General features: G+C 42.9%; 1 long non-coding RNA gene across 1 annotated transcript; it reads right to left on the bottom strand.

The window, feature by feature from the left end:
- Positions 1 to 18,298: 18,298 nt before the first annotated feature.
- On the bottom strand, positions 18,299 to 66,270 carry LOC140690719 (uncharacterized). Its single transcript, XR_012065994.1, has 6 exons — positions 66,102 to 66,270; positions 44,780 to 44,965; positions 44,085 to 44,228; positions 42,077 to 42,301; positions 32,175 to 32,245; positions 18,299 to 18,398 (listed from the first exon to the last, which is right to left on the bottom strand). It is a non-coding gene; the product is annotated as an uncharacterized lncRNA (long non-coding RNA).
- Positions 66,271 to 72,089: the final 5,819 nt, after the last annotated feature.

Below are 72,089 nucleotides of genomic sequence, written 5' to 3'. Positions count from 1 at the left end.
CAAAACAGCAGCTAAAGTTTAAGAGCACTCTTGACATACCCACTGTGGTAAACACTGCACATAATTTCTAATTCTCACAATTCTACAAATCAGATACGAATGTCCCCATCTCATAGACGAGGGAAAAACTCAAAACTCAAGGCTCAAGTGGCTCAGTGGCAGCGCGTGCAGGCAAACCATATCAAAAACTACACCCCTTCGTATATGTACCAAATCTCCTACCACCAATTAACACACAGCGGCGGGGTCAAAACTCAGGGAACTCAATACACTTTTCACCTTTAAGGTCGTCCAGATGCCGCTTCTAGCTGTTTTATAAAATCCCGGCTCACTGGTTTCTAACACTAGAAGAAAAGCCCGATTTTCCCATTGCTTGCACAGCAAGTCTGAAATGTTCACAGTGAGATGACAGAATAAATCTAAGATATAAGCAGAATAACTTTTCCAGTTAGACAGACATAATGGACATTGGGCTATTCTGAAGCATTAAGTAAATTAATCAAAATAAAATAACGTCGTTTAAGCCTCCTTTTACAAACAGGAAAGTTAAGACTGTAAGTAGGTGCAACAGTGCCACCTATGCGTAAAATGACCTTCCAGGTTACCAGGAAAGATGCAACACAAAAATTGCCTGTAGGATCAGTAACGAGAATCAGATAAATAAAACTTATATAGCACATGCTGCACTTTGATTCGGGGGAAAGGAGGGATATTCAGTATTTAATCTGATATTGCTAATACTCCTGAATATAAACAGAAGATATAGGCTCATGGAAACTCATCTTAGAAGAGGAAAGAATCCAGTTCAGCCACTTCATTTTACAGGAGGGGAAACTGAGACATGGGATCTGTCCTCCTGGCAATCAGCAGCAAAGTTCTCCTATGCCTCATGTCTTGCACTGTAGCAGAAACCAACAGATCTGTACTAGGCCTATATTCATAAAATTCACGTTTGTATTTTTCCAACAGTAGGTTATCTAAGTATCTTGCAAAATACTAAAAGAGCCAGGATATCATAAAATTGTGTTGCCATACAAAAACATTTATTTACATAATAAAACAGCATGAGCTTTATTATCTCTATTAAAAAAGTGACATGTCAAATCAATATTTTGATATTTTAAACCTGTTAAGAATGTAGAAAAAATCAAAATTTTCTTTAATCACAAAATAGAGGAGCTTATTCCCTGAAAATGATCAATATGGATTTTACTAAACTTAACGGATCTGGTCAGAATCCCACGAATTTAAATGTCTGAGTGGATGGTTACACGGCAACATAAATTCTGATTTGTAACAATACATATTCTGTGTAAATAATCTTCAAGGTCATCTGATTAAGGCAATTTAAATAGTCCCTGTCTCACTAGAATGATACAGATTTCATTAAAACTTCATACTACACCAAAAAAAAAAAATGAATCCTTGTTACTTTAAACCATATTCAAATATATCATACAAATACATATTGAATATGTATCAGAAATAAGCGACACTCTTTAGTATTCAGAGTTGATCCTTCTAAAATATCTGTCATTGTGACAGCACACTTTTATTAAGCACCTCTTGGGTTCTTTGTATACAAGGCATCTACCTCTCACAGTCAGACAAATTAAACGATATTACTCAAATTTCACAAATGAGGCAATGTACTTAAGCCATGAAAATAAAGTACATATTCATCAACAGGAAAGAAAAGAGTAAAGACTTTTCTTACAATATTCACTGACAATCTTTTCTTCCATATTAAAACTACATAAAACCAATTCAGTCTTTGTAAGTATTTCTGTCAAAAAGGGCCACAAGAGAAAAACAAGCAACATCATTAGCAGTGGTTGGACTTTAAGAGCTCACTTCTCTTTTGCACTATAATTATTTTTAATGTTTTTTTTTAGTGCTTACAGAGCACTAAAATAAAAAAAATAACTTTTTATGTAATTACCTGAGAATTAAAAATTTGTGAAAATGAACAATTTTAATTTCTGCCACTCTGTCTCAACTTCTCAATGGTGTCTCTCCTTTCAAGGCCTCATCAGTCTGAGATCACTAAACTCGGCCTTTTATGGAGTCACAGGTGTTCGGGTAACCACTTAACGGGAGGCTGATAAGAGGAGCAATTAAGAATGCATTCTGTGCAGCCTGGGTTCCAGCACCGAGCTAGCCACAGCCTGCTGCGTGTAATTTGGGACAAGCTGCTCCATCTCTCAATCCCTCAGCTGCAAAAAAGGAGACACTGATACCTACAATCAAACACCTGCTATGAATTAAAACATGAGGAAAACATTTTAGCCTTAGGTAGGTGTCCACTCACAGTGAGTTTGGTCATTATGATGATGAGGATGGCTGTTAACAAATTAAGCTAGACCAAACAGGAGAAATCCCCTTAAAGGAGAAACATTTTAAGTCAATGAGCATTTCTTTTTGGATGAATTGTAGAATATTCTAATGATTTTTTAATAAACCAAATTTTGTCCATTAATTATAGATTTACAGGTTCATGGACAAGTCTCCAGAAAAAGAATTAGAGGCCTCTTACCTCTGTAAACTAAGAAAGTAAATTTTAACAAAAATCACGGAGGAGATTATACCTCATTTGGGAGAGTAAGTGCTTAACATGCATGAGGCACTCAGTTCAGCCCCATTAACTCCATTTAAAAACATGGTTTTTTAGGAAATGGAAAATTAAAGCAAAAAGATGGAGGAATACAGAATTTTTTAGAGACTCATCTCAGATTTAAGATGGGGAAGAAACCATCCATTTCTCAGAAGAAATCTTGAGGACTATGTAAACTGGATCTGAGATGTCTAGTCCTTTAACATTATTCAAGAATTCATATTACCAAGTCTTAAAATTACCTGATAACGCACAGTGGTGATACTGATCATAACAGCTTCCATCACGGATCGAGCTCTGCCTAGGACTGCTCTGTTCTGACATCTCTGCCCCTCAGGCCTCACCAGGCTGAGAGCACTAAATTCGGTCATTCAAGAGCATCTTTTGTAAGTCCTCCATTTGTGCTTCTGACTCTCCCCTCACCAGCTCCTCTGAGGGAAGCACTGTTATCATCTTTCCCACTCACAGATAAGGCCACTGAGGCACAGAGACTAAACTCGTTCCAGGTCACATTGGCATTAAAGGAATTCTGTATTTCTGCTGTTTGCTTTTGACAAAGGAATCTGAGATATCAATTCAAGGCAGACTGTTAAATAATCAAGTCTGTCAGGTCTTCACCTCAAAGAGCAGATACTATAAATTCCTGATGTAGGATGAGGCTGCCGCCACAAACTGACTCAGCTTGAAATTAATATCCAAGATGAAGCAGCGGATACACGTAAATATTCACGGTTGTCAACTCTGCTCACGGGTCTGGGCCCTTCACTGCCTGAACGGGGGTGCAATCCCCACCCGTGTCTGGGAGAGAAGCGCAGCTCTTCCCCGGCTCACCCAGGCTTCACGGGGTATTTCCCCCCACAGACTGGCCTCAATGATTAAAAGATCTCAAGATTTTTACACCATGCAAATCTAAAAGACATTTCTGCAGATGGAGCACTTTCTCAGGCTTAAATCTTTTTTGCCTACACTCAGCCAGGGGGAAAAAAGAAACATGACTCTACAAAGTCTCTGACCCGCACCATCACAGGAGTAGAATGGCCAGAGCAGATGATTCTTCACATTGCAGGATGAGAAAAAAATAAAGATGCCCCGACAACAGGCACTCCCAGAGACAGTGCTCAGCAGTCTTCTGCACACTCACGGTTGTGCAGCCCTCATCACCTTCTATTTCCAGAACACTTCATCACCCCAAAAGAATCCCCCTGTCACAAGCAGTCACTCCCTAATCCCCCTCCAACCAGCTCCTTCCAACCATCACCTGCTCTCTGCCTCTGCATGTGCCTATTCTGGGCTTTTCATATCACTGAAATCAACAATATGTGGGCATTTGTGTCTGCTTCCTTTCAATTAACATGCTGTTATCAAGTCTTGTACATTTTGAAGTGGTATCAGCATCTCTTTTTTTTTTTTTTTGAAAACGTTAAACATTATTAGAAGGTGGTAAGTACTATCAAAAAGAGTAGAGTGGAGCATAAGTGATTGGGTTTCAAAGGGAAAAGTGTGGGTTGAACAGTCAAAGTGGACTTCCCAAAACAGGTGGCATTTTTCATTTTCCTCTTCTTTTTTGTCTTTTTTATTCACTCTTACGTGTGAATAATGTTCCACTATATGGAGATACTACATTCTGTTCATCCATTCAGCAGGTATTTATGGACGAGGCCAGAAAAATGAGTGTAAGAGGTGACTAGCATGTATGGCATTGAAGCAAAGGGCAAAATGTGCTTTCAAAAAAATCCAACAAAGAGAGGCACAAGGAAATTCAGTCTGTTTCTGAGCAAAGTGCTTGCTTGCTTCGGCAGGACTACCGTGCAGGGCTGGGGTGGATATTGGCAGGAGTCATGGTGAGGGAGTCAACTAAGACTCCCCACTGCAAGCAGCTCAGCCAATCCTCCTCCCTCATCCTGTATTGTTAGAGAAATGTTTCTAGGTTACTCTTATTTCAAGTAATAGCATTTTAACTGCACATCTGATCATCTCCATCAGACCACATTATCTCCAAGCCACAGAAAATTATTCACTGACCGGAGCAGCTCCAGGACATAAAGGTGAATGATCAGGGAGTCCTGCAGCATTCCAGCCTGCAGGCACAAACCCCACATGTGCCCTGGTGATGTCCAGAAAATAAAATGCATGGAAATTTCTCACTGCTGGCACACGACATCTGCCCTCAAATTGCCCCAAAATCATGCTGGCAAAGCACTACTCAACCCTCTCACTATAAAAAAACCAAAAAGCTAAGAAGGCAAATTTAGGCTCTCCCATTGAAAACCAGCAACCATCACTGCCAGTATCTGAGCAGGAATGCTCCTGACTTCGAAAACCACTGCGCAGATACTTTTCAAACGTGAAACTCATATATGTATTCCAAATAGATGATATTGCAGTAGGATTTTTCTTTTCAAAATTTCCACTTGCAACATTAGCACAAGAAAATTTATGTTTAGGCTTTAAAAAAATCATTTATCCTCCACTTTCTTAGTTTTGAACTTATTATTATTTTATAAATGGAGTTATGCTGTGTATTATAAACCGTTTGATTTCTGAAAACAAGACCTTTATGACCTCACTATTTCAGAGCAAACTTTAACGATTCTTTGAGAGGTGGGACCTGGGGCGCTCACTAACAGCTCTTTAAATACTGACAAGGATGTGCTATTAAGTAATGCAAAGGCTCTAACTTCACATTAGCTCAGAAAGCAAAGAAACCACACCAAAGACTTCCTTAAATATTTTATATATTCGTATTCTTTTGAATATTAAAATTCTTAAAAGAGGATTTTTTGAAAAAGACAACAGCTGTTTTAAATTTCCTCTCACCAAGAAAGCAATCTTTATCAAGAATAAAAACCCCTATGGAAATCGAAATGACAAGACGTTTCTAGCTAAGTGAACATCCAGATCTGAACACAAACCTAAATCCAATCAGATCTCACTCGAACGAGCTCAACAAAGTCCTGGGCAACCCTGGAAATTAGCTCTTTTGTTCCAAATGTTGGCTGAGCTAAGATCATCAAACAAGGAAGGGAAAGAGAGAAGACGAAAGTCCACCTGGCAGCCTCCATCAGTTTTCTTACAGCCACAAGGTGCCTCAAGGGCGGCCCCGCTAACAAGCCCCCCATAAAGAAAGCCGGCATCCACACTGCCCCTGCCGTCCCCAAGTAGCCCCGATGCCCATATTCCAGACTGTGAATGGTATTCTTATGATCCCCCAGTTGGTGGCACCCACCCCCTCATCCCCGCTACACACACAGAGCCACGGCAGCCTTCCCAAATCACAAATTTGATTACATCAACCCCACTTCGAATGCTTCAGAGGCTCCCTGTTAGAGTTCTAGCCCCACCCCAGACCCTGCTTGCCCAGCCTCACCTCAGTACACAGGTTCCCAGTGACCTCAGGGGTCCCCTGACATGCTCGTACCTCTCACTTGCCTCCAGGCTCATTTTGACTGTTTCCCAAGGAAGCCTTCCCTCCCTCCAACCTCCACAATTTGTTCCTCTCTTCCTAGAGCTTTCTAGGCTCAGTCAACTTCTGACAATGCTAAGCTCTCAAGAAGCAAATACATTTTGCTTATTATCGTGGCTACACCCTCTCTCCCCTATACTCACAGAAGTGCACGTGTTATGAATAAATGAATGACAGGTTGGATCTCAAAGGGACAGACATACCTGCTCTCGCCCATCCCGATCCTTCTGTCTGTAGAATATCAGAAGCAAAACCTGAAGTACCTTTCCTGAGGGTCACTTTCTGTTGACACCCTTCACTACCTACTGTGTCAGTTCTAGTAAAACTCAACTTCTTCCAAAGCCCTACACCACGGAATGTCTCCAGTGTCCTCCCGAGCAGGGGCTCCCTCCACCCTGGACTGCACAGGGCACTCTCCCCGGGTCCCCACGCCAAAAGCCTCCAGGCCTCTGCCCAGGCTGCACCTGCGATCTGAGACACATTCTTGACTCCTTCTCCTGGCTGACTCTTACTCTGTCCTCACAACTGAATTTAGAGCCCATTTCTTCCAGGACGTCTTCTCTGATAATGTCCTTAAGTCTTGTCTGGGCTCTATCTATAGCGGCAATATATGGAGACCAACTGGGTGCCTGCTCCTAATAAGACCACGAACCCTTGGGGGCCACGTGGGAAGGAGTGAGAGATTACAAGACGGTTGAGGGAAGCAAAAAGCAGAAATCACAGTCCAAGTCCCAAATTCAAGGATACTTTCTCAGAAAAAAGTATAAACTATTTCACACGGGTCCAATTTGGCTACTATTTTTGTGGCTTGTGGACAGCAAGAACTTGGTGTTCTAGTCCAAAACCTAGGTTACATGCAAAGAAATGTATATATTCATATCCAAAGGAAACAAGAGCTGCTCAACAACAGTTTGCAGTTAGAACTGAAAGGAAATTTGATAAAGGCAATCTCTCTCTCTCTCTTCTTTCTTTTCTGGAATCATATAATTTTAGAAGTATTTGCGTGACTAACAGATGGCTACAGCCCGTGATTTTGCACAGGAGTGTTTGGGGCTTAGGAAGCCCAGATTAGATTCACTCTGTAAATGCAATCACACCAACACACTGATAGGTGCCGTGGTGGTGAAACTGATGTTCCAAAGCAGGCAACCTTATTCTGTAAGAGAACTCTAAATAGAAAGCAAGAAATGCAATGTCCTATACTGAATTTCATTTGCTATATGGGTCATTAATTGATAGTATATCTTGACTAATGAAACCCAAAAATAAATTGTCAACGTCGGTTTTCTTCATCTGACCGTTTGATGCTAACTTTGGATATTAAACACTCACTCCATACGGAAAGCTCAGGTTTACGCTGCAGCACAGTTACATCCCGTGGAAGAAAGCTGACCAAGGGAGAACTGGAGAGTTTCCGTTCAGAAGCTGCAGAGTCTGGTTTTGCACCTGTACATCATTTGCAACCACGTCATCTTCAAAGGAGTTAGACGTTACCTCTGTGGGGCGAAAAGCACTGCGTGCTTCAGAATCATCAAAGAACGCTGAGCTTTGTGAAACAGTCCTGAGGCACTTAAATCATACTTTTTCTGAAAGGCTCCAAACTGACCCACTTCACCATTCCAGGTATAACAGGGAAGTACTGGAAACAGTAGAGAGAACATGACCTTGAAGTCTGACAAGGCCCTGCTTGAATCCTGCTACAGCATTTACTAGCCGCTAAACAGACCAATTCCTTAACCCCTCTGAGAAGGCTTCCCAATCTGCAAAAGGGGGCTGCCACTGCCCACCTGGGAGGCATGGATGTGAATGCAACACGCAAGTAGGGCGGCCGACTGGTACCTGACACGGGGCCTGGCTAGTTTCCCTCCGCTGCCCTTCTGCCCCTTTAAACTTGCACTGTTCCCCCGGTAACGATCAAGCCCCCGGAACAGACTGCCCGTATCTTCTGTGTATCCCTGGATACATGCCTTACCCTTAGGAGGCCAGAAAAACAACTGCCTCCTCCCAAGTCACTAACAATGTTCTTAAGAGTCTGGGTATATTTAACTCTATTTTTCAGGGAGACTACTCCAGAACTTTCCAAGCACCATTCTCCAGGTTGGCTCCCCTCCCTTTGCCCATCCCTTCTCACCTCAGATCCTCTGTCTGACTGCCTTCTGTTCATGGGAAAGAGAGTCCGGTAAGGTGGGGACTCCCTAGGCCTCACTCCCTCCCTCACAGGTGACTGTGACTACATTCTCCCCACTCCCCACTCCAACTTCAGCTTCTGAGGACTCTACCCTCCCAGAACCTGCAGCCTCTGCACCTTCCCAAGACGCACATGTGGCCACGACCCTCCCTGCAGATTTCTTCCTGGTTGGCCCTGCCCACCCCCTGGCCCCTTAAGGATAAATAGCATTGCTCTGAAAATGGCAAATGCAGCTAACTGACACACCAATGCTGCATGGTCTGGGCTTTCCTCCAACCCAGGCACAGCCCTGCCACCCCTCAGCCTCAGTCTGCAGCCCTCGAGAAGATCTAATTCACATGCAAGGCTGTGAACACCAGCTAAGAATGACGACTCCCAACGTGTATCTCTAGTCCGGCTCCTTCACTTGAGCCCCAGGCTCATCGAACCGAGTGCCTCTTTGAAGTCCTAACTTGGATGAAAAATGGCATCTTAAAAATGCCTCATGTCCACCATTTACTCTGGAATTCGATTCCTGGCAGGTATCTCCCAGACTCCCCATTTTAGTAACAGCCCCAGCACCCACCTAGTTGTCTGAGGTCACATTCAATTTCCACTCTTCCCTCCCCCCGGCCCTGCCCTGCAATCAGTCCTGTTATTTATGACAATAGGTCCATCTCAAGTGTGGTTCTGCAGGGACCATGGTCGGAACCCCACAAGCTCACAGCATGGTGCACTGAATAACAGTCCTCCGTAGGGTGCTCCCCGGCGGGGGAGGCATCTCCTGCCACTGGACACCTCAGAAGGCACTGGATTCTCACACAGGAGGCCCAGGAGAAGGGACTCAAGGTTCTCCCGTGGTCTGAGCTTTGAAGGGCCCGAGGTCTGGGGGAGCTCCTAATTAGCAGACACACTTGAAAGTGAGCAGATGAGGATGTGGGAACCCAGGCAAGGCTGTTCTCACTCCAACTCCTGGGCTCATGGGAGCCACGGGAAAGGCCTGTGTCCAGGGTACAGCCCGGCCATCACAGATCCCAGCCTGCAATTGCCAACCCGGACATCCTAGACTCCATCTACTTGCGACACTTACTTCTGTTCTGTTCCCCACCCAGAATGTGATGGACTCATTCAGATATTCTGGCCTGTCTCAAGTGAGACAAATTCAGTGAAAAATGAAGTGTCCACATTTGGACCAGAGCATGAAAGGAGAATCAAGGCCTCATGGTCAGCATGATGGTGGTGGCCACACCCTTCCACCGGGTGAGATGAACCATGGTGAGGGTGAGAATCCAAGGTCCTAGGTCGGCCAAATCATCTTCCTTCATGGTTGTCTGGGGTGTTGGAGACTGACTACCACAAACTAATGACACGGCCGTCAGTGGTGAACGTCAGCTGCAACAGAAACGGATTCAGCTATTTACTACCAACATGGGTTAAAAGTAAATCCCTGGGTAGGAAGGTCTGCACGGCTGCTGAGGCAAACCACAGACCCAGCTCTGAATGCCCACTGGCTGAAGCAGAGAGGAAGCTACGGCCCTTTTAGCTGTCCCTGTGTCCAACAGATCCAGGTGAGCCAGCTACTTAGGAGAAGGCCATGTTGTCCTGATACTCAGAAAAACCACCCTCGTAAAGGGAACAAAATAGTGGCATGGATTTTAGACCCAATTCGGCCCCTTTATGAAGGCAAAGTAAAGTAAATGGCACGGGGAAGTTGAATGCAAAAAAAAAAAAAAATTAAAGAACCAAACGGTGACTGCTTCCTCCAACAGCGTCCCCTGCAGATGCTCATCCCCGAGCCGGCCACTTCCTCACCAGTGACCACCGGCCAGGAAGCGCCGTCACGCACGTCACACAGCGACAGCCAGGAACCTCGTGCCGAGCACGTTTGTATAAAAGCAGGAATCGTGCAAGTTGCCGCAGAATTTGACTTTACAAGTTTAAATACTCCATGAAAAGAATCCCTCAGCAGCCGCCTAAATCAATTCGCATCTCACTTCTTCAAAACAATGAAACAAATTTAATAAGGGCGCATTTGTCACCAAATAAAAAGAGGCCCAAACAGGTTCCTCAAAGCAAGGATTTTAACAGGTATCAAAAACCAGTGGGTAATGTGCAAACAAAGTAAATATTCCAAAAATTAAGAAAATACAAAATGACGAGGATAATACATGGATCAAGACAGCTGTTAAGTTTTTGCTTTTTAAAATGATTGAGACAGCACGGATGGCAATCTGGCTATTTCCAATGCAGGATGTGCACAGCCCACATTTTCAGATGCAACAACATGCTCACTGGGCAGTACAAGTGAAAAAGGAATAAAGAAAAAGGAAAAGATGAAGACGAGAAAATTAGAAACACACAAGAACAAAAATGATTTTGACAGCATGTACAAGAATTTACGTGAGTGTGTGAGGCCAGGGACGTGGGGATGGTGAAACCTACCCTCACCTCTTGCTCCAGGGAAAGCAGGGGCCTGAGGGGAGCGGTGCTGCCGGACGACCCCAACGTGGTCAGCGCCCCTAACCCAAATTCCACCTACAAGCGTCTAGGCAGATTTTGAGCTACAAATTGTGGTCGCATTTCATTCTGGACCGTTTTACTCACTTCCACCAAGAGTAGCAGGAGAGAATTAGGCTCTGCTCCTTCACCAAAGCATTGTTTAAAAAACTAATGACTGTGGAATACTAAAAGCAACAATGTGGTAAAAGTGACTGGAGGAGAATGTGCTTGACCTGAGCTCACTGGCCGCATTATCTCACTGACGTTCAGAAGCTGGCTGAGCTCTTATGGTACCAGGACAGACAGACCCACAAGGAGGGAGATTTAATGCGCTGCTGTATTTTGATGCCGGGAGCCATGCCTGGTACATGAGGTTCTGGGTAATCAATGGTGACAGTGTCAAACACTGTGGGCTAAGTACACATTCGGCTACTCTGCCAAGTCCCAAGGGCAGACTTCAAAAGACAAAAACAAGCTGGCATTCTTTGGTGGCTCTGCAGACTCAGAGACAAGCATTTGTTGAGTAAAAATGTCACCAGTGACTCCTATGACAAAAGAGGAGGCACTGGCGTGGGGGCTGGGGCAGGGCTCAAGGCTTCAACTGCTCACTCACCAGTCTGTCCAGGGGGAGAAGGTGGTCCCTGCTTACGTTGCACCGATGCACCTACCTTGACTAATGCCTGGGGCCTCAGCAGGTGTTGACAGGTGAGGTGAACAGAGCCAGACTTGGTGTAGCACGGTGCTGGGAGCTATGCCCTCAGCAGTGCCCAGGCTCCTAAACATACCAGCACATCCCCAAGAAGCAGAAGGGGAGTGCGGGCATGTAGATCACAGGGCCCTGTGAGGACAAGCACAGATCATGGCCACGACAAGCCTCTCCCCTTCCTTAAGCCATACAGGTATTTCTGGGAGGAACAGAAAATTCATCCAGAGACCGCTAGGTGGGCTCTCGCAGGTGGGACTCGGGTCCACTTCTCTTCTCACTCACAGGGCTGGTCTAGATATTCTTTTTATCAATTCTCTAGCATCTTCTCCTCCAACTTACCAACAACCAGAAAGTAGTAGGATCTGATCTTAGGTAAGTTCAAGAATCACAGAGCACTGCCTTCACGGCGGGCCCAACAGCATGTGCCAGGTTCTCGGACCGTCACCTGTGGGACCACCATGAGCCCTCTCCAGACACAAGGACAGAGGCCATAGGACGGGGGGACACAGCTTCCCTTACTCTCCCCAGCAAAGGGGGACCACTTCTCGGCAAAGACATCTCACCCTCTTCTGCCCGAGGGACAGCACGATAGATACACCGGGAAACAGAGCAGAAGGTGGGGGGTAGGCAGCCCAAAAGAGCTCGTCTGTACTTCCGAGGCAAAGTGGGGACTTTGACTTAATCACAGGGACAAACTGAGAATGAACATTTCCCTGCTCTGTCCCATACACCGTGATACGCCTTTCCCTGCATAAGGAGTTCATTCGGGAGTCCCTGGCGGTGTTTCTGATGTCCTAACTTGGCATGGTGGCTGTCGGGCAAGAAGAGAGGGCCTGAGCCGAACAGGTGCTGGGCCTGAGAGGCAGGAGACACCGGCTCCAGCCCCAGCTCAACCAGTGCCCCGTTCCGCCTCTCGGGGTTAAGTATCTCATCCAAAAGCAAAGGAATGAGACTGTCCCAGGACAGGCTGCCCAACAGAAATGTAATGAGAGCCATGTAAAGAAAGTTTCCCAGTTGCCACGTATAAAATAGTAAACAAAAAAACAAACCAACAAACAAAAAACAAATACTAGAAACTGATTTTAAGAACAGATCTTACTTAATCAACTGTATGTAAAATACTATCATTTTGACATGTAATCAATGTAGGAAGTAAAGAGATAGTTTATATACATTTGCTAGACAAGCCTCAGCGTCTGATGTGCATTTGACCTACAGCATATCTCAGCTCAGTCCAGCCTCCTCCCCAGTGCTCCTAGCATCAGTGGCTTTGGCTAATTTATTGGACAGCAACTCCAGGGTTCCCACCATGGTCCTGGCTGTAAAGCGGGAGTAAGTGTCCACACTAACCCTAAAAGGATCTCTCTGAAACAAAGGCGGATTCACTTTGAAATGTCTGTAAACCAGCGGGCTGCACCTCCCTCCCCCCTTGGCTACAAGACAGACTTCTTCCTTGCTGATCCCTTTCTGGATGTAGGGAAGCAATCCGGCACAAAGCCAGGGTGGGCTGGCCTCCAGGTAAACTTACCTGCTGTCTGTGTCCAGTCCCATGAAGTCCTCCTTCTCAAACAGGATGCAGAGGAGGGGAATCTTGCCCCAAAATTCTTGTGGCCACCATCCAGCCACTTGGACTTGAGCAAGATGAAGAGTGACTCAGTGAAGTCCTCGATCCTCTTCTCCACCACCCTGCAGTCCTTGTAGATTGAAGGACACGTCGGTGAACGGCTGCTCGGCTACCTCCCCATGCAGCACAAAGACAAAGAGCTGAGAGTCATTAAGTGCGGTGCCATACAGCCCCTCTGCACGTGCAGCTTCTCCAAGGCGTTGGCAGAGAGACAGTTGGTAATGGTGACAAGGCCCACGACTTTGCGGTGTGTCTGGAAGACGCTCCACCCATTCTCGGGCACATAGTGGTGCCTGTAGTGGATACAGGATGTCCACTGGGAGCCGCATGGGCTGATATGGCACACCGAGGTGAGTAGCTGATAGATGCAAAAGAAATTCTCCTCTGAGATGATCTCCATTGGTTGGACCACAACGGGACGAGTCTGGTGGTCCTCAGCACACTGCACGTAGTCAGGGATGCTCATGTTGCTGGCCCTGCCGAGAGGGGTGAGGAGATCGAGGTACATACTCTGCTGTGTGCTACGGGCCCATCTGGGTTGCTGTGACCTGGTGTGTACCAGCCAGAAGGCAAGGGAAGCCAAAGCAAATCCGGGGGTACAGTTTGTCCTCAGAGTCTGCACATGGCTAATGTATCTCGGATCATATTACCCAGCTTTTGGTCTAGGCTTCCTGCCTCTGCAGAGAAGGGTCATTTCTTATTTTCTATTTCCAAGCACCTAGCAAGGCCCTGATGCAAAGTCACTGCTCAAAAATGCTGAATAAAAAATGAACAAAGAAAATGCTTTCCCCAAACCCCTTCAGCAGAATATAAAGAAAAGGACCACAGTAGGATTAAAAGATCTGGATTTGTATCCAAATTATTTGATCCCCTAAGCTTCATAATAATGGATAAGAAAACTTGCCTAGGGGAAGAGGATACAGTTCAGTGGTACAGCACATTTTTACCATGTACGAGGTCCTGGGTTCAAAACCCAGTAACTCATTTTAAAAAATGAAACAAATAAATACACGTAATTACCCTCCTGAAAAAGTATTTTTTAATTCAAAAGTCAAAAAACACCTTGCAATTGACACAACATTGTAAACTTGACTATACTTCAATTAAAAAAAAAATCCTTGCCTTACAAGAATATATCTGAATTACGGATGTTTGCAAATGTAAAATGTCTAGGGTACCACCTGCATAAAAAGAGGTGACTGTACAAATGTACTATCCCTCGTTAATGAGCTATACTTCCTTTCGGAGGGTTATAACCTCTCAGAGCTAATTTTCTCAGATTAAAAAATATAAACATTGCCTGATTCTCAGTAGTGATGAATAATCAGATAAGCCAAAGAAAGCATATGACCCACAGAGTTTACTCAATAAATGTTTGTTGAATGAATGAATAAACAAGCAAGTGAATGCTGCTCCCTGCCACAGACCATCATAATGGTACTGCCTGGAAATCCCAAGCCCACGTTCACCCGACTCTGCACTAACAAAGTGGGTGACCTGGGTAGGCCTGTGTGCTTCTCTAAGCCCCAGTTTAATCATGAATAGAAATGAGGGCAATAACACAAACCTCAAATTGTTAGTGAGTCAGTAATGAATTGTACCTCACCATTGCAAGATGGAACCATGAAGGAAAACTGGGCAAAAGGATCCATAAGCCCTCTCCATATAATCTCTTACTACCACATGGGAATCAACATTACATCTCAAAATAAAAAGTCTAATTTTTTAAAGAGGTTATTGAGGTTAGGTGAGCTCACTGTCTCAAATTAGGAACACACAGTACAAATAGGTCAATGCCCAGCCCATGAGATACACTCAGTTATCATTCCCACTGGACCCACTGGTACCTCCAACTTCAGAGCAAGAGAATGGGTCCTCGTGGCAACAGGCCACAGCACCTGAAGCTAACAAAGCTAATGGTGTCCATTTCAAAGAGCCCCTGAAACCACCCTTGTTCTAATTTTCTATTTGTAATTTTTACTTCTTTTCATTAAATAGAAACTCCCAATTCCATAGAATTCTTACCAGATATCATGATGGCAGCCCTTCAAAGCCTGACCAAAGAGATCATGATGGCAGAACTTCTTGGTGAAACAATAAAATGAAAAGCTATTTCCACAAGACCTCTGAGAAAATCTACAAGGGAACTTCATCCTGGACTGAGGAAGAGGACTGGGGAGGAGGGGGTAAACTGGGGCACAGAGAACTATGGCCCACCTGTCCCACAATGGGCTTCAGACTCATCCTCACCCTCCAGGAACTTAAAATACACACAGACAGTCTGCTATGGACAAGATTTTTTTTAAACAAATCCCTGAATCCCTAGCAGGTCTTGTTTCTACAGAGACACAAATGGCTTATGTGTATAATGTTTCACAAAAGCCTTAAAATATTATCACCCCAACTTGACACATCAAGAAACTGAGGTAGAGAAGTTTATCACATTCTACAAGATTAGAGAGAGGCCACGTCAGTCACCATATTTAAATCCAAGCCCCTGCTCCAGTGCTCACACTAGAAAGTGTGACATACTGCCCCTTTCCTGCCCTCTCCCTGCAATCAATCTCTGAAGAGTCTTTTCTGTGTCACCTGGGATCACAATCACATTCATATTCCACAAAGAGCTATGTCACTCCTTGGAGGACTTATCAAAATCTAAAGGGTTGGGCTGAGAGGAGAGATTTGCATTTTCTGTTTCTCAAAGGAAACATGGCTTTAAAAGAAACTGAAAAGTACTTATCAAGTCTAAGCCCTCATTGTGCAGAGAAAGAACCGGAGGCTCAGATGAGTAGAGGAAAGGGCCTTATTAACAAATATTGCCTCAGCGCAGCACCAAGCCAGCCCTGGGCCCTTCTGGGGGAGGATCTGGGAGGCCCAGGAGAATGAGTGTAATAAAACAGAAAGAGAAGAAGCATACAATTCCCTGTCTCTACACCACCATACCATGAATTTCCACCAAATTACCCAGTATGGGTGCAGCCAATATTAAGGTTGTCTAAACAGGTTATAGAACCCTGGAATTCTCAACCATAGTTGAAATTCCAAAATTTACTGTGCCTTTTTCCCAGTTCAAGCATCAATTCAGTGGGCACTCTGTACCAGGGACTACAGAGGCCTGAATTTGTCCCAAATACAGATCTCTATTACCACGTGTGCAAACCACATAAAGGCCACCAGAATAAAAGCACCCACAGATAAGATGAAATTACTGAAACTGAAAGCAGCCAAAGAGCATATATTACTAGGAAAAACGGTGCTCCTATAAATGGACTCATGAACATAGAAAGTAAACTGTGTTTAGCAGGCAGGGAAGGGGGGATTAACAGATACAAATTAGTAAATATAAAATAAATGACAAGGACCTGCTGTATAACACAGGGAACTATATTCAATTTCTTGTAATGAGTTATACTAAAAACAATCTAAAACATATATATACATATGCATATGTTTATAACTGAATCTCTTCTGTACACCTGAAACTAACATTGTAAATTGACTAAACTTAAATAAAAAAGAATTTAAAAAAATAAGTAAAAATAAAAGCAACGCCATTAAGAAAAAATAAAAGAACACTCTAATCCCCTTAACTGTATGTGGTGGAGAATTCTGGTTGCAAGCACCAAGTCCACTGGATCACTCCAGCACTGGCTGTCACTCTTTCTGACCATCAGAGAGTCACTTGCTTCACTGAGGTTACTTTTCTCTTCTGTGAAAGGCTACAGTTGCAACTAACAATGTATAGAATCTCATCATTCACAAGTACAACAAGTAGTGAGGACTTCCCATGGGCCAGTCACTGGACAGATGAAAAGATAGGGTCCCAGATATATTCATGGGTAGAAGAAGTTTATGCCATAAAGACATTAATTCTTCCAGTTTTGATAGACAGATTCATTGCAATTCTGATTAGAATTCCTACCAGATTTTTCTTGGAATGTAACAAGTTAATTTATGATCAGGAATAGCCAAGAAATTTCTTTAGAACCACCACTTCGGAGGGGTGGATAGGTCATTCATTTCCACTGGTCTTTCTGAAGTGATGAAAACGTTCTGGAATAATAATGGTTGCACAACTGTGAATATGCTAAAAGCTGCTGAATTGTACCATTTAAATGGATGGAATTCATGGTGTGTGAACTATATCACAATAACACTGTTACATGAAGAAATATTTCTTGACAATGATTTTTCTGTTTATACCACTAGTCTATCACACAATTTAAGAAAAACAAAAAACCAAAACAAACCAAACTGTGCCAGGAGCTCTTTAGGACTGCAATATCCCTGGGTCTCCAAGGCCTCTGGTGGTGCTGTTCCTCTTAACACACACTAGCTGGGCTGTGCTAGTTAGGGACTGTAACTATCTTTTGAAAATCGAGGATCACTCCTTTCACCCTGGGAGAGGGAAGGAAGGAGGATGTCACAGCCTCATGCCTTCAGCTCATTTTTAACAGAACCAAGCCCTGCTTTCACCACTGTAATCACTCTCACTATAAAAACACGTGACATCAACAAGCACAGCCATGATAACACCTGAAAGTGTTAAAAGTACTTACCTGCAGCAGAAAAACTGAGGGAGGAGACAGAAGCTCGCTCAGCACTGAGGCTCCCTTTTTCCGACTCCAACTGGAGAAGAAGGGCGTTACAGCCAGAGGTTCTCAGTCCAGGGAGCAGTGCCCAGGCCACTGAGCTGGTCCTCCGGGAGCGGGAAAGGGAGAGGAGGGCTGCCCCGGGGGGGAGGGAAAGGGGAGGGACGCGGGCTGCAGCCCTGCTCGGAGGTCAGCCCCAGCCCCAGCCCCAGCCACCCGCCCCGTCCGGGTCCGCATTCCCCGCCCGCCCGGACACAGCCATCCCAGGGGCGTGAACGGACCGGCGGCCAAGGAGAGGAAGCCAGGGAGGAGAGGACTCGCGGGCGGGAGAGGGGAAGGGGACGCCAGCCGCGGACTGAGGGGATCCCGGCTGGGTGAGAGGTGGCAGGGGCACACCTGGCCCTTGGCAGCTGTGGCCGGGGCGCCGGGGCAGGTGGCGCGGGTAGAGGGTCTGGCCTGAGCAATTCATCTGAACACGGGCTGCCTGGTGCCCTTGGGGACTGTGACAGGCGGACCGCCCTCCCGCAACCGCCTGACCACTTTCCCGGGAGCCCCCCACCTTGCACTTCCACAGCCAGAGGCCCCGGCCCCAGACAGGAACCAAAGTCCTACCGGGCGACAGAGTTGAGAAACCTTTCGGCCCGATCCCCGGCTAGGATATAGAGCTTCCAACCAGCGGACCACTTGGCACTGACTGCGCATGCGCAGGAGGGCCAGCGATCCTCTCTGGGTTCTGTGAGAGAAGGTGGGACAGGGAGGGAGGGAGGGAGAAGATGGGAGCGGGTGGAGAGGACGGGAAAATTGGAGAGATACAGATGGACTCGATGAGCATAGAGTAGGGAGGGATCTGGAGAGGGGAGGGTCTTAGCGGAGTTGGAGAGAAAAAGCTTTACCTCTGGGGCACCCCTAGGCGGCAGACCTGCCTCTGTACCCTTCTGTAACCCTTCAAGTTCCACAGCTCAAATTTTACCTCCCTGATCCAGCCCTCCATGGGATGCTTCTGCAGAAACTCTATGGGGATCACACCCATTGCCCCCACGCGGACCTGGGTTTTTTCTTGCTCTGAGAACCAAGCACCCGCAGGTGTTGTCGCTCAGAACTACCTTGGAAAGGTACATAATCCCCTTTTACACGCTGGGAAACAGGCAGGCAGGATCACTGCCTTAGCTCCACTGTCCCAGGTGTTGGGCTGGCGGGGAGCGGGATGGTACAAGATCAGAGCCCCAGACAGAGCAGACTGCCTGAGTGTTGGTGCATAGTCCCCATCCCTCCTGGGTAAACCATACCCAACCCTAGTGGAAACATCAAGGGCTCACAGTAGTTCCCTGGGTGTGGGAGAGCTGTCCTCATGTGAAGGAAAAGTCCAGCTGGGCTAACAAGCTAAGTCACAAATCTAAGTGTGATAAGTGTCGGTTTAATGATCTAAATTCTGCTGGGCTATCTCATGTATCTGAAGTTTAGTGTCAGTTTATTGGGCTAACAACCTAACTCGTAATTCCAAGCTCAACAAGTGTCAGTAATGTGATCTGCTACAAATTGATAAGCTCCAGTGTACTGATTCCTTGCTTTTTGTTCTTTGAGCCTTATTGGCTAATTCCCCCTTACTTGTAATTAAGCCTTTAAAACCTCATGTGCACGTCTTGGAGGTGCTCAGAACTTCAGAGCAGGAGCCCCACTGAGCCAACCGGCATAATACTTCTGAGTACACCAACACCCCGATTGGTGCTTTTCTTGGCTGGCCTGTTTCCATAACACTCAGCTCCAGTGCCCAGCTTTCTAGGTAGATAGGAGTGTTACCAAGTCGAAATTCTTTCTCCTCAGTGCAGGACAGGACAATAAGTTGGGAGACCAGATGTTGGGGCATGGAATAGCAAGTTTCTGTAGACCTAGATGGCAAACTAATGTCCTGGAAAACCATCTCCCCAAGTCACAATTCAGGATCCTTTCCTATGTGCTTGGTTGTTGCAAACTTCTTAGTGTAGGAATTCCTTCTTGTTAGAATCCTTTCTTCTTGCAGCTATCTGCGTGGGTCAGATCCCTGCAAACCTCCAACAAAACAAACGTTATTTTCTATTCTGCAATTTGCTATCTTTAAATGAATGAAAAAGTGTTAAATATCCTTAAAGGTCAGAGGCTTCAGAATAGGCTCTCCTGTATATTTCAGGCTCCAGGCGACATTGATTACAAGCAAGATGAAGCCTAGGAGACAGAGCATAGGGTTAAATTCAAAGGAACAGATCTAATATGGAGTCAGGTTTGTTCTGTTCTATTACCCGGCCAGAAGCCACTTGAGGATTTAAATCCGTTTAAGTTAAAAATAACTAAAATTTTAAAGGAATTTACATACATAGGTGGGAATGTGCAAAGCATATCTGGAACAGCACCCAAAGGATAGCAAACAGTGGCATCTCCAGAGAGGGCTGAAAGAACAGAAGATGAGGGAAAACTTCTTTCACTTGTGTATTTTTGTGCTCTGTTTGAGTTTTTTTTTTAACCATTTGCTTGTATTTCTTTTTCAGTTAAAAAAACTGTGTAATGGAACAAAGGAGTAACTAGCATAGCAAATACAGCAGCCATGGAATCACTGAGTCATCACTTTTGATTTAAGCCAGAAAGCATTTATTGACTCTCTCCAATGTGCAGTTGTGTTTTAAGAATTCTTTTAATATAATTATTACTATTATTATTATTACTACTACTACTACTGCTACTACTATTAATATTACTATTATTACTATTATTTTATGAAATAATAACATGGTTTATCTCACCCCTGCCCATGGCTGGTGAAAAACCAACTGAGTTTTTCTTGAGTTATTTTCCAAGGAGTAGAGATGAGTTTATAAACAGAACACATCTTCAGGGTAAAACAGGCAGAGTGCTTTTCCAGCAGGCCAGACAGCTATGAAGGGTTTTCAACAGAGGCGCCCAGAAGCTGAGAGAGAAAGCCTCCAGGACACTACAAAAAGCTGCCCAAACTGCCTTCTCCATGGCACTACTGAAATAGGAAAGAACAAATCTGACTCCATATTTGATCTGTACCTTTGACTTTAACAAAGCCAAGTTAATATGCTCCGGTCTTTTCATGGGTTATGATGTGACAGAGGAGATGGACAGGTCAACAAGGAACCACTCTGCCGTGATTACAGAGCCGGAGAAAGGGATGGGCTGCAAGATGTATGACGCAGCCGCAACTGTGCCCGTGCTTCTAGGCAGGTATCCAAAATCGCCTCGACAAGGTGTCAAACACTTGTGCTAACGTCCTCATCAAAAGACATGTATTAAAGACAAATGGAACCATATAAAAGGCCAATACCCTTGCTGGGTACACCGTCCAAAGAACAAAGTCTCAATTTGACAACTGGCCATCTCGGTTCCCTGGGATTCATTCTTGAAGAACCTTAAAAACCACTCCTCTGCCCTCAAGAAGTGCTCCATATTTGTCCTATCTTTGGCTCAGGGATGGAACACGTTCAAGTGAACTTTAATGTCTGCACAGATTTGACTGTCTTTCTCCAGGTTCACTTGTCCATTCCAAAGAGGCCTGAGCTAAGCCCATCCTCCGTAAGATCTATTCCCTCCAGTGACAGCTCATTGAGCCTGCAATTAAAAGCCAAGTGAACAAGACTGTCCTCAGCTAAAAAGTTCACCCACCCTTCACTGTTTTCTTAATCTCCTCTCCTGGCTAATTGCAACAGACTAACACCTCCCTCCACCAAGATACCCAACTATGTCATTTTGTCTCCCCAAAGAGAAAGTAAGGTCCATAAAAGAGGAGACAACTCCATAGTCACCTCTGAATTCTTAGCATATAGTAATGTCAATAAATAGAACTCAGATTATTGCTACTTTCCTTTAAAACCTTTCTGGTTATTTGAATGAGACCTTGGAAGAGAGGTGTTTGCTGTCCAGTATCTTGATCCACAAGACTCTGGAGGCCTTTTTCGGAATAGCTGTTCACTGATTCATTCAAAACACAACTTATCAATCAAGGAGTAGCTGTGCTTTTCTGCCAGGAGTTTGTGGTCACTCTCATGCCAGAACAGCTTTAAACTATATCCTTACTTTGGATTTGTTATTTTCCCCCTCTTCCAAAAAATTGACTTTCCTTACTTTCTTGTCTTGAGGAATTTTCTTTTTCCTCTTTCACCCTTTAGTAAACCAAGATTCTCAGGATGGGTAAGGCCCATTATATGATCACCCATCCAACTCCTAGTGTGAGAGGACTGGGGCTAAACTCCTGCCCTCCTGTCAAGGCAACTGAAAATCAGTTCAGGAGCCAACCAGCACACCACGGATTCTAACGCTCACTTATCTCCCAGAATCCCTGTTTTCTCGTTTGTCTTGGCTTCTGAGGATTTCCCCTTTCTTGACAATGAGTTGTGCAGCTTGAAATATGAGGAAGGAAGGTTTTATTTCTCAATCAGCATTTTAAGAAACTTGTCTAATGAAGGTTTCCAAGAGGTTATACAACCCTCCATTGCCGAGACAGAAAACACACTAGACATTTTCTAAATTTAGCTCTCATGTGCATTTTTTCTTTGCTTTTGTTTTCTTAACTGCTAACAGACATTATTTAATTAAAAAAAAATAAGGCCCCAAAAAGGATAGAACACTGAAGGGGCAAACAAAATTAAAGGGCAAAGACAGAAAAATGATAACTACTCTACAAAGTTAATATAATACATACACTATGTATCAGACCAGCAATTCTCAGTAACAGCTAATTGAAACATGACCATGAGGTAAAATTTCTCTCCTGTCAGGACATGGCCAACAGAAAATACAATTAAACCAACAAACTAATATCCTAAGTCTGGCGAGGTACAGAAGGCTACAAGCTAAATGTGTCTTCTTCTGGAAAAGAAGGAGACACACAAGCTCTTCTCTGTGGAGCCGGAGCCCACGGGAGGACGGTGAAGTGAGCTCTGTAAGTACCCAATTAGCAAAGTGAGTGATGAATAAATAGACGTGAGCTTTGTTGACAGTGATGATACTACTATTCATTTGTCCTTTAAAGTATGACTTCACTTTCAGTGATCAATACATCGGTGTCCTCAGGAGTTGAGATTTTAGGAAAATGCACAGCCTGGGCCCAGACCTCCTCTTTAAGCTCGTGACTCTGCGTAGATATCTCAAGGGCACTCGCAACTCAACCTGCAAAGAGCTGACTTCACGGTGCTCCTCCCATAGCCGTCCTGCCCAGGGCTCCTGGTCGGAGGGTAAGGTCTCCCTGCGTCTCCCAACTCAGGCCCATTACTCACAGATGTGAATGGACCCCTCCTTCAGGGACCAGATATCCTCAGTCACAGAGTACCACCACCCTCAACTGACCTACCAGATACTCACTGGCACTCACTGAGCACTGACTCTGTGCTGGAGACCACGCTGCACACTGCACAGTGTATCTCACTGGATCTCCACAACAGTCCTGGGAATTGGGTACATCACTGCTTCAATTGATTAGATAAATTGTTTCAATTCCTTGTGTGTGTCATTCAAACTGACACGGCTACTAAGCCACAAGCCTGGGCCTGAAAACCACTTGAAAATTGAACACTGCTACACCTCGCAGCCACCCTACTCTGACTCAGCACATCACCTCCTGCCAAGCCTTCTAAACTTTTCCAAGCATTCTACAAGACAAATGTGAACTACGAGAGCAGCCTATTCTCCTACTTAAAATCTGTCAATGATGGTGCACTGCCCTTAGGAGAAAGCCCCACCGGGCTTGAGCACAGCCTAAGACCCCAGCATCCGCGTTCCCTGCGTGGCCGCGCTGCCTCACCCAGCACGCAGCTCTACACGTGCCGTGTCCAGGACAGGGATGCTGACTCCACACAACCCAGGGCTTGTCTCACTCGAACAATGATCACATTCTTCAGTGTTCATCTTCATTGCTGACTCTCACAAAAATGTTTTCTCATGATGAATCAATATCTTTTTCCTTACAACTTCCCATCATTGATAATGAGCTCCCCCCAAAAGAGAGAAGACCTAATTCTCAGTCTCCTTATCTGTAAAGTGAGAATAACAAGGAAATATATGAGGTTTTAAGAGAAATTATATTCATGTGAGGCTGAGGGACAATTCCATCATACAGTAAGCACTCAATGTGTGCTTACTTAATATTAGTAAGAATATATTGCATTCTAGCAATCTTCAATCAATGTTTTATGACTTTGTCCAACAGGCTACTGACAAACTGTTGGATGAACCACTTTGAGCAGATCAGCACTAGCGTACTGGGAGAGGTAAGCACTGACTCCAGTTACAGCTGCAGCCACCCAGCACTACGGGGCGGGGGCAGTTTGCTCAAACTCTTACATGTTGCTTGAGCATTTAGTCCTCGTTATAGAATAAAGATAGGTGTTCTTTAGTCAAATCTCCTGAAACATAATTCTTCAAAGATTGATGCAAATTAGGTTTCAAGTACAACACTCTCACTAGAATTTATTTGAAAATTATAGTCTTAGCTACTCCGCACATCAAAAGGGCATAATCTTACTGTATCTGACTAAATACACTGAAAGGGTTGTTTAAAAGTAATTAAGAAGAAGCCATTCTGAATAAGCTCTCAGTATCATCTGCACAAAGCCCCAACCATCGGTCTCATTTCTCACTTCCACATAGGTGTTTTCAAGTAGCTTACCTTGGGTCTTGGTTTCTTATAACACGGGGCGGGGAATAGTTGTGGATAGATTTATGTAGCAAATATATACCTAGGGTATTTGCTGTGAAGGAATTCTAGAAATAAGAAGATTGATATATAGTACCACCCATAAGAAACTCAGCCTTTCCTTTTACAACAGCATTAAGAATAAAGTGAGAGATACATTTAACAAAAATTTACAAGATTTGTACATTGAACTTTTTGAAGTATCAACAAAATAAATTTTAAAAGATCTACATATATGGAAGACATTCCATTTTCATGGAATGATTGACAATATTATTAAAAATGTTAAGACTCCTCAAAGTGATCTATATATTCAGTGGAATCCCTATCAAAATTCCAGCCAACTTCATTGCAAAAATTGAAAAACTGAACCCAAAATTCATATGGACGTGCAAGGGGCCCAGGACAGCAAAAACAACCTTGAAAAAGAAGAGTAAAGTTGGAGGACTCACTGTAAAGTGTACTAAAATGCTATAGCACTAAGTCAGTATGAAACTGGCATAAGTTTGGATAAATAAATTTAAGAAACACAATAAAAACCCACGGGGAAAACTTTCATTTACAGACAGTTTTCCACCTGGGGGCCAAAAACACTCCATTGAAAGAATAGCCTATTCAACAAATGGTGCAGGGACAGCTGGGTATCTGCAGGCAAAAGAATCAATCTGGAATCTGAACACCCATATTTTATATAACAAATAAAATTAATACAAAATAGATCACAGACAGAAATGTAAAAATTAAACTTATAAAATTTCTAAAAGAAGACACAGTATAAATCTTTCTGGGCCTAGGATAGGCTTTGGTTTCCTAGATACAAAACCAAGAGCACAAGTGATAGAAGAAAAAAGCAGATAAACTGGACTTCACCAAAATTAAAATCTTTTTATTACAAAGGACATCATCAAGAAAGTGAAATGACAGGGGAAATGGTTATCTCAAGTCAGAGAGGGCGTGCTTAGTAAGAAAAATAAAATAAATCATTTCATCTATCTACCTCCCCTGTAAAGAAATTGTTTTAATGTTTAAAAAATTATAGTGAAAAGACAGTTTGCAGAATAGAAGAAAAATTTTGCAAAGCATGTATCAAATGAGAGAGTAGTATCCAGGATATATAACGAATGCTTTCAACTGAGCAATACAAGAAAATAGACACAATTTTTAAATTTACCATGAATTTAAATAGATATACAAATGGCCAATAAGCATATGAAACGATGCTCAGCATCACTAGCGAAATCAAGAACAAAATGAGATCTCATTTTACACCCACTAGGATGGTTATAACCAAAACATGGACAATAACAAATGTCATTCAGGAGGCAGAGAAACCTCATATGCGGCCAGGGGAAAGGGACAATGCTGCAGCTTCTTTGGAGAAGTCTGGTATTTCCTCAAAAGCTTAGAGTTGTATGGCTCAGCAATTCCACTCCTATATGTAGAGTCATCCCTCAATACCCTTGGGTGGTTGGTTTCAGGAACCCCACACCCTGGATACCATAATCCAAGGATGTTCGAGTCCCTTTACAATCAGCCATCTAGATCCATGTAGTGGAAACTACAGATATGGCGGGCCAAATGTACAGCCAAAAGAATGAAAACATATTCTCATAAAAAATTTCACATCAATATTCATAGCAGTATCATTCAGAGTAGCCAAAAATTACTAACAATATCCATCCATCAATGAACGGATAAACAAAATTACCAAGAATAGGCCCACAAACTTTTGGTCATTGAAACTTTGACAAAGGAGGTGAGAACATACAATGGAGTAAAGACAGCCTCTTCAGCAAATGGTGTAGGGAAAACTGAACAGCGGCATGTTAATCATTGAAGCTAGACTACTGCCACACAGCATACACAAAAAAGAATTAAAATCTGTTAAAGACTTAAACATGTAAACAAGACACTATAAACCTCTTAGAAGCAACCATAGGCAAAACATCTGACATACATCTCAGCAATGTTCTCCTAGATCAGTCTACTCAAGCAATAGAAAAACAACCAAAAATATACAAGAGGGATCTAATTAAACTTACAAGCTTTTGCACAGCTATGGAAACAGTAAGCAAAACAAAAAGACAACCAACCTATGGAATGGGAGAAAATATTTGCAATAAATGAAACTGCTAGGGGCTTAATTCCCAGAATATGTAAGCAGCTTTTACAGTTAATATGAAAAAAAACAAACAATCAATTCAAAAATTGGCAGAAGTCCTAAAGAAACATTTCTCCAATGAAGACGTACAAATGGCCAGTAGCCACATGAAAAAATGTTCAATATCATTATCAGAGAAATGCAAATCAAAACTGCAATCAAGTATCACCTCTCACCAGTCAGAATAGGCATCATTCAGAAGTTCACTGACAATAAATACTGGAGAGGCTGCGGAGAATTGGGAACACTCCTACACTGTGGAGGGAATTCAGTTTGGTGGAGCCATTGTGGAAAAGTGTATAGATGTTCCTCTAAAGACAAAAAATTGACCTCCCATATGAACTAGCAATGCCACTCCTGGGCATATATCCAGAAGGAACCCTAATTCAAAAAGACACCTACACCCCAATGTTCACAGCAGCACTATTTACAATAGCAAGACATGGAAACAACCGAAATGTCCACTGAGAGATGACTGGATAAAAAGGTTGTAGCATATTTGTCCAATAGACTACTATTCAGCCATAAAATAATAATAAAATAATGCAATTTGTAGCAACATCAATGGACGTGGAGAATGTCATTCTAAGTGAAGTAAGCTATAAAGAGAAAGGAAAATACCATATGAGATTGCTCACAGGTGGAATCTAAAAAAAAAAGAAAGAAACAAAAAGATAAACTTATCTACAGAACAGAAACAGACACAGAGTCATAGAAACCAAACTATGGTTACCAGAGGGGAGAGGGTGTGGGAAGGAATAAATTGGGAGTTCAAGATTTGCAGATACTGAGTATGTAACAAATAAACAGCAAGTTTATACTGGATAGCACAGGAGAATATATTTAATATCTCATAGTATCTTGTGTTTAAAAAGAGTATGAAAATGAATACAGGTATGTTCCTAATTAACTGAAATGTTGTGCTGCACACAAGAAACTGACACAAAATTATAAACTGACTAGACTTCAATGAAAATATTTTTAAATAGACCAAAAACGAAAAAAAGGAAAATGATATTATCAAACAAAAAGAATAAAGTACTAATTCAGGCTACAATATGGATGAACCTTGAAACTTTATGCTAAAAAGCCAGACACAAAAAGTCAAATAGTGCCCTTTAAGGTGAACTGTATTTAAGGTTTTATTTTACTACTCCTTTAAATTTTCTGGTGGTTTGAAATCTATCAATATCAAAATAAGATGTATTATACATTAAAAGCTTAAAACGCTTCCTCACAGGAGGGCTTTTATTATTAAATTCAGAAACGCATATAAAGCTCTTGGAAAAACACTTTGCACGTCCACACACAGTGACTGCTGTCACTGCCACTCAGAGGGTGGTGCCAGCACTGATGAGAGCTGCTTCCACTCGCTCCCCTGCAGAAAGGAGTGAAGGCCTGAGCTCTGACAGGCAGGGTGAGCGTGAACCTGGGTCAGACACAGCCACGTCCCAGACTCTGCATTACCCAACTTTCTTACACAAACTGCAACATGTAATGTAAACACGCTAGAGGGATGTACCTTACAACACAGGGAATACAGACAATGTTTTACAGTAACTATAAATGGAGCATCTATTGTACACCTGAAACTAATATCATATTTTAAATCAGCTATATCTTTCTAAAAAATTAAAAAGTATTTCTAAAATGTTATCACTTTAATATTCAATTCGGTTTTTAAGTAACTATTAAATAGTTTAGAATGTATAAAAGCATTTAATTGTGCTGTTTGTTTACATATTTATTCACATTCAGCCTCTTGCTAAAGAGAATTTAAACAATTCTTTTAAAAACAGCTTAACAACCTTAACAACAAAAAGGCAAACCTGAGAATGAAGAGAAAATGGAGATTCAATACTTAAATGAAACCAGGGGGAGATAAACTCATAAAAATGGATTCCATGAAGTCAGAGCAAGTGTTAAAGGCTGACTAGAAATTCAGCTGTAGGATTCTTGGCAGCTAAACCAAAAAGAAAAGATGATGGGGCGGGTGGTAGAGCGTGTGCTTAGCGTGCACGGGGTCCTGGGTTCAAGCCCCAGGGCTTCCACTAACAGATAAATACGTCTAATTACCTGCCCCCATAAAAGATCACCAAAGAAAAGAAAAAGAGAAATTTCTTTCCCAAAAAACCCTGATACTAAATTTGGATTAAATACTTAAAAAAAGCAAAAAAGAAAAATAGAAAAGATAAGTGACACTGTGAAGGAAAACCACAGCTGGTCTAACAAGCTAAGTCACAAATCTAAGTGTGATAAGTGTCGGTTTACTGATCTAAGTTTTGCTGGGATACCTGGTAAATCTGAAGTTTAGTGTCAGTTTACTGGGCTAATAAGCTAACCCGAAAATCCAAGGTGAACAATTGTCAGTAACGGGATCTGTTCCAAATTGATAAGCTTCAGTGTACTGATTCCTTGCTTTATGTTGTTTGAGCCTTATTGGCTAATAGTCCCATACTTGTAATTAACCGTATAAAACATCATGTGCACATCTTGGAGGGGCTCAGAGCTTTGGAAAAGAAGCCCCTCTGAGCGTGCCAGCGTAATAAATCTCAATACTCCAACCCTCTGAGTGATTCTTGTTTCTTGGCTGGCCTGTTGTTTCCATAACAACACAAGGGATAATGCCCGTGGGATAAATCTGCAGTGGCTGCTGGCAGGTCCCCATGTCTCACGTGGGAAAATCTGAAACATCCTTCTCACCACTCAGAGTCATCATAAGCCCACCCCAAACCTGCAGCCTTTAAATGCAGGAGCACAGGTAGGGCCTGGCCTTTGCTGTCTCTGTGTCATCACAGTGAGACAGGATGGAAGGGGGAAGAGCACAGCCATTCAAGGAAGGCCACCGCAATTAACATAGAAATGGTGAAGGATTCAAACCCCAATAGGTCTTGAGGCTCAGGATGAAGAGATTTAACTTCTAGCAGATCTTGAGATTCAGTAAACACCCATTGTAATAGTAACGTGGTGAATAACATGCCCCAGGCAACATGGCAGTCCCAATGATAGCCACAAAAGGTCAAAGGGTGGGAAATGGCCAACTCCTTGGAAATCCCAGCCCCTTGCCCTAAGGCTGGTCCTTCTACTTATTAGCATATGAAACCACCAAGCCCAAGAAAACAAGCAACACAGCGCCACCTCGCGGTCACCACTCTTTCCCTCTTTGGTGAAGGCCCACACTCTGTCTGTGAAGTGTGTACCTACTTCTAATCTGAGCATCAAACCCCCACACCTCGTGAAGTTTCTCTTGCCTATCAATGTATCTCTCTGAATAAATATACCTTTACTCAACACTGGCTTGCTCTTGAATTCTTTACTGCATGAAGTCAAGGAACAAAATCTGGTGGGGCACATCCCAGGGACTCAACAAAAGCCTGGGACACAGCCCTTCTCATGCCCAACGTTTTTTTATTCTTCTATCAACAGGACTGGTCTGTGAAGGGAGGTCTGAGACCCCAGCTAAGGGACAGAAGCAGCCTCCAGGGCTCCAGCTTGCAGGCAGCCTCTCCCCCAGCATGGGTCTTGGGGTCGGCCCGGTTCTCTGTGTTTCTCTGTTGTGCTGACTCCCCAGCCAGACAGCGTACTCCTAGGCCTGTCCCCACAAAACCCTTCTCTCCAAAATACAAGCACATCATGTCACAATCCTCTTGTTCAACCAGGAAATGTTCAGCCCACTTTTTTCCTCCCCAATAAAGTACCCAACTGTCCTCCCTCCCATCACATCAGTTCTTTTTTTGTGAGAACTCTGCACTCGCCACACCCCATCCTGAACACAGGTGTCTTGCTGGCTGTGACCGAGATGTTTCTTTCTCACATAGCCTGCGTCCTTTCTCTTTCCCTTTATTACCTTAAAAAAGCCTTTCCTGAGTCACCCACCCCACTGATTCTGAACTCACAAAGTGCTGTGGTTGCAGTCACTATGTGCATACCTCCCAGGTTTTGGCTAGGTTTCCATCGCAAGATCTTCATTAAGGAGCTGCATCAAGAAGTTTAAAGAGGCTATTCTTACATCTGAGTGGAGGAGCCTGCAAAAAATTTACATGGCTTTGAAGAGAGAGTTAACCAGGGACAGAGAAGTCACGGGTCCTAGTCAAAAGTTTCATGAGGCAAAATGTTCTCCCAAGGCTCAGAGTGGCTTCTGAACATGGAGTCGGCAGGAAGGAGGTGACAGGCAGTGATTAGGGTGGGTGATACAGGGTACGCTCCCCCAGCTGGGAAAGAATAGGTATTTTTCTAGTTTTCCAAACAATTTCTTACTGCCTTTTTTCCCTTATTACCACATACCACTTCCTACGAATTAAGCATATCAATGTAAGTTATTTGGGGCAATTGGGAGAAGCTACACGATGCCATTCACAGGGCCGGGACATGACAGCCACACCAGTCTAGGTTGAAAGACCAGTGGGAATATTTCCATGGTAATCACGGGCATGCAGCAAACTCCCCAGCTTCAATGACCTCCTCTCAAAGTTGGCGCCAATAAAGCTACCAGTCAAAATGCGTGACGATTATGGCCAACATCTGTTTATTAGTTAAGTGCCCGTGAGAGCTGTCGCTTAATGGGGAATGAGTACGATCAATGAGGCCCTGTCTACCTGGCCACACGCGCCCTGCCTTCCTGCCTTGGTGCAGCAGCAGAGTTTGTTAAGCTGAGATGAACGCCCCCAGAGCAGCCCGACGGGAAAGCTCCCAGCTCTGCACGGCGAGACGTGTTCCTTTCCTTCTCAGAGCTGATCACAGTTTGCTGTCGTCTGTTTTTATGTTTATCCCTTTTGTAACTGCCTCTCCTCCGGAGATTTTGCTCAAGCAGCACGGGGCCAGTTGTGTCTTGCGGCCTGCCGGATATTTTGGGCAGGGAAACAGCCGAGCCCACATCTGGCTCTGGTGCTGAACGGAGAAGGCACAAGTCCCAGGGGCCCATGCTGAACCGAGGCCCCTGCACCCAAAATTATGGTCTGACTTTGGGCAAATTACAGTCTTTTTTACCCTGAGATTCCTCATCTGTCTATGAAAATAACTGCCCATGGAACACAGAGTTACAAGTATTAAAGGAAATCACCAAATTCACAACCTAGCCAAGGGGCTACCAGTGCATCCTCAACAGATAAATACTGCCTTTACGGCTCTGACACACGCCAAGCTTGGTGGCCGCACAAAGTGTAAACTGCTAAGTGCCAGTGTGTTAAGTGTTTCATGTGTGCTATAATACCCTTTAGAACTTACAACAATCCCAGAAAGTAACGAATATTATCATGCCCATTTCACAGATTCACCAACAGGTTAAGAGTGGTTACATTCTAGTCCAAGGTGCTATGGTGAGGTAATGGCGATTTCAACGTGAATATGGCCCCAGGCCTGGGCTCCATCTCTGTCCCATCCACCTGACCACTTGCCTATGAAATCCACCTGTCCAATACCCAAGTTTGAAACCGGCCAGCTCTTAAATGCAATGTGTGCCACCGTTTGTCTATGTTCCTTAATTACCATAAACTATTCTCAGAAAGCACTTCAGAAAGGAAAGTTGGACTCACGTCCCTGCCCACAAAGAAGAGGAATTCTGCCTTGCCTTCTCCTGTAACGTGCAGAAACCCTTCCCATTCACCACCGAATCCTTTTGTATGCTTCCTCCGTGTTCATGTTTGCACACGGCTTATTAAAGTAGAAGTTACCTGCAGTAATTCCATCTCGGTTCCTTTCCAAGGTTCCAGATTATCCATAATCAGGGTAATATCATAATTTTCTGTGAACGAAAATACTACAATGTGAATGAAAATACTGCAACCATGTCACTAAACAAAGAATGCTGAAAACAAGTCATCAGCGACTGCTGCCGCACCCCAGTGAAAACAGGCCTGCAGCCACTCACAACGGTGCCCTCTGAGCAGACTCAGAATAAGAAAGGACAGATTACTGGCCCTAGATAGCTAGGTGCTTGTCTAAAGAATATATTCAGTGAGCCCAAATGTTGGCTTCCTCCCATATATTGAAAAGCACTAAATTCTTGAATGTGAGATATCTGGCTTTCTTTAGATAACAAGCAATGTTTTATTGTTCTAACTACCTGGTCTTTGTTGTAAAGCTCCTATATAATCCTAGCTTCTCCCCTACTCTTGGGAGCAGTCCCTCAGAGTGTTCCGAGAGGCAGTCATCCTGGCTCGAGTCCTCCTGACAAATAAAACATAACTCTTAACATTCAGGCTGCACGTTTATTTCAATCAAGTCCCAAAATAGACACAACTCATCAATTCTGTAATGGGACACACTGGATCAGGAACCAAAAGAGTGTAGTAGTCCCGAAGAACTACGGCTCCCTCTTTCTTCCTGTCATTATACAATCCCACCAGAACTCATTACTATGCTGTCTGCTCCTCTGGCAACCAAACTCATAGAAGAGTGAACTCAGCAGAGCGCCATGCTGGGGAGAACCCCCTGCAGCAGCACTGCAGGCCGCCTGCCCTCCCGCACGCTCTGCCGACCGCTAGTGTCCTCCGTGGAGACCAGGTCAAAAGAGCTGTTCCCCAAAACTGCAAAGTCCCATATATTAAATAAAAACGTTTTATTTTATACGATATGTTACGTATATACCCATCTGTGAAAACAGCTTTGCCAGAAGCCCAAACCTTCAATATTAATATGCAAAGGCAAACCCGGTCCCCAAGGGAAAACAAGTCTTAAGACGACACTAAGGCCTCCAAAGTCCACTCCACGACAATGAACCAAACTGCCTGCAGGTCTGCAGCTGCAGGAGGCTACATGTCTGCTTTTAAAGCAGCCCCTTCCTGCCCTCGTGTGCTACAATGCCCTTTTATGCCCTCCCATCGCAGGGCAAGAGCAGCTGCTGCAGAAACTTGCAGGGGCCACAGAGCCAGGGATTATGCCCAGGTCACACTGCAAACCTACTGCCCGCCTCACAGCCCCCAGCCAGCAGGTCACCTGGAAGTCACAGCAAGTGCCCCAATCCAGAAGTCTCTTCATTTGCCAGCACAACTGATCACTGGTCTCCAACCTTCGTCAGTTTTGCACAAAACAGCACCTTCTACTGTGAAGCGGGTGGTTTTCGCTTCTGTGCCCCATCCTTACTGGAAACGTTAAGGGAAACCAAAAGGCCTCTTTCAACCCTTTTCTGATAACACCCTCCCACCCACAATACTCATATGCTCAAGAGTTTGGATCCACGTGATTTTGTTTCCCTTATGCTAAGGGGCTCAAAACACTGCGGGATTCTTTCTCCTTTGAGTGTATTAGCACTCAGTTTCTTGGCTTTAATCTGTTTTTGTCTCTCTCTTCAGTGTCCCTAGCAGTTGCCACCTCTTACTCCCTTCAGCAGCCTCCCTCCCAACATCTATTCTAGGGAATCAGCTGTGATGAGGGGCCCGGGGGCAGTCACAGAAGATGCAACTAAGGCACAGAGAGGCTACATAATTTGCCCAAGAAATCACCTTGAGCCACCAACAGAGTGTGTCACGTCCCTCTATTTAACAGTTATGCTAAGCAAGTTAACTTTTTGTAGATTATGTTTATAAACAGATGAGAAATCAAAATACATACAAGGACACACATCAACTCTAAGATGTTCATTAACTCCACTGTTTTGTTTCAATTTATTTTATTTCTATTAAAAAATTGAGAACCCCTGCAGCCTATATAGCAAAATGTTACTGGGTTTTAAATCCAGAATATACAGGGGTTATGTCATTACTCATTCTTATATGTATGTTCAGAAGACAAAATGATTTGAAAGTCTCTCTCCCCGCCCCCTACTCACTACTGGCTCTCACCAGAGCTCCCAGATCACACATCTAATACCTTTTCACTTTACCCACAGCTGAACTCATCAGTTTTCCCCCAGAACTCCCTCTGCAGCTTTCCGTCCTCAGAACACAGCAGGACCATTATTTAACTCATTAATCTACCCAGAAACCTGGGCCTTACTCCATCCTACCTTCACAGACAGCATTGATCCTTTCATTTTAACCATCAAAACATGCCTTCAATCTGTTCGCTTTTACCCACTGACTGTCCTACCACTCAAGTGGAAGCCACCAACACTGCGCACCTGGACTCATGAGTCTCCCAAGTGGCCCCACAGCCACTCTTCCCTACTTTAGACAAATGGGATTGTGTCACTCCCGCGCTTTTTGGACTCTTCAGACCCAATTTTCTTAGAAGAAACTTCAATTTCTTCACCTGGTGAAGGTCTTTGCCATGAAACTGTCAGCTCAGGGAGGGCAGGACCCGCCCTCTCCCCTTGGCCCCGCCCTCTGGCAGAGCTTCAGCTTGGGAGGACCTGCTGAGCTAAATCAGCCTGTATTATAAACCTGGTCTTGAGTTCTTAGCAAACAACTTCACTTATCCATACAAATCCAACGTAGATTAGAAAGATTTTAGATGTTGAGCTAGACAATTGATTTGGGGATTTTGCACTGGCAACCTGCAAGTATATGTTCTAATGATTGTGTCTTGTTAAAACCACACACAGATTAAAGGAGTATTTGTGGAATGTCTTCGGAGTAAAAGGGACTGTACTTTTACAGATTTTATGTTTTATTACATGAACAACCAAGACAGGGTCACAAATGGAACCGCCTCACAAGTGACAGAAGACAGGTGAGACGCATATAGCAACAGGTCACAAAGATGGTAAGAGCAAAGTTGTTTATCCAACCCCCGAAAAAATTCCTCCAAGAACAGAAAACTCACAATTTTGAAAATAAAATTCTATCATCTAAAGAAAGAAAATAAATAATCCTCTTCATCAGGGTTTCTAGATCTGACTGCAGAGTTATTAGCAGGCCATACTGAATCCTAGCACAGAAAAATCAGATGGACTAGTGGTGAGTAAGTTCCAGGAAAACGGCAGTAATTCCTCCACTTGAAAGAGGACACACACTCACTTGTTGAAGGTGACTGTAAGCCGCATTCTGCAGAAATTCAGAAGATTCAGACACTGCTTCTACATGGTGATGACACGGAAGGACGGCTTGGATGCATGCTTCTAACTGAGTCACCGGCATTCTTACACAGCAGGGTGAAACGGAGGCCCTCAGCCAAGAGCACAGATGTTCCTGTCATGTATCCCAGATCGTGCCTCGGGGACTCAGTGTCCTGTAGCAGTGCGGCCCCAGGCGAGGACCCGCAGCGTGGTCCACGCAAGCAGGAGGGGCACTGTGCTTGAGAAATCCCATCCCCGATGGGGGCAAGACGGGCTGGTGGGGTTGTGTGAACCTATAAATGCTCATAGAAATAAACCTGCATATATTCACGTGATAAAATTAACTGTAGCAGGCTATTTAACAAAATTTCAATTATCAGTGTTAATTTTACCATTCCTTTCCTCTTGTCCCCTGCACTCTGAGACAGGCTTAGGCTCTCTCACACATGCAGCTCTGATGCAATATTTGTGAATTTATTTTATTTTGCTACAAGTGTTTTCACTCCCAGTGTCGCTGTGACTGTCGTCTCTTAACACAGTCAGATATCTTCCTGGATCTCTCCCTGTGTTCTTTGCTCCTGCTTCTCAGATCCTGAGATAAAGAACAGGTGAAGGCATATGACTGGGAATGTCAATGTGGACTTGATCAAAGTCCTCAGTGACTCGCTAGGTGAGTGCTGCCCACCCATTACCTTCGATTCTCAAGGTTCTGCCCAGGGTGACATCCAGACAGGAGAGATTCCTGGGTCCAATTAAGAGCTGTGTGGCTTGGGTGCGGGGAAAGGTGCAGGAGCTGGTTCCGTAGACGGTCACTTCCATTTCTCTGCTACTCTCTCTCCCGAGGCCCCGCTGCCAAGCCCCCAGGCTCCCTGATCTTCTGTCTTTCTCTTCTACTCTAATTCAAGCCCTTTTCCTCTTCCTTTATTCCCTGATTATCCCCAGCTGGAGTGATTTTCCCATCACAGATTCTGAAAAATTTTCCTGCAGCTGAAAATCAGGTCTCCAGAGGTCAATGCCCATATGGTGGTTCCTGAAGAGAGCCCCTGGTTAGGGGGACCCTCACCAACACTCACGGGGCATCAGACATGTTGCAGGGTCGAGCACCCCCAACAAGAGTTTGCTGTGACCCCAAAGCACGCACAGCATCCCTGCTCACTAAAGTGTAGTTGTAGTCCTTTATTAAGAAGCAAAAATAAAAAAATTGCTCATGTTTCTTACTAAAATTATTTATGAGGTAGAAAAAGTAATTCTAATAGAAAAGAACAAATTTCACTCCATGTTAGATGTGTTCGTCTGACTTTAAACCTGTACCTTGTTTTCTAGGCTCAGACTTGCTGTTTCTGCACCTTTTGTAAAAGAATGTTGCCTTTAGCCTGAAATACCCAGGAGGGCCTATTCTCCGGGCTCTGATCTTTAAGGATATTAGCTCTTCTACACTTATGTACAGATGGCAAGTTGCAAAAAAATTCTTTTTTTTGGAGGTTATACGGGGGCACCATAATTTGACCCACATGAACAGCTGCAGGAACAAAGGGTTTCAACTAGAAACAATTCGTACAGCAAGAAGTTTGCAACAACCAGCCACATCCCCGCCGCTTTTTAGTATAAAAGGAGACTGAATTCTGCCTTGGGGAAGAGAGTTCTACTGGATATCAATATGCCATTTTCTGGGTCTGCCGTCTTTTCAAATAAAGTCACTATTCCTTACTCCAACATCTCATCTCCCGATTTATTGGCCTGTCATGCAGCAAGCAGAACGAGTTTGAACTTGGTAACAAAGTGACTGCATTAGAGGTAGTATGTCTCCACTGTTTCCTCATTTCCAGAATGTCACAACTTATCAGTTTTATATGCTGTTTAACAACACGAACAAAAAACCTATTATACGGAACTGATTCCAAGAAATAAAATTATTTCTACTCCTTCAAACATTTTCTTCTTTTTATTTTGTTTTGTTATGCTTATTGAAAAGAAAATAAAAGTCAAATCATTTTATTTCACGTATTTTTTAAAGCTACATATTGTAAGTACTACAAAGATATTTAAATTGCAATAAAAATTGTTCATATATTAGTATAAAGATATATACACAATCAATGCAGATTAGGAAAGGAGTAGATATTTACTAAAAATCCACTGCACATCCAGTCTTTTACAAGCATATCCTGGAATATAAACTCTATTACCCCGGAGTCCCCCACCCCCATTCTCACTGCGGAGTCCCTTAGTAATCAACTACCAAGGAGCCAGCATAGAACCATGCAATCACTATTTTAGGTATAAATGAGAGTATTAGCTCATTCAATTCTGAAACAGAAACCTTAAAATAAATACTGAACTTATTTACAGATAAACAAATTTGGACACAAAAAAGTACAGTTTCTCCCCCAAGACACAAAGATAATAATTGGTAAAGGCAAGATTTGAACTAATCTGCCTGATTCTAAAAGCTAAGGTGGAAATCCCCTTTGACTTTGGAGGTAAAGCAGCACAACCTATCACCCTATCATTGTTCAGATCTAACTTTAGACAGCCTGAGACAGCACCTCATTCCTATGGAACTCGAGGGCAAACAATAACAATAAGGATTTTATATTCAGTATTTTCTTAAGTCTCAATTATATAAAGTGTCAGCAGATCAGCAGAAAACTCTGGGAAATATGAGTGGGTCCAGAGCTTTTTGCTGATAAGAAACTCATTCTATCAGGACAGAGTGACCTTCCCATGTGAGGCCTCATGTACATAAACTAAAGGCAGCTGAGCAATGAAAACTAGCAAGAACATGGAACTCAAGCAAGAAGGATGCCTGCCATCCCCTGCCCAGTTGCCTCTTCACCCACGTGGACAAGATGGCAGAAGATCCAGGTTCTTGTCCAAGTGACAACATAATGGATTCTCACCCATGAAATGTTATGACTCTATGCTGTCTTAAGTCCGTTCCAACTAAAATATGATAACACCAATATCTCAGCAGAATGTCTATGTCTCCACTTTCTCTCTTCTATTAGGAGACTATATCTATGGCTACAAAGCCGAAATTCAATTAAAAACACCATGCACGAAGCCTGGTGAAAGTCTGTGTAAGAGACATTGTTCTCACGCTCAGTGAGTGAAAACTCAGAAAAAGCGGTCCTTCTCCCTCTGCAAGTGGGAGGTAGCCTGATTGTGTGTGTGTGTGTGTGTGCACACGTGTGTGTGTGTAAATCAAATACAACGTATTCTGGGATGTGCACAGATTTTTTTTTATGTTACTATTATTTCGTGAGAATGAGCCTACCTTTAAATTAATTTGAATCTATTATTCTGAGAGAGTCTCAGTCTCTTTTGGTGGAGGATGGGAAAGAGGAAAGGAAAGGAGGAAAGATGTAAATGAAGCAAAGCTGTAAGAGTACTGCTAGGGAAAGGCAAGACATTATTTTTATTCCTACTTGCATCACACACAAATTACGGACTGGCTTTCCCCCATGTCTTGTCAAGCACTGAGTTGCAGAAGAACAGGCAACAGCCCTTTTCTCACTGAGCTTGTGACTGTACGTGACATCTTATAGACACAAATTATTTAACCTGATCAAACACTCTAGCAGCAGGCTGTAATTCTCCTACTTTGAGAGACAAGGAAACAGGAAGTGAAAGAGGGTATATAGCTTGACCAAAGTCAGAGGACAAGTAAACTAAAGAGGATGAATTCAAACTCAGATCTGAATGCAGAGTCTGAACTTCCCACTCCGAGGGCTGGAAAATCCTTAACACACAGGGTCCCCAGCTCCTCTGCATTGTTTCTGGCACCAAGCATTTCCCATGGCGATGGTCTCCAGTTCTCAGACACAGCGCTCTGTGCAGCCAATAACCTCCATTCGACCTTGATCATCTACCTGCCACGCCCACCAGGCTTCACCATACAGGCAGGAAAGCTGGCTTTCAAGTGCATACAAATCCACCCCTGGTCTAACCTGGACTCTTCAGCAGCTTTTCCAGCATAAAGGCAGCCATGAAAGTGCTCACAGTTTGTACATGAGCCACACTACCTCTCTCCATCTCTCTCCCCACCTATACTACTTAGCTATGACCATTTTGAGAATCTTGGAAACAAATTTTTAAAAACAGAAAAGAAAGGATTGTGTATCGAGTACTTAATACTTACAATTTTAAATGAGAAGTTACAAAGTGAGTATTTACAAACCGAATCTGCCTTCCTAGGTGTCAGTTTTAACAGTTAAAAAATATAATAGCAAAAATTTCTCACTTAAAAAATTAACAAAAACATCAACAATAATCTGGAATAAACTCAAAAACAATGCCCATGTTGTATATGGAGGAAGTACAGGACTGTACTGAGGGGTAAAGTAAGAAGTGTGAAAGTAGAGACATCAACCTTTGTATGGAGGAAAACAGTTTTGTAAAGATGTACGTTCTCCTAAAGATAATTCAAAATTACTAAAAAATCCCATGACAACACTTATCCTTTTTTTTAACTTGAAAAAATTATATTAGAATTCTTCAGGAAAAATGAAGTCATAATACTGGCAAAGAAAAATAGGGATCGAAAAGCAAATCAAAAAATTTGCACTGTCAGATATTAAATAAATTTTTACAATATGTAAGATATAGTGCTAGTGTAGGAAAGTAAGATTGACAGAAATAAATGAGCTCAAAAAGAGACTCTAGTGTACATAAGTATTTTTACAGGTGGGATTTCAAATTAAAGAGCAAAGTAGGAATTCAATAATTGTCTTGGGACAATCACAGAATCCCCTTGAAAAAACAAATTCTATTCCGGTCAAAATGACCGCAAGAAAAATTACAGAAAGTGATGTAAATATTAGAAAGTACTAATAAGAGCAAATACAACTCTTTGCTCATATCAATTCAGCTTCTCCTCACTATGACAAGCACTATTATCATCTCCATCTTAGAGATTAAGAAAACCTACAGAAGAAATTTATACCATTATAAGAAAGCATTTCTAAGAATAATATCAAGAATAAAACCGAAAAAGAAGACATTTACTATCTAAAGTTTATTTTGGGCCATAACAAAAATGAACCTACTGAACAAAATGAAAGGCAAAAAATGACAAGGGAAAGCTCTGTGATACATGTTGATGAAGACAAGGGGCTAATGTTCATAATATACATAGAGCTGTCACAAAGCAACAAGAAGCTCCCTCACTTAAATATTTGCAAAGGACAAAAGGGATCATTCACTTTTTAAAAGTCAGATGGCTAATGAGTGAAAAATGCTCAATAGCACACTGGTCATAAAGTGCAAACTAAAACAATGAAAATCATTTTGCTCATCATATTGGCAAATATTTTTAAAAGATATTCTAGCTAGTGTCCATCTTTGAGACAACAAACTGTGAGCGTTCTTTTGGAGGACGACATGTCAATGGATATGTAAACCCTGGAAAACGTGTGTACACACAGGCTGAACTTCACTTTTAGGAATCGTTTCATTTACAAAAAGAATCAGTTCAAATAGATGTACTCATCAGAGAATTTACACAGCACTGTTTACATTGGTGGGAAGAAAAGCTGAAGTGGAATCATACCCACGGATAGAGAATTGGTTACATAAGTTATTCTACATCTTTTCATTCCCCACAGGAGAAGGAATTTCTAGATTCACTTGAAAGGAGCCTGTGATTTATGTAGTTGTCACATCCAAGGACTAAATTTCCAGAAACCTTAACTAAAGGAATACTTATACAAGATCACAGGAATGTTTGTACAAGAAGGATGCCAGTCAGACACCCTTTCTGACAGTGGAAAATGGAGAAAACTTAAGTGTCCACCATCAAGACAATGATGCGGTAAATCACGGTGAGCTGTGGCCACTAAAGTTCCGGTGTTTCGGCGTGGTCCAAGGCCTTGTCCACAGTTCTCTCCCACGAAAGGTGTCCTTACACAAGAGACCAAACCTGCACATCAGGAGACCACTCTACTCTATCTGAAAGGACCGGGTGAGTCTGGAGGGAGAGGACGTCTGTGATATATACCTGAGTGAATAAACCGAGCTGCAGAAAACATATAGTATGGCCTTATTTTTCAATAAAGCATATATACACACACATATACATAGATTTCTCATATACGTTTATGTATGTGTATATATATATGACATAGGCATAAAGGTCATGAAATATATACTCCACATTGTCAGCAGTTTTTACTCTCAGGAAAAAAGGGGAAGGGAAGTAGGGGACTTTCGGTACCACCACAGTTCTCTTTTCAGTATTCCAGTTAAGTTTACTTGGAATATAAAAGTTTACTTAAGTCCAAAGTAAAATGGACGAGGACTCCACAAGACAGAATGCTATACTGGTCATTAAAAATCATGCCAGCGGAGATAGAATACTGTAAAAAAAATTGTCATAAGCTGAATGGAAAATGGAGGTCTCCACACAGCAAACAGGCACACAGTGCTTGCTGGTTTTTATGACAGAGGTAATACACACTGATGAAAAGAACAGAAAATAGATTTTAAAGTGTTAATTATTCTCTCTGAATACTGGGAACAGGATAGACCCTTTTGACGCTTTTTTCAGAATTTTATATTAAATACACATTATTTTTCATCTGAAAAATGCATTTTTAGATGTCTAGTAACACACATTGGAAAAAATACATGAGTACTTACAGAAATAAATAACTAGGAGACACCGAAGCACCGTCACACAGTGCAGAATGGGTGATCCTGAATAACACCGCGCAGTTACATAAGGACTCAAAAATTGAAAGCACCCGCTGTAACAGGGCGCGTCCCCCTTCCATTTGTCAGTTGTGTCTTCAGGGCTGAGGCAGTTCTGAGCACGGCCAGTGTCAGTGCTGGTGTCTGGATGGATGCCACTGGAGGTGAAGGCACCTGCAAGCCGAGAGGAAGAACAGAAATCATCCTCTGCTTTTTCTGTCTTGTTTCTTTTCTCTTTTAAAGAGAGGCGGAAATAAGATAAACTGAATCTTCCCTACTGAAATTTCAGTATTGAAACAGTTTTTATATTGTTCACAACTTATATTCTGCCTATAACTGTCTTTTCAAAAAAGCATTATATTTATTAAATGTTAATTAACTCAGTTAATTAACTACCTATTGAAACCTATTAAAGAACATGAAATGCACTACGTGAAAGCACCACACCTGCAGTGACTAGCACAGCTGTTTTGACGGCAGTGCAGTCAGCCCCCACCATCACGTGGCCCTGAGCTCCTGATGCTGGGAAGAGAGCACGCTGCTTCCTCAGGCAGAGAGAAATGGTAAAAGTATTTTCTGAAATCTACAGCACTGACAAAACATAACTGCTTAATCCCAGGCTCCTTTGAGGCTGTCATTTTCCGTTTCTGGCCAACCCCCGTCAATGAGCAGAACCACCCCATTCCCGAGTCATGGGACTCACGTGGGCAGCAGTTTTGGAGAAATTTCCAGGTATATAATGTAAACCAACTATACATAAAACTCTGAAAAGGAAAAGATGCAATAATCTGATTTTGGAAGACACTCAATATATTCTCCTAAGCCTTAGTAGTTGGAAAGTCTGGGCTTCTCCTAAGCCACTTATTTATTTCACAGACAGTAAGCATCTCCCACAAACCCTGTTTCCCTGTGTCTGCTGGGAGCCTCAGGCATATTGATGCTGTCTATCTTATAAGGCACAAGGCAGAGGCGTGTGTCTCACACCTGCAAATCTCACACAGGCTCAACTGCAAGCCTCACTGTCTGAAATTGGCCCCATTTTCTCACCTGTTTATTTGGTATCTGTTCTTCTGTAAGCTGCCTGAAATGCTTCTTGGAACAAGTCAGAAGAATGAGTGGGTAGAGAAATGGACAGATGGACAGGTGAGAGATGGGCAGACAAACAGGGAGACTCCAAGAGAAGGGGAGCAAACAAAATTTCCTATGCAAAACCCTCTTCTAGTCAGGGAAGAAAACCACCACAAAGAAGTGTGAAGAGGCAGGTGGCTTAGGACTGTTTCCTGGATTCCATGAAATGTCACACCAAGAGATGAGAGGGTAGAAGTATAAATAATAAAAGAAAAAAAGCATGCATGTTTGAAAAATATATCTACATTATGTACTTTCTAAAGAATAGATTCAAATCAGCAAGGCCCAATAACCCAATTCTTGGGTATTTACAGAAGTGAGAATCCCATCTCCAATCCACAAGGCATCCCTTAGGAGCACTGAGAGTCTACACGGTGTGGTCATAAAGGCATCACCGCAAAAGCTGTGCTATCCTGCACTTATGAGGAACGAGCAGGTGTGCTCGGGCTGCCCACTCACGTCATTTACACCCCACAGCACCTCTACGGGGTAGGGATGCCTAGCGAACCCCATCTCTGCAGGACAGAAAACAAGTCCAAGAGAGGCTAAGCCGATCTACCATTTCTCCATCTCACAGGACTTGTCACTCCAGAGCAGGAATCGAACTCGGACCCACGTTTGTAACCACAGTACTACCGTAATTTATGTGCTTTTTGTGTGTATAATACATTTGTTTCTGGCATGAAAGGATATTTAATAAATGATCGGTTGTCTTGTCTATCTCATTAGCTCACAATCTTTATATTTTTGAATTGTACCCTTCCCCTGGAGAAATGAACGGAAAGAGCGGTGGTCAGAATGAGGTGGGGCTCCATTCTTTATCTGTTACCTCATCTCATCCAAGTCCCCAACCAGGGAGAAGGAGCAAAGGTTTTCTTCATCTTTTAATGAGAGGGCTCCAGTGATGGTGACTTACTCAACTCCAAAACCGAGTCTGGGGGAAGGGCACATGCAGCAACGAGAGCAGTATCACCTGTAGGAAGGCGAAAAGAGCTCAGGGGATGGCTCAATGGGTCAGCCTGATTTAATTTCAATCGATAATACAATAACACACTCTAAAAAATCTAGCATGCAATGGATTTGCTCTTTCTTGACATCTAGCAAGTTTCCACAGCCCACATGTAACATTATCATGAACTAGTGAAAGGATGAGTCCACAGACAAGAAAAATCAATGCCACAGGCACGCTGAAACCCAGGCTGGAAGAAAGGAAGGGAAAGGGCATAGTTAAGAAGAGAGGAAAGTCTGGGAAAAAGACATCATCACAAGGACTCTCAAGCATCATCCAGCAATCATATAATCATTCTTTCAAGAGAGAGTTACTTAGGTCCTATTTTGTGCGAGATTTTACAAAGGGCAAAGAGAGACCGCAGCGTCCATGGTGGCAGCAAGTTGCGGGGCTATAATACAATTCTAATCCTGGTACCTTGCACAATTGTCCTCAGTATAAAGGCAAAAAATAAATAAAATAATACTATGTAAACCATACACATTGCTGAAAAAAATTAAAGAATACCTAAATACCTGGAAAGACACACCACGCAGATTCCTGGATCAGATGACAGCATTCTTGGGATGGCAGTGCTCTCCAGAGCGATGCATACATACAAAGTGGTCTCGATCACAATCCCAGCGGGCTCCTCTGCAGTAACTGACTAGCTGCTGCTACAATTCATATGGGAATTCGAGGGTCTCAGTAACCAAAACGTACTTGAAAGAGAAGTACAACGTGAGAGGACTTGTAATTCTCAATTTCAAACCTTACATCTGTATCTCCAAGTGAGATTAGAGGCCATTTTTAAGTTATTATTTTGTTTATCCTTATTTTCTAAATTCTGTACAACAAATATACCTGTTAGAATAAGAAAAATAAAAAGTAAATTATCTTTTAAAACATGAACACCGATTCATTCATTGGGAAAAAATTATTTTAACTCTAAAGAAGTAAACAAATATCTAGTGAAAAAGGACTACTTAAAAACAAGTGTGCATTTACAATTTTCATAAATTGAAAACTGAAAAGCACAAACACATCAAGTTTCTAGGGAGACTGGTGAAACATATTAACAATTATTTTAAAAATTCTTATTGAAAAATGAAAACTCAAGAAAGGGAAATTCGTGATTTACAGCCAACTGCAAACACATGGAAAGCAAAGGCCTAGAAATCACAGTTCCTTTAACTCTGTTACTAACGGAATAGGAGAGGAAATGTCTCACTGAGGGGACAGTGGAATCCCATCCATAAGATAGAATACACAGTACAAACTGCAGTAATATCGGGAGTGAATAACTTAGAAGAATTCTGAAGTTATAACATTGCTGAAAAACTATAAAAAACACTGACAGGCAGATTAAAACACACAGTCATATATATTATATAGAAACATATGTAGTCTGCTCCCATGTTGCATAGAAATACAAACATATTTGTTCATTTATGGGCACTTATGACTTTATCCCTGGTAGAATATTTCAACTAAATCAAATAATCAATATAACACTCCTCTTGTCAAATCTACTTGATAAGTTACTCTGCTATGTAACCATAAAGTGTCTAAGATAGATCTAAAATTAGTGAAAAAGAGCTTTGTATGGCTTCTTGAATTCTTCTCAAATTTCCAAGCTTAATTTTAAAATAGATCTGAGCAGTATTTCTATATTATCTTTTCCCTTGTGAAATGAACAACACAGTCTGTTGTCAAAATTCTGTGCTTACAAATATTCACGAGCACAGTATCCTCACAAAACTGCTGGACAGCAAAGCACTATCCAGACACTGTGACCAAATAAATGAAACACAAGGAAGACAGTGACCCTATTCTGGAGGGCTTATAGTCTGTGTCAACACAGGGGTTTTTACTTGATTGGTTTGATTGGGTAGCAAAATAAAATCAATCAAGTACTTTCTTCTTTGAGCGTTCTGTAAGTCATGACTGTTTTTAGTGTCATGAGCAGGAAAGACTTAAGCATGACTTGATTAGGTCAACTAGCAACAATCATCACTGGAGAGTGAGTAATATAGAAGTTAACTGATAGCAATGCTTCTGCCTACATGAGCCCTATAATAAATCTACACTGACATCCGAAAGGAAAATAAGGAGATGAGGTCCCCAATGAGAAAACAAACTCACAAGAAATCAAAAAAGGAAAGATGTTTTCATTAATGATTCCAGGCAGTAGTGGAGCATGGTGGTGAAGATCACATATTCTGGGGAAAAACATGAGGGGTCTGAACTCCCACAGCACTGGGTAGCTGTGACACTGATATTTCAGTGAAATTTTCTGCACCTCAGTCTCCTATCCAAAGACGGGGGAAAACAACCGCACCCATCTCCTAGACTGTTTCTACAAATTTAGATATTTTATACATAAAAGCTTAAATAAAATACTTCAGATTTAAAATAATACCCCAAAACACATGGAACAAAGAAAACAAAGATAAATTGGAGTTCATCAAAATTTAAAACTTTGCTTCAAAGGGCACCATTCAGAAAGTGAAAAAACAACACACTAGAGAAAATTTTTTCAAATCATTTATCTCATAAGGAATTTGTATCTCCAAATGAAGAAAAAAACCCCCTACAACTCAACAATAAAAAGGCAACTCAATTAAAAAATTAATAAATGTTCTGAAAAGGTATTTTTCAAGAAAAACATAGAAATGTCCAATAAGCACAATGAAATGATGTTCAATAGCATTAGCTGTAAGGAAAATCAAGTCAAAACCACTAGGAGAAGCCGCTTCACACTCACAACAATAGGTTATAATAAAAAAAAATGGTAACAAGCACTAATGAGGACACAGAGGAAGTGGAGCGCACAGCCCTTGCTGGTGAGGACGTAACACAGCGTGGCCACATTGGAAAACAGCCTGGCAGGGCCTCAGAGAGTTGAACATTTCGTTTCTGACTTACCCAGCAATTCTGCTCTCTGGGCACACACGAAAGAGAAGTGAAAACAGATATCCACATAAAAATTCCCACATGAGTTTCCACGGCGACATTACTCATCACAGCCAAAAAGCAGAAACAACCCAAATGCCTATCACCTGGTGAATGGGTAAACAGAGGGGCCAAGCCATACAGTGGAATGTTATTCAGCAATAGCAAAGCATAGAATAGTGACTCAGGCCACAACATGGACAAACATTGAAAACGTTACTCAGTGTGAAAGTAGTCGGTCACAATAGACGGTTCCACTTACATGAAGTGACTCGATTTACATTAAATGTCCAGCACAGGCAAATCCACAGAGAGAAAAGTGGCTCCTTGGGGCTGGGGGAGGATGGGGAAGATGGGAATGTCTGCTTATGCATACGGGGCATCCTGTTGGGGGGATGAAAATGTTCTAAGATTGAATGGGATGCACAATTCTGGGCATAGAGTAAAAACCGATGTACATTTTAATGGGTGAATTGTATTAAAACTGTTAAGAACAAAAGTATCTCGGGGCAGTACCTTCCAGAGTAAATGCAAATTGCTAACTTTTATTAGAGGAAAAAGAAACTGCTCTCAGCATGAAAGCAGGAGATCAGCAAATGTGAGTTAACAGAAATTGGACAAGAGCATTTCACTTGAAACAGTTGCTGAGTGTACACGAAATATTCAGAAATAGGAGAATCACCTTGACATCACGAAGAAGCATTCTGCTTCAAATGCAGATCAAGGATTCGGCAAGCCCTGCTGCCAGAAATGAGCAGAGAAGAATCCTGATTCATAAAACTAGCACCAGAGCCAACAAGGAAATGGTGGTGAGGAAAGCAGGCGGCGAATATCTGGAAGAGTTTGCTACAAATATTTTCTCCACCGAAAATTTAAAAATAAAATGAAAGTGATGAAATGCTGTGTTGACATCACGTGAATGGGCTTCCTTCGGTGCTCGACTGTTCTGTAACCCAGATTGATAGACTCAGGAGAATCAGCATGGCTCCTGGGGGTCCCCAAAGGACTGCCCACCAGCACGCTGACCACCATCACATCTGCCAGAGTTGAATTGCAGGGAAGAGACCAAGTTCTGAAAGGTACCGGAAATGTTGACAAGGGAAGAAAAGGATGAGTTTAGTCCTGGGACAGAGGCAGTGTGAGCAGAGGCCAGAAGGCTGCAGGTGAACTGCAGTAGACCTGGGGCAGGAAGGGATCACGGGGGAGCATATCTCAATTCTCTTCTGTCTCTGCCTCCGGTAGGAGAGATAAAGCCTGCATCCTTCTCACCTGGAACTGTGGGTTCTGGCTGGCAGAAGTCTTACCGACACGGAATGATTATTCAAGACTCTGTGGAAAAAGTCAAGAAATCGAGAGGGAGTAGGGAGCCATCTCCATGAGCCTCTCAAATGTTCCCATATTTATTGTGTATAATCAAAGGAAAAATTCATTAACAGTTGTGAGATAGTAAGGAGGAAATTCGGGAAAGACAGGATGAGGCAGAGATTGTAGAATATACAATGAGTACAAAGGATTAGTGTATGTTTAGGGAAGTCATGGGGTGAGGGGAACAAGATACACTTTTAGATATGTTCATTACAAAGCACACCACCAGACCAGCCAGGTCTTTGTTTTGGGGATAATAGACTAACAACACACAAGCCCAGCGTTTATAGCTGAGGGTCTCGGTCCTTGCTTTGCAACCAGCAGAGTGCTACCTAAAACCTCAACTACACAAGCAAAGCATTGTCTCTGCTTTTTAAGGAAAGGAGACTGGAGTGAAGATGCACAGGAACTTGCTTGCAAAGCAGTACCAAAGCATATTTTTTCTTCTTAAAGTTCAGAGGCGACTGTGCTGTGTTATAATTTGTTAACGCAATCATGGGCTCCCACATGGAACCATTATGGAGGACACCCTAGGATGACTAATCCTGGATGTGGGTCTCTTCCTGCCATCTTCAGCCACTCTAGCAGGGTCTACGCACATCCGAGAATAACGATCCTACGGAACCACCCACTCTCTTAACTCCTGATGCTTGAAACTTAATTTTAGCTCTACACAACTTTCCGTAGTAAAGTTTCAGAAATAAAAGATATAATATTCCTTTTATATCTCATCATATTACTGATTTTTCTGATTGCTCTCTGCTGCTTCTACTTGGTAAAGCACCTCATTCTGCAGCTGAATTCAGTAATTTCCGTTGTGCATTTCTAGCCAGTTTGGGCTCGCTAAATTCTATTGGTCAAATATCGATATACTTAATTGATTTCTTTGTTCATCAATTTCAGCCAGGAGGAGAGGGAGTGTCACTCTTTTCCTCAGCCCACCCTCAACACTTTTCTCATCAACTCAGGCCTCCTGAAAACAAAACAAAGTATTTTTTTCCCTTCTACTCTTTCCACAAACCCAACAGGAAACATCAGTCTGGAGAAAGTATTCAACACAAATTTTAAAACAAAAATCTATAAACCTGAAGCAACTCCATCTCCGAATCATGATACACAATGACATGAGAGTAATTGTGTCAGGCACAAAGCTTGAGGGAGCCTGACTACCTGATTTCTATTCTTCAAAGGAAGGAAGATTTTCGTATTTTTTATTATCATTCTTGGTCATTGTTTCTGATTATGCCAAAAAATAGTTTATGAAATAATTATGCACTGCAATAACAGATTTTTAATGTATCAATTTTAGAAGGCATTCAGAGGGGATAGGAAAACCCACCTCTGTAAAAAATGTAAAATTTCTTCCCCTGTTAAGAACACGTATACAAAATGCAACAGAGAATTCAAATTCTTGTGGAGAGGATCAAAACCACAGAATCAAAGCAAAGTCATTACAATGAGTCAATTTAAATTTCACTGGACAAACATGCTCAATGCATACAAATAATTTTAAAGGCACACTGCAAACCATTCACTTAATGATCTGCAGGCTAGAGGAAGAATTTCCCTCTTGAACAGACAACAGAAATCAGTAGGTTGTCCCACCAAACCAGGAGCAGAGAACAATCAGGTTTTTAACAGTTTTGATAAATCAGCATGTTCTAAAGATCAAAATCCAGAAATTTTAAACATTCATTCAAACCACAATGAAACAAGCACTTAAAGAAAAAAAAACACAAAGAATCTAAGCACAGAGGTCATTTAGATAGATCAGTGAGAATTTCTTGTACCGCTGGAAGAAAGAACAGGCTATAACCTTTTACTTGAAAAATAAAACTTCTTTTAAAGATAAATGCTAAAACATATTTCATCTTTCATGTTGCCTTAAAAAATCTGAGGTACTTGTATCTGATCAGAAAAGCAATTCTGAGTAATATTATGTTACAATTCAGTGCCAGTTTGCTCTAGAAGAAAAGAGAAAAGTTACTATTTCTCATTCTGCACAGTTTAAAGAACCTCCCTGTCTCTATACCCTCCCATTTCCTAAGCTCAACCTCCCTAACCCTTCTGAAACAAGTATGAGAAAGTCTTATTCCCAACATGCCAAATGACAAAAGAATATCAATTTATTTATGTAAATATATGCCTACACCTTGAAATGGAGGAGAAAGTTATCAGAAGTCTATATGGAACTTCTTTCTATCTTCCTGATATCACACACACAAACGTTCACACAGACACAGACACATACCCCCTGGATTACTGAGCACTTCACAAGCTTAGTACTTACAACTTGTAGAAGATAACTTTGTAGTTAATTTAAAATACAAAACTTTCAGCTTTTGAAAGTCTTCATCATCTGCTAAACCATCCAAATATCAAAGAGACCCAATTAGCCTTCTCTGTAGAATGTAATTTCCCTTGATGGCAAAACAGACCCTAAGAAGTACTGGATCAAAGATTCGTGTTTATCACTACCTATGATCGTTTTTAAGCACATTAACAGATTCAGAAATGTATGTCTCATCAACATTTATTCCTATTGAAATAGCATACGTGTTCAATTGTCTATACAGTGACTAGGTCCCATGATGGTGTTTAAGAGCTATTTTGTGTATAGCAATATTTATATTCAAGTGCAGAAAAGGAGGGTGTGTTTTACTCAGTTGTAGAGCACCTGCATAGCATGCACAATGTCCTGGCTTCAGTCCCCAGTACCTCCAAAAAAATAAATAAACTAAGTGCATATTTAAAAATAAGAATAGTGCAGCCACTATGGAAGACAGTGTGGAGATTCCTCAAAAGACTAGGAATAGACTTACCATATGACCCAGGAATCCCACTCCTGGGCTTGTACCCAGAAGGAAAACTACTTCAGGATGACACCTGCACCCCAATGTTCATAGCAGCACTATTTACAATAGCCAAAACATGGAAACTACCTAAATGTCCATCAACAGGTGACTGGATAAAGAAGATGTGGTATATTTATACAATGGAATACTTCTCAGCCATAAAAACCGACAACATAATGCCATTTGCAGCAACATGGATGCTCCTAGAGAATGTCATTCTAAGTGAAGTAAGCCAGAAAGAGAAATAAAAATACCATATGAGATCGCTCATATGCGGAATCTAAAAAACAAAAACAAACAAAAACAAAGCATAAATACAGGACAGAAATAGACTCATGGACCGAGAATACAGACTTGTGGTTACCGGGTGGGGGGTAGAGGGTGGGAAGGGATAGACTGGGATTTCAAAATTGTAGAATAAATAAACAAGATTACACTGTATAGCACTGGGAAATATACACAAAATGTTATGATAAATCACAGAGAAAAAAATGTGACAATGAGTGTGTATATGTGCATGAATGACTGAAAAATTGTGCTGAACACTGGAATTTGACACAGCACTGTAAAATGATTATGAATCAATAAAAATTGTAAAAAAAAGAATAAACACAGGGAAATATACACAAAATGTTATGATAAATCACAGAGAAAAAAATGTGACAATGAGTGTGTATATTTCCATGAATGACTGAAAAATTGTGCTGAACACTGGAATTTGACACAACACTGTAAAATGATTATAAATCAATAAAAAATGTTAAAAAATAAAAATAAAAATAAATAAACAAAGTTGCAAAATAAAAAAATAAGAATAAAGTTATAAAAAAACGCAGACTAAAAACCACTGCAACCTAGGTACTACAATTATACTAAAAAAACAAGTGTTTCTATCAAATATTCACTATATGCCAATCACAGAGACAACCACAAGTCACCCCTGAAGCTTCACGTGTGATTCTCAACAACCCTACTAAGTAGACACGGATGAGAAACCCGGCTCTGCGGATGAGGAGACGGAGCTCAGAGGAGCCGGGGACGCTGACCGTCCTACTCCGTGTGACACCGCGTCAGCCCAGGGCAAGCGCTGACAGTGCTGCACTGAGGGGACACCCAGCTGCATGGACCCTTGGGGTACTGGGGAGTCCCAGAAAACACTAAAAATTTTTCAGTGAAAAACCAGCTCAAATATATTACACTGTGCCGCATCCCTTAAACAGGGAACGTGAACGAGACCTTTTTGATGCGTCCATGTTCTTTCTGCCATCATCAGTTACTTGACCTCACTGCGTCACCAGTGATGATCTGGACCCCATATGAAGTGCACTCAGATGGCAGAGCTTTTAATGCTGTTTTATGAAGTTTGTAAGACTCTGTCTATGCCTCACACTGGTGGTCATCCATCACTTCTCACCAGTGTGGACGTACCACCTGAAATCATTCCTTTCTGCTTTTTAAAATCCCTTCATCTACTCCAGACTTTTCAATAGCAAAGAAGAAGCTAAACCACAGACAGTGGACAGCTTTTCACCAAATGGACTCGAACAGCCCATCTGACTACCTGGAAGCCCTTTTCTTCTATTAAACCCAATTCCAGGTACTTCATCATTTTCTGATTGGTTAACTGGGCCTCTGACTGGCCTACTCAGAGAGCTCCCAACCTCACATCCAGAGGTGGGAGAGGACCCTGCTGTTGGGGGAAATCAGTGAGGAAGGTGGACATCCTTCAGCCACGTCTGCATGGGTAGAAGTGCCACAGCGTGCTCAGAAATTATACCGTCATCACCCCTGGGCTCCCATGGACTTGTTTCACATTAACCAAAGTCATGAGACACTGATGCAAGAAAACCAGAAACTTAGCTTATTAATGTAACAGAAGACGTGAATCTATGAACCAGACTGAAATATCAGAGTTCAACCATGAGTACATTTTCTCCTCCACTGCCCAATAACGGGCAATCAGTCACATGGCAAGCATGGACAGAAACGGAGCAGGAAGGGTTTCTAGATTAACTCAATGAACTAAATTTCTATTATACGAACAGATCTACTGCCCAGAAGACAATTAACGCCAATCACGGTGCACTCTCCGTGGACAGCGGCAAGACATGACTATGAGCACCCATGTAACTCTCCTTTCCCTGTCCTTTATAGGCTAACTGATGCACAGAGGTACAAAGATTCAGGGATGCTGATAACGCTAAACACAAAAAGCCCATCTCTGGGAGCCTCAAAACCAGACAGCCAGGGTTTAAATACCAGCTCTGCCAATTACTAGTTCTGTGATTTTGCCAACTTAATTACCCTCTGTGTGCCTCAATTTCCACACTGTAAAACTGGGATAACAATCAAACCTTCCTTACTCGCTTGTTGAGAAGATTGAAGGATTCATTTCTGTAAAATGCTCAGAAAAGAATGTAGCACATTTTGGGTGTTCAACAAATGTCAACTTAATATCAAAGTGATTTACAAGTCTCCCCTCTAATCATCTTTTGTGTTTCCTGGCTAGCCTAAGTCCCAAAGAACATCCTTATTTCTCCTTTTATAAACAATTGGGGAGTACCCTTATGTTCCATCCCACCACCTGTTTAAACTGAGGGAGGGGATGCCTCCTAACCACTCTTTTGGGCCATGGAGAGTGCTTCTCCCTTCACACCCCTGGCCCCTGGCCCACAGGTAGCACTCATCACACTAACAGAGTGAGGTGTGAGTCCGGGGAGACAAGCGGGGCATGTGAAACCCTTCCTTTCACTCCAGTGTTGGTCACCATTGGGAAGCACCTGGGATGCTCAGCTCCATGGCAGGAAAGCCCTGTGCATGAAGGGGCAGGTTCTCTCAAGGGAAGGCTCGCTGTGGCCCAGAGCTACATGGGACAGGGTGAGTCTGTATTTCTGGGACACAGTATCATGACACGCATTTTCCCACAGCCTTGAAGTTCATGAAGAACGTGGCTTCATCAGTAACAAAGAAGACATTTATCGCCTGTCTACTCTTTTGTGTCATCTCTCAGTTGGCTGCTGGAGACAACATGTGTATAAGTATTGGATCTCCTTAAGCCCCAAAATATATGAAGCAACAAATAATTCTGTGGCTTAACATTGGTTCAGGGCGACTGTGTAACTGTCCTGACTCTGCTGATGCTAAATTATGGGTATAGGAACTATGGAACCTCCTCAAATATCTTTCATCATAAAAACAGCTCTTCTTATTTTCCTGTTTCTTAGTAATTGCCAAAGACTCCCAAATGATGGCTTCACACAAAACAGCAGCTAAAGTTTAAGAGCCCTCTTGACATACTCACTGTGGTAAACACTGCACATAATTTCTAATTCTCACAATTCTACAATTCATATATGAATGTCCCCATCTCACAGACGAGGGAAAAACTCAAAACGAACTGTCTCAGGCTCACGTGGCTCAGTGGCAGCACGTGCAACCAAACCCAAGTCAAAAAACTACACCCCTTTGTATATGTACCAAATCTCCTACCACCAATTAACACACAGCGGCGGGGTCAAAACTCAGGGAACTCAATACACTTTTCACCTTTAGGGTCGTCCAGATGCCGCTTCTAGCTGTTTTATAAAATCCCGGCTCACTGGTTTCTAACACTAGAAGAAAAGCCCGATTTTCCCATTGCTTGCGCAGCAAGTCTGAAATGTTCACAGTGAGATGACAGAATAAATCTAAGATATAAGCAGAATAACTTTTCCAGGTAGACACACATAAAAGACATTGGGCTCTTCTGAAGCATTAAGTAAAGGAATCAAAATAAAATAAAGTTATTTAAGCCTTCTTTTACAAACAGGAATGTTAAGACTGTAAGAAGGTGCAACAGTGCCACCTATGGCTAAAATGACCTTCCAGGTTGCCGGGAAAGATGCAACACAAAAATTGCCTGTAGGATCAGAAAGGAGAATCAGATAACTAAAAGCTTATGTAGCATATACTGCACTTTGATTCGGGGGAAGGGAGGGATATTCAGTATTTAATTTGATACTGCTAATACTCCTGAATATAAACAGAAGACATAGGCTCATGGAAACTCATCTTAGAAGAGGAAAGAATCCAGTTCAGCCACTTCATTTTACAGGAGGGGAAACTGAGACATGGAATGTGTCCTCCTGGCAATCGGCAGCAAAGGCATCCTAGGCCTCATGTCTTGCACTGTAGCAAAAACCAACAGATCTGTACTACACCTATGTTCATAAAAGTCACGTTTGTATTTTTCCAACAGTAGGTTATCTAATATCTTGCAAAATACTTCTCAAAGATCCAGGATATCATACAAGTTTGTCGACATACAAAAATATTTATTTACATAATAAAACAGCATGAGCTTTATTCTCTCTATTAAAAAAGTAATGTGTCAAATCAATGTTTTGATATTTTAAACCTGTTAAGAGTGAAAAAAATCAAAATTTTCTTTAATCACAAAAGAGAGGAGCTTATTCCCTGAAAATGATCAATGTGGATTTTACTAAACTTAATTGATCTGGTCAGAATCCCACGAATTTAAATATCTGAGTGGATGGTTACACGGCAACATAAATTCTGATTGGTAACAATACATATTCTGTGTAAATAATCTTCAAGGTCATCTGATTAAGGCAATTTAAATAGTCCCTGTCTCACTAGAATGATACAGATTTCATTAAAACTTCATACTACACCAAAAAAAAAAATGAATCCTTGTTACTTTAAACCATATTCAAATATATCATACATATACATATTAAATATGCATCAGAAATAAGCGACACTCTTTAGTATTCAGAGTTGATCAATCTAAAATATCTGTCATTGTGACAGCACTTTTATTAAGCACCTCTTGTGTTCTTTGTATACAAGGCGTCTAACTCTCACAGTCAGACAATTTAAACAATATTACTAAAATTTCACAAATGAGGAAATGTACTTAAGCCATGAAAACAACTTACATATTCATCAACAGGAAAGAAAAGAGTAAAGACTTTACTTACAATATTCACTGACAATCTTTTCTTCCATATTAAGACTACATAAAACCAATTCAGTCTTTGTAAGTATTTCTGTCAATAAGGGCCACTAGAGAAAAACAAGTAACATCAATAGCAGTGGTTGGACTTTCAGAGCCCACTTCTCTTTTGCACTATAATTATTTTTAATGTTATGTTTTTAGTGCTTACAGAGCACTAAAGTATAAAATTAACTTTTTAAGTAATTACCTGAGAATTATAAATTTGTGAAAATAAACAATTGTAATTTCTGCCACTCTGTCTCACCTTCTCAATGGTGTCTCTCCTTTGAAGGCATCATCAAGCTGAGATCACTAAACTCGGCCATTTATGGAGTCACAGGTGTTCGGGTAACCACTTAACGGGAGGCTGATTAGAGGAGCAATTAAGAAAGCATCCTGTGCAGCCTGGGTTCCAGCACCGAGCTAGCCACAGCCTGCTGCGTGTAATTTGGGACAAGCTGCTCCATCTCTCAATCCCTCAGCTGCAAAAAAGGAGACACTGATACCTAAAATCAAACACCTGCTATGAACTAAAACATGAGGAAAGCATTTTAGCCTTAGGTAGGTGTCCACTCACAGCGAGTTTGGTCATTATGATAATGAGGATGCCTGTTAATAAATTAAGCTAGACCACAAAGGAGAAATCACCTTAAAGGAGAAACATTTTAAGTCAATGAGCATTTCTTTTTGGATGGATTGCACAATATTCTATTGATTTTTTTAATAAACCAAATTTTGTCCATTAATTATAGATTTACAGGTTCATGGACAAGTCTCCAGAAAAAGAATTAGAGGCCTCTAAACTCCGTAAATTAAGAAAGTAAATTAAAAAAAAATCAGGGAGGAGGTTATACCTCATGTGGGAGAGTATGTGCTTAGCATGCATGAGGCACTCAGTTCAGTCCCCAGTAACTCCATTTAAAACTTTGTTTTTTAAGAAATGGGGAATTAAAGCAAAAAGATGGAGGAATACAGACTTTTTTAGAGACTCATCTCAGATTTAAGATGGGGAAGATACCATCTATTTCTCAGAGGAAATTTTGAGGACTATGTAAACTGGATCTGAGATATCTAGTTCTTTAACATTATTCATGAATTCATATTACCAAGTCATAAACTACCTGATAATCAACAGTGGTGATACTGATCATAACAGCTGCCATCACGGACCGAGCTCCGGCTAGGACTGCTCTGTTCTGACATCTCTGCCCCTGAGGCCTCACCAGACTGACAGCACTAAACTAGGTCATTCATGAGCACCTCGTGTAAGTCCTCCATTTGTGCTTCTGACTCTCCCCTCACCAGCTCCTCTGAGGGAAGCACTGTTATCATCTTACCCACTCACAGATAAGGCGACTGAGGCACAGAGGCTAATCCCGTTCCAGGTCACATTGGCATTAAAGGACGTCTGTATTTCTGCTGTTTTGCTTTTGACAAAGGAATCTGAGATATCAATTCAAGGCAGACTGTTAAATAATCAAGTCTGTCAGGTCTTCACCTCAAAGAGCAGATACTATAAATTCCTGATGTAGGATGAGGCTGCCGCCACAAACTGACTCAGCTTGAAATTAATATCCAAGATGAAGCAGCGGATACACGTAAATATTCACGATTGTCAAGTCTGCTCACGGGTCTGGGCCCTTCACTGCCTGAACGGGGGTGAAATCCCCACCCGTGTCTGGGAGAGATGCACGGTGCTTCCCGGGCTCAAACAGGCTTCACGGGCTATTTCCTCCCACAGACTGGCCTCAGCGATTAAAAGCTCTCAAGGTTTTTACACCATGCAAAACAAAAAGACATTTCTGCAGATGGAGCACTTTCTTAGGCTTAAATCTTTTTTTGCCTACACTCACCCAGGGGGAAAAAAGAAACATGACTCTGCAAAGTCTCTGACCCTCACCACTCACAGGAGTAGAACAGCCACAGCAGAAGATGGCTTTTCACATTGCAGGATGAGAACAAAATAAAGATGCCCCAACAACAGGCACTCCCAGACACAGCGCTCAGCAGTCTTCTGCAAACTCACGGTTGTGTAGCACCCATCACCTTCTATTTCCAGAACACTTCATCACCCCTAAAGAATCCGCCTATCACTAGCAGTCACTCCCTAATCCCCCTCCAACCAGCCCCTTCCAGCCATCACCTGCTCTCTGCCTCTGCATGTGCCTTTTCTGGGCATTTCAGATCACTGAAATCAACAATATTTGACCGTTTGTGTCTGCTTCCTTTCAATTAACAAGCTGTTATCAAGGCTTGTATATTTTGAAGTGGTATCAGCATCTCTTTCTTTTTTTTTGAAAACGTTAAAGATTATTAGAAGGTGGTAAGCACTATCAAAAAGAGTAGAGTGGAGCATAAGTGATTGGGTTTCAAAGGGAAAAGTGTGGGTTGAACAGTCAGGGTGGACTTCCAAAAACAGGTGGCCTTTTTCATTTTCCTCTTTTTTTTTTCTTTTTTATTCACTCTTACGTGTGAATAATCTTCCACTACATGGAGATACTACATTCTGTTCATCCATTCAGCAGCTATTTATGGACGAGTTCCAGAAAAATGAGTGTAAGAGTTGACTAGCATGGATGGCATTTAAGCAAAGGGCAAAATGTGCTTTCAAAAAAAAGCCAACAAACAGAGGCACAAGGAAATTCAGTGCGTTTCTGAGCAAAGTGCTTGCTTGCTTCGGCAGGACTACCGTGCAGGACTGTGGCGGATATTGGCAGGAGTCACGGTGTGGGAGAAACATGAGAAGACTCCCCACTGCAAGTAGCTCAGACAATTCTCCTCCCTCATCCTGTATTGTTAGAGCAATGTTTCTAGGTTACTCTTATTTCAAGTAATAGCACTTTAACTGCACATCTGATCATCTCCATCAGACCACCTTTCCTCCAAGCAACAGAAAAGCATTCAATGACCTGAGCAGCTCCAGGACATAATGGTGATGGATTAGGGAGTCCTGCAGCATTCCAGCCTGCAGGCACAAACCCCACATGTGCCCTGGTGATGTCCAGAAAATAAAATGCATGGAAATATCTCACTGTTTTTACACGACATCTGCCCTCAATTTGCCCCAAAATCATGCTCGCAAAGCACTAATCAACCTTCTCAATACAAAAATAAAAAAGCTAAGAAGGCAAATTTAGGCTCTTTCATTGAAAACCAGCAACCATCACTGCCAGTATCTGAGCTGGAATGCTCCTGACTTTGAAAACCACTGCGCAGTTACTTTTCAAGCGTAAAACTCATATATGTATTCCACATAGATGATATTGCAGTAGGATTTTTCTTTTCAAAATTTCCAGTTGCAACATTAGCACAAGAAAGTTTATGTATAGGCTTTAAAAAAATCAATTATCCTCCACTTTCTTAATTTTGAACTAATTATTATTTTATAAATGTGGCTATGCTGCGTATTATAAACCGTTTGATTTCTGAAAACAAGACCTTCATGACCTCACTATTTCAGAGAAAACTTTAACGATTCTTTGAGAGGTGGGGCCTGGGGCGCCCACTATCAGCTCTTTAAATACTGACAAGGATGTGCTATTAAGTAATGCAAAGGCTATAACTCCACATTAGCTCAGAAAGCAAAGAAACTACACCAAAGTCTTCCTTAAATATTTTATGTATTTCTATTCTTTTGAATATTAAAGTTCTTATATGATATGATTTTTTTGAAAAAGACAACAGCTGTATTAAATTTCCTCTCACCAAGAAAGCAATCTTTATGAAGTAAAAAACCCCTAAGGAAATCAAAATGACAGGACGTTTCTAGCTAAGTGAACATCCAGATCTGAACACAAACCTAAATCCGATCAGATCTCACTCGAACGAGCTCTACAAAGTCCTGGGCAACCCTGGAAATTAGCTCTTTTGTTCCAAATGTTGGCTGAGCTAAGATCATCACACTAGGCAGGGAAGGAGAGAAGAGGAAAATCCACCTGGCGGCCTCCATCAGTTTTCTTTCAGCCACAAAATGCCTCTAGGTCGGCCCGCTAACAAGTCCCCCAATAAGGAAAGCCAGCATCCACACTGCCCCTGCCGTCCCCAAGTAGCCCCGATGCCCATATCCCAGCCTGTGAATGGTCTTCTAATGATCCCCCAGTTGGTGGCACCCACCCCCTCTTCCCCGCTATACAAACACAGAGAGCCATGGCAGCCTTCCCAAATCACAAATTTGATTACATCAACCCCAGTTCAAACAGTTCAGAGGCTCCCTGGTAGAGTTCTAGCCCCACCCCAGACCCTGCTCGCCCATCCTCACCTAAGTACACAGGTCCCCAGTGACCACAGGGGCCCCTGACCTGCTCCTACTTCCCACTTGCTCCAGTCTCATTTTGACTGTTTCCCAAGGAAGCCTTCCCTCCCTCCAACCTCCACAATTTGTTCCTCTCTTCCTAGAACATTCTAGGCTAAGTCAACTTCTGACAATGCTAGGCTCTCAAGAAGCAAATACATTTTGCTTACTAATGTGGCTACACGCTCTCTCCCCTAGACTCACAGAAGTGCACGTGTAATGTATAAATGAATGACCGGTTGGGTCTCAAAGGGACAGACATACCTGCTCTCGCCCGTCCTGATCCTTCGGTCTGTAGAATATCAGAAGCAAAACCAGAAGTACCTTTCCTGAGGGTCACTTCTGTTGACACCCTTCACTGCCTACTGTGTCAGTTCTAGTAAAACTCAACTTCTTCCAAAGCCCTACATCCCGAAGCCCTACATCCCGGACTCTCTCCAGTGTCCTCCCCAGCAGGGGCTCCCTCCACCCTGGACCGCACAGGGCACTCTCCACAGGTGCCCACGCCAAAAGCCTCCAGGCCTCTGCCCGGGCTGCACCTGCGATCTGAGACACATTCTTGACTCCTTCTCCTGGCTGACTCTTACTCTGTCCTCACAACTGAATGTAGAGCCCATTTCTTCCAGGAATTCCTCTCCGATAATGTCCTTTAGGTCTTGTCTGGTCTCTATCTATAGCAGCAGTACATGGTGACCAACTGGGTGTTTGCCCGCTCCTTTGAGACCACGAACACTTGGGAACCACGTGGGAAGGAGTGAGAGATTACAAGACAGTTGAGGGAAGCAAAAAGCAGAAATCACAGTCCAAGTCCCAAATTCAAGGATACTTTCTCAGAAAAAAGTATAAACTATTTCACATGTGTGCAATTTGGCTACTATTTTTGTGGCTTGGGGACAGCAAGAACTTGGTGTTCTAGTCCAAAACCTAGGTTACATGCAAAGAAATGTATATATTCATATCCAAAGGAAACAAGAGCTGCTCAACAACAGTTTGCAGTTAGAACTGAAAGGAACTTTGATAAAGGCAATCTCTCTCTCTCTCTCTTCTTTCTTTTCTGGCATCATATAATTTTAGAAGTATTTGCGTGACTAACAGATGGCTACAGCCCGTGATTCTGCACTGGAGTGTTTGGGGCTGAGGAAGACCAGATTAGATTCACTCTGTAAATGCAATCACACCAACACACTGATAGGTGCCGTGGTGGTGAAACTGATGTTCCAAAGCAGGCAACCTTATTCGGTAAGAGAACTCTAAATAGAAAGGAAGAAATGCAATGTCCTATACTGAATTTCATTTGCTATATGGGCCATTAACTGATAGTATATCTTGACTAATGAAACCCAAAAATAAATTGTCAATGTCGGTTTTCTTCATCTGACCATTTTATGCTAACATCGGATATTAAATCCTCACTCCATACGGAAGCTCAGGCCTATGCTGCAGCACAGTTACACCCCGTGGAAGAAAGCCGACCAAGGGAGAATTGGAGAGTTTCCCTTTAGAAGCTGCGAAGTGTGGTTTTACACCTGTATATCATTTGCAACCACATCATCGACAATGGAGTTAGACGTTACCTCTGTGGGGCGAAAAGCACTGCATGCTTCAGAACCATCAAAGAACGCTGAGCTTTGTGAAACAGTCCTGAGGCACTTAAATCATACTTTTTCTGAAAGGCTCCAAAACTGACCCACTTCACCATTCCAGGTATAACAGGGAAGTACTGGAAACAGTAGAGAGAACATGCCCTTGAAGTCTGACAAGGCTCTGCTTGAATCCTGCTACAGCATTTATCAACCGCTAAACAAACCAATTCCTTAACCCCTCTGAGAAGGCTTCCCAATCCCCAAAAGGGGGCTGTCAGCGCCCACCTGGGAGTCATGGATGTGAATGAAACACGCAAGTAGGGCGGCCGACTGCTACCTGACACGGGGCCTGGCTAGTTTCCCTCCGCTGCCCTTCTGCCCCTTTAAACTTGCACTGATCCCCCTGGTAAGGATCAAGCCCCCGGAACAGACTGCCCGTATCTTCTGTGTATCCCTGGATACATGACTTACACTTAGGAGGCCAGAAAAACAACTACCTCCTCCCAAGTCACTAACAATATTCTTAAGAGTCTGTGTATTTTTAACTCTATTTTTCAGGGAGACTATTCCAGAACTTTCCAAGCACCATTCTCCAGGTTGGCTCCCCTCCCAGTGCCCATCCTTCTTACCTCAGATCCTCTGTCTGACTGCCTCCTGTTCATGGGAAAGCGAGTCCGGTAGGGTGGGGACTCCCTAGGCCTCCCTCCCTCCCAGGTGACTGTGAATACCTTCTCCCCACTCCAACTCCAGCTTCTGAGGATTCTAACCTTCCGTATCCTGCAGCCTCTGCACCTTCCTAAGATGCACACGTGGCCAAGACTCTCCCTTTGGATTTCTTTCTGGCTGGCCCTGCTGACCCCCAGGCCCCTTAAGGATAAATGGGATTGCTCTGAAAATGACAAACGCCGCTGGCTGACACACCAAAGCTGCATGGTCTGGGCTTTCCTCCAACCAAGGAACAGCCCTCCCCTCCCTCAGCCTCAGTCTGCAGCTCTCGAGATGATCTAATTCACATGCAAGGCTGTGAACACCAGCTAAGAATGACGACTCCCAACTTGTATCTCTAGTCCAGCTCCTTCACCTGAGCCCCAGTCTCATAGAGCCGAGTGCCTCTTTGAAGTCCTAACTTGGATGAAAATGGCATCTTAAAAATGCCTCATGTCCACCATTTACTCTGGAATTCGATTCCTGGCAGGTACCTCCCAGACTCCCCATTTTAGTAACAGCCTCAGCACCCACCTAGTTGTCTCAGGTCACATTCAATTTCCACTGTTCCCTCCCCCCGGCCCTGCCCTGGAATCAGTCCTGTTATTTTTGCCAATAAGCTGATCTCAAGTGTGGTTTTGCAGGGACCATGGCCGGAAACACACAAGCTCACAGCATGGTTCACTAACAGTCCGCCGTAGGGTGCTCCCTGGAGGGGGAGGCATCTCCTACCTCTGGTCACCTCAGAAGGCACTGGATTCTCACACAGGAGGCCCAGGAGAAGGGACTCAAGATTTTCCCGTGGTCTGAGCTTTGAAGGGCCCGAGGTCTGGGGGAGCTCCTAATTAGCAGACACACTTGCCAATGAGCAGATGAGGATGGGGGAACCCACGCAAGGCTGTTATCACTCCAACTCCTGGGCTCTCGGGAGCCACGGGAAAGACCTGTGTCCAGTGTACAGCCCGGCCATCACAGATCCCAGCCTGCATTTGCCAACCCGGACAGCCTAGACTCCGTCTACTTGCGACACTTACTTCTGTTCTGTTCCCCAACCAGAATGTGATGGACTCATTCAGATATTCTGGCCTGTCTCAAGCGAGACAAATTCAGTGAAAAATGAAGTGTCCACATTTGGACCAGAGCATGAAAGGAGAAACAAGGCCTCATGGTCAGCATGATGGTGGTGGCCAAACCCTTCCACCGGGTGAGATGAACCATGGTGAGGGTGAGAATCCAGGGTCCTAGGTCGGCCAAATCATCTTCCTTCACGGTTGTCTGGGGTGTTGGAGACTGACTACCACAAACTAACGACACGGCTGTCAGTGGTGGATGTCAGCTGCAACAGAAACGGATTCAACTCTTTACTGCCAACATGGGTTAAAAGTAAAGGCCGGGGCAGGGAGGTCTGCACGGCTGCTGAGGAAAACCACAGACCCAGCTCTGAATGCCCACTGGCTGGAGCAGAGAGGAAGCTACGGCCCTTTTAGCTGTCCCTGTGTCCAACAGATCCAGGTGAGCCAGCTACTTAGGAGAAGGTCATGTTGTCCTGATACCCAGAAAAACCAGCCTCGTAAAGGGAACAAATAGTGTCATGGATTTTAGACCCAATTCTGCCCCTTTATGAAGGCAAAGTAAAGTAAATGGCACGGGGAAGTTGAATGCAAAAAAAAAAAATTAAAGAACCAAACGGTGACCGCTTCCTCCAACAGCGTCCCCTGCAGCTGTCACCTCCGTGGCGGCCACTTCCTCACCAGTGACCGCCAGCCAGGAAGCGCCGTCACGCACGTCACACAGCAACAGCCAGGAACCGCGTGCTGAGCACGTTTGTGTAAAAGCAGGAATCGAGCAATATGCTGCAGAGTTTGATCTTACAAGTTTAAATACTCCATGAAAAGAATCCCTGAGCAGCCGACTAAATCAATTCGCATCTTACTTCTTCAAAACAATCAAACAAATTTAATAAGGGCGCATTTGTCACCAAATAAAAGGAGGACCAAACAGGTCCCTCAAAGCAAGGATTTTAACAGGTATCTAACACCAGTGGGTAATGTGCTAACAAAGCAAATATTCCAAAACATTAGAAAATACAAAATGACTAGGATAATACATGGATCAAGACAGATATTAAGATTTTGCTTTTGAAAGCGATGGAGACAGTATGGAGGGCAATCTGGCTATTTCCAATGCAGGGTGTGCACAGCCCACATTTTCAGAAGCAACAACATGCTCACTGGGCAGTACAATTGAAAAAGGAATAAAGAAAAAGGAAAAGAGGAACAAGAAAAAATTAGAAACACACAAGAACAAAAATGATTTTGACAGCATGTACAAGAATTTACGTGAGTGTGTGAGGCCAGGGACGAGGGGATGGTGAGACCCACCCTCACCCCCTGCTCCAGGGAAAGCAGGGACCTGAGGGGAGTGGCGCTGCTGGGGGACCCCAACGTGGTCAGCGCCCCTAACCAAAATTCCACCTACAAACTTCAAGGCAGCTTTTGAGCTACAAATTGTGGTCGCATTTCAGTCTGGACCGTTTTACTCACTTCCACCAAGAGTAGCAGGAGAGAATTAGGCTCTGCTCCTGTACCAAAGAATTGTTTAAATAATTAATGACTGTGGAATACTAAAAGCAACAATGGGGTAAAAGTGACTGGAGGAGAATGTGCTTGACCCGAGCTCACTGGCCGCGTTACCTCACTGACGTTCAGAAGCTGGCTGAGCCCTTATGGTACCAGAATAGACAGACCCAAAAGGAGGGAGGTTTAATGCGCTGCTGTATTTCGATACTGGGAGCCATGCCTGGTACACGAGGTTCTGGGTAAACAATGGGGACAGTGTCAACCACTGTGGGCTAATTACACATCCGGATACTCCGCCTAGTCCCAAGGGCAGACTTCAAAAGACAAAAACAATCTGGCATTCTCTGGTGGGGCTGCAGACTCAGAGACAAGCATTTGTTGAGCAAAAATATCACCAGTGCCTCCTATGACAAAAGAGGAGGCACTGGCGTGGGGGCTGGGGCAGGGCTCCAGACTTCCACTGCTCACTCACCAGTCTGTCCAGGGGGAGAAGTGTTCCCTGCTTATGTTGCACCGATGCACCTACCTTGACTAATGCCTGGGGCCTCAGCAGGTGTTGACAGGAGAGGTGAACGGAGCCAGACTTGGTGTAGCACGGTGCTGGCAGCTATGCCCTCAGCAGTGCCCAGGCTCCTATACATGCCAGCTCATCTTAAGAAGCAGATGGGGAGTGCGGGCATGTAGATCACAGGACCCTGAGAGGACAAGTACAGATCATGGCTACAGCATGCCTCTCCCCTTCCTTAAGTCATAGAGGTATGTCTGGGAGGAACAGAAATTTCATCCAGAGCCCGCTACATTGTCTCTCGCAGGTGGGACTCGTGTCCCCTGTGCTTCTCACTCACAGGGCTGGTCTAGACATTCTTTTTATCAATTCTCTAGCATCTTCTCCTCCAACTTACCAACAACCAGAGAGTAGGATCTGATCTTAGCTAAGTTCAAGAGTCACAGAGCACTTCCTTCACAGCGGGCCCAGCAGCATGTGCCAGGTTCTCCGACCATCACCTGTGGGACCACCATGAGCCCTCTCCAGACTCAAGGACAGAGGCCGTAGGCCGGGGGAACACAGCTTCCCTCACTCTCCCGAGCAAAGTTTTCCACGTCTCGGAAAAGGCATCTCACCCTCTTCTGCCTGAGGGACAGCACAACAGATACACCGGGAAACAGAGCTGAAGTTGGGGGGGTAGGCAGCCCAGAAGAGCTCGTCTGTACTTCCGAGGCAATGTGGGGCCGTTGACTTAATCACAGGGAAAAAGTGAGAATGAACATTTCCCTGCTCTGTCCCATACACCGTGATACGCCTTTCCCTGCATAAGGAGTTCATTCGGAAGTCCCCGGCGGTGTTTCTGATGTCCTAACTTGGCATGGAGGCTGTCGGGCAAGAAGAGAGGGCCTGAGCAGAATAGGTGCTGGGCCTGGGAGGCAGGAGACACCGGCTCCAGCCCCAGCTCAACCAGCTCCTCGTTCCACCTCTCGGGGTTCAGCATCTCATCTATAAGCAAAGGGATGAGACTGTCCCAGGACAGGCTGCCCAACAGAAATGAAATGAGAGCCATGTAAATAACGTTTCCCATTTGCCACGTTTAAAATGGTAAACAAAGAAACAAACCAACAAACAAAAAACAAATACTAGAAACTGATTTTAAGAACAGATCTTACTTAATCAACTGTATGTAAAATACTATCATTTTGACATGTAATCAATATAGGAAGTAAAGAGATAGTTTATATACTTTTACTAGACAAGCCTCAGTGTCTGATGGGCATTTGACCTACAGCACATCTCAGCTCAGTCCAGCCTTCTCCCCAGTGCTCCTAGCATCAGTGGCTTTGGCTACTTTATTGGACAGCAACCCCAGGGGTCCCACCATGGTCATGGCTGTAAACCAGGAGTAAGTGTCCACACTAACCCTAAAAGGATCTCTCTGAAACAAAGGCGGATTCACTTTGAAATGTCTGTAAACCGGCGGGCTGCATCTCCATCCCCCCTTGGCTACAAGACAGACTTCTTCCTTGCTGATCCCTTTCTGGATGTAGGGAAGCAATCCGGCACAAAGCCAGGGTGGACTGGTCTCCAGGTAAACTTACCTGCTGTCTGTGTCCACTCCCATGAAGTCCTCCTTCTCAAACGGGATGTAGGGGAGGGGGATCTTGTCCCCAGAATTCTTGGGGCCACCATCCAGCCACTTGGACTTGAGCAAGATGAAGAGTGACTCAGTGAAGTCCTCGATCCTCTTCTCCACCACCCTGCAGTCCTCTAAATTTGAAGGCAACGTCGGTGCGCAGCTGCTCGACTTCCTCCACATGCAGTACAAAGACAAAGAGCTGAGAGTCATTATCGAGGTGCCATACAGCTCCTCTGCACGTGGAGCTTCTCCAAGGCCTTGGCAGAGATACAGTCGGTAATGGTGACAAGGCCCACGACCTTGCAGTGTTTCTGGAAGATGCTCCACCCATTCTCGGGCACATAGCGGTGCCTGTAGTGGATACAGAGTGTCCACTGGGAGCCACATGGGCTGATATGGCTCACCGAGGTGAGTAGCTGATAGATGCAAAAGAAATTCTCCTCTGAGATGATCTCCATGGTTTGGACTACAACGGGAAGAGTCTGGTGGTCCTCAGCAAACTGCACGTAGTCAGGGATGCTCATGTTGCAGGCCCTGCCGAGACAGGAGAGGAGATCGAGGTACATACTCTGCTGTGTGCTATGGGCCCATCTGGGTTGCGGTGACCTGGTGTGTACCAGACAGAAGGCAAGAGAAGCCAAAGCAAATCCGGGGGTACAGTTTGTCCTCAGAGTCTGCACATGGCTACTGTAGCTCGGATCACATTACCCAGTTTTTGGTCTAGGCTTCCTGCCCCTGCAGAGAAGTGTCATTTCTTATTTTATATTTCCAAGCACCTAGCAAGGCTCTGATATAAAGTCACTACTCAAAAATGCTGAATAAAGAAATGAACAAAGGATATGCTTTCCCCAAACCCCTTCAGCAGAATATAAAGAAAAGGACCACAGTAGGATCAAAAGATCTGGAATTCTATTCAATTTATTTGAACCCCTTAGCTTCATAGTAATGGATAAGAAAACTTGCCTTGGGTTAGAGGGTACTGTTCATTGGTGGAGCACATGCTTAGCATGTACGAGGTCCTGGGTTCAAACCCCAGTACCTCATTTTAAAAAATCAAACAAATAAATACACATAATTTCCCTCCTGAAAAAGTATTTTTTAATTCAAAAGTCAAAAAACACCTTGCAATTGACACAACATTGTAAACTTGACTATATATCAATTAAAAAAAATCCTTGCCTTTCAAGAATATATCTGGATTACGGATGTTTGCAAATGTAAAATGCCTAGGGTACCACCTGCATAGAAAGTGGTGACTGTATAAATGTACTATCCCCCCTTTATGAGCTATTCTTCCTTTGGGGGAGTTATAACCTCTCAGAGCTAATTTTCTCAGTTTAAAAAATATAAACATTACCTGGTTCTCAGTACTGCTGAAGAATCAGATAACCCTAAGAAAGCATCTGACCCACAGAATTTACTCAATAAATGTTTTTTGAATGAATGAATAAACAAGCAAAGTGAATGCTGCTCCCTGCCAAAGACCATCATAATGATACTTCCTGGAAATCCCAAGCCCACGTTCACCAGACTCTGCACTAACAATGTGGGTGACCTGGGCAGGCCTGTGTGCTTCTCTAAGCCCCAATTTAATCGTGGATAGAAATGAGGGCAATAACACAAACCTCAAATTCTTAGTGAGTCAGTAATGAATTGTACCCCAACACTGCAAGATGGAACCATTAAGAAAACTGGGCAAAGGGTCCATAGGCCCTCTCCATATAATCTCTTACTACCACATGGGAATCTACATTACATCTCAAAATTAAAAGTCTAATATTTTAAAGAGGTTATCGAGGTTAGGTGAGCTCACTGTCTCAAATAAGGAACACACAGTACAAATAGGACAATGCCCAGCCCATGAGATACACTCAGTTAACATTCCCACTGAGCCCACTAGTCCCTCCAACTTCAGAGCAAGAGGATGGGTCCTCGTGGCAACAGGCCACAGCACCTGAAGCTAACAAAGCTAATGGTGTCCACTTAAAAGAGCCCCTGTCACCACCCTTGTTCTAATTTTCTATTTGTAATTTTTTTCTTTTCATTAAATTGGAACTCCAAATTGCATAGAATTCTTACCAGATATCATGATGGCAGCCCTTCAAAACCTGACCACAGAGATCATGATGGCAGCCCTTCTTGGTGAAACAATAAAATGAAAAGCCATTTCCACAAGACTTCTGTGTAAATCTACAAGGGAACTTCATCCTGGACTGAGGAAGAGGACTGGGGAGTAGGGGGTAAACTGGGACACGGAGAAATATGGGCCACCTGTCCCACAATGGACTTTAGACTCACCCTCACCCTCCAGGAACGTCTAAATACACAAAGACAGAGTGCTATGGACAAGAATTTTTTTTAAACAAATCCCTGAATCCCTAGCAGATCTTGTTTCTACCGAGACACAAATGTCTTATTTGTATAATGTTTCACAGAAGCCTTAAAATATTATCACCCCAACTTGACACATCAAGAAACTGAGGTAGAGAAGTTTATCACATTCTACAAGATTAGAGAGAGGCCACGTCAGACACCGTATTTAAATCCATGTCCCTGCTCCGTTGCTCACACTAGAAAGTGTCACATACTGCCTCTTTCCTGCCCTCTCCCTGCAATAAATCTCTGAAGAGTCTTTTCTGTGTCACCTGCAATCAAAATCAAATCAATTTTTCACAAAGAGCTATGTCACTCCTTGGAGGACATACCAAAATCTAAAGGGTTGGGTTGAGAGGAGATATTTGCATTTTCTGTTTCTCAAAGGAAACATGGCTTTAAAAGAAACTGAAAAGTATTTATCTAGTCTAAGCGCTCATTGTGCACAGAAAGAAATGGAGGCTCAGAGGAGAAGAGGAAAGGGCGTTATTAACAAATATTGCCTCAGTGCAGCACCAAGCCAGCCCTGGGCACTTCTGGGGGAGGATCTGGAAGGCCCAGGAGAATGAGTGTTAGAAAATAGAAAGAGAAGAAGAATATAAGGCCCCGTCTCTACACCACCATACCATGAATTTCCACCAAATTACCCAGTATGGGTGCAGCCAATATTAAGGTTGTCTAAACAGGTTATTGAAACCTGGAATTCTCAACCATAGTGGAAATTCCAGCATTTACTGTGCTTTTTTCCCAGTTCAATCATCAATTCAGTGGGCATTCTGTACCAGGGACTACACGAGACCTGGAGTTCTCCCAAATAAAGATCTCTATTACCATGTGTGCAAACCACACAAAGGCCACCAGAAGAAAAGCGCCCACAGATAAGATGGAATTACTGAAACTGAAAGCAGCCAAAGAGCATATATTACTAGGAAAAATGGTGCTCCTATAAATGGACTCATGGACATAGAAAGCAAACTGTATTTAGCAGGCAGGAAAGGAGGGATTAACAGATACAACTTAGTAAATATAAAATAAATGACAAGGACCTGCTATATAACACAGGGAACTATATTCAATTTCTTGTAATGAGTTATACTAAAAACAATCTAAAACATATATATATACATATGCATATGTTTATAACTGAATCTCTGCTGTACACCTGAAACTAACATTGTAAATTGACTACACTTAAATAAAAAATAATTGAAAAAATAAGTAAAAATAAAAGCAACGCCATTAAGAAAAAATAAAAGAACACTCTAATCCCCTTAGCTGTAGGTGGTGGAGAATTCTGGTTGCAAGCACCAAGTCCACTGGATCACTCCAGCAATGGCTGTCACTCTTTCTGACCATCAGAGAGTCACTTGTTTCACTGAGGTTTCTTTTCTCTTCTGTGAAAGGCTACAGCTGCAACTAACGATGTATAGAATCTCATCATTCACAAGCCCAACAAGTAGTGAGGACTTCCCATGGGCCAGGCTCTGGACAGAGGAAAATATAGGGTCCGAAATATATTCATGGGTAGAAGAAGTTTGTGCCATAAAGACGTTAATTCTTCCTGTTTTGATAGACAGATTCATTGCAATTCTGATTAGAATTCCTACCAGATTTTTCTTGGAATGTAACAAGTGAATTTATGGTCAGGAATAGCCAAGAAATTTCTTTAGAACCACCACTGGGGAGGGGTGGATAGGTCATTCATTTCCACTGCTCTTTCTGAAGTGATAAAAACGTTCTGGAATAATAATGGTTGCACAACTGTGAATATGCTAAAAGCTGCTGAATTTTACCATTTAAATGGATGGAATTCATGGTGTATGAACTATATCACAATAACGCTGTTATATGAAAAAATATTTCTTGACAAATATTTTTCTTTTTATACCACTAGTCTGTCCCACAATTTAAGAAAAACAAAAAACCAATACAAACCAAACTGTGCCAGGAGTTCTTTAGGACTGCAATATCCCTGGGTCTCCAAGGCCTCTGGTGATGCTGTTCCTGTTAACACA

Source organism: Vicugna pacos, chromosome 31, assembly GCF_048564905.1.
Source record: "Vicugna pacos chromosome 31, VicPac4, whole genome shotgun sequence".
Classification (NCBI taxonomy): Eukaryota; Metazoa; Chordata; class Mammalia; order Artiodactyla; family Camelidae; genus Vicugna; species Vicugna pacos.
The sequence above is the reverse complement of the archived record's forward strand: the minus strand, read 5'-3'. Positions and strand labels throughout refer to the sequence as shown.